Raw genomic sequence first — 72089 nt, 5'->3', positions numbered from 1 at the left:
CATGAATAATTTTAAAACACAAAGTGTTCACTTTTTGCTAGCTCAGTACCCATTTGTATGGTTGGTTCAAAAATAATTGCAGTTTTTGCCATTAATTACTTTTAATACGATACCCAATACATTTAAAAATATTTCTTCACTAGCATTTGGCACAGTAATGAAATAGCATTTTAAACAGGTTTTAGAAGTTTGGATCTGCATATTCTTTGCAAGGTTGGTAGGGAGGGATGAGTGGGATAGAATATTCCTACTTATCAAGATATGTTAGTCCCTAAAAAGAAATGAATATCATGCCCAAGAAGCTGACTACTTTGTGGAAACATTCAGCTGTTTATTTTTTCATCACAAAATGGTGATTTCTTATGATTAACAGATTTAAGTAAGCAAGCAACCAAGAAAGCATGATGTGAATTTTCAAAAGAAACCACTAATTTAGATCCTAGTGTCTCTCATTAACATATCCTGTGCTGAAGTAGTAAATTTATTGATTATGTGAACTGTTAAATAGTCCATCTGCAATGCAAATGTAACTTTAAAATTAAAAATCTGACATCAATTCATTTTTCTCAAGTGACTTCAGAACTAAATTAAATAAAACACTTGATATGAGGCAGTCAGCCTTTTCTGATAAAGCTTTCAAATATCTGGCATGTTAAAAGTGTGCTGCTAGGTATGTGAAAGATGACACCAGGCAAAGAAAGACAGTCTCAATCATTTTTTAATAAAGGAAAATATACAGCTCTCCTGTGCAGCTGCGTACTGCTTGACTGGTGGGCAATACTAATATGATTCAGAGATATGATGATGTATCTGCTTGTTTTGCTGAGCTGTACGGAGACCTCTTGCACAGAGGCTCCCATATGACAGCTGGCTATATAGTTTGGGTTGCCTTCACTGCAAGGCTCACAGTCTAAAACTCAAGCACCTAATTTTTAAATACTAACGCAAAGCACAGACCTAAGAATGAATAGAAATACTCATCTCTGAGGCATGTCATGAGTTGATTATAATAAAAATTGCTTAATTATTTATTAGTGGTTGCTTTATAAATTACTCTCTGGTTTTGCTGGACAGCATAAATTGTGAGATGGGAGAAAAGAGTTAGAGAGCTGAAATAGTCAGGGGACACTGTGGTTAAGGGTTTCCTATACTACACAAATGCCTTTGGACTTTATCCTGCAAGTGCTGTGGAAACAGAAATCTTTTAACAGGGAGTTGAAAGGTCAGATTTGTGTTTTCTCTGTGTAATGGAAGATGGATTTGAGGGGAACGAGAAAAGAGGCAGGTAGTAACTTATTAAGGTGAAAGGCTGAAGTGAAAAGTTGCAGTACAGCTGAAAAAGAAGGGAGGAAGCCCCAAAAACAAAGGCTAAAGAAGTAAAGTTATAGAAAAACATTTAGGAGGATATGGTAGTTGATTGAATGTGAGAACCAGAGGTAAAGGAGAGGAAAGAATAGTATTTTCTGTTTTGTATAACTGGGTAAATAGTAGTAACCCCCTTAACTGATACTGAAATCACAGGTGCTAATGCAGATTAGAAGGGGAAACATTAAGTGGCTGATTGATCTACTTTTCCTGATGGATATATGCAGTCACTCAGAAATTTTGTAAGAGCAATTGTATAGATAAACATACAATAAACAATGACAGTAAAATTATAAACACAATGCTGCAAATAAATCACAAAAGTCCAGGAAAACATGAGAATCTTTTTATGAAGCTGATATTAGGGACATGGACAAAGATGGAACAATTAGATTATATTAATTGTATTTGTTATGTTGCAATGGGAATGATTTTACTTGCTATAATAATGAGATCTGTTATAATGGGTATTCTTGCTTCTCACCTATTCATTCATTAGAATGAGGTTTTATTCTTTTCCTTTCACAAAGTAAATATATAATAATATCAAATAAATTTTGATGATTGCCAACAGATGGTGAGGGGCTCAACTTGAGGACCATCTGATCTTTGGCTTTTCAGTTCTTTCCGGCTGTTCTTTCTACTTAATTACCTTCCCCTCACTTCCTAATCCCTTCCATGTAATTCTACACCAAGACTGGGTCTAGCACTATTAATTTTCCACAGCCTACACTATTTTCTGATAAGATATTCTTTCTCAGCTGGTTGCTAATGGACCTAAACAGTCTGGTTTTAGCAGAACCTTTCAATCCCGTTTGAATCATATCTTTGCTCAATTTATTAATTCCGTTTAACGCAGAGAATTTAAAACTTACTCTTACAATTTAATCTCATTTCACATCTGACACAATGAATCAACCACCAGTGATTTTATATAATCAAAGAACCATTTCAACTAACCTGTCTTTTAAATCCTTCTATATGAGACATATTTTTTTCAATCATTAAAACAGGCTTACTAGAGCGATATATGTGTTTCAGTAACAAATTTCCCTCATTACCTGAATGCATCTATGCATCTTTTGAGAATGAAGCAGAGAAAGTATTGCTGTAATAGATATTTTAACAATATATCAGGGAAGCACAGAAAGATTAGGAATGTACGAACACTCAGAAAGGACTGCCTAGGGCAATTTTCTATAGATTTTTGTATGTATATTTATATAATCCATATCTAGACAGAACCTTTTTTTCTTGACAAGTGTATTGTAACATTCAGTTCAATATAAGGAGGCTGTCTCCGTGTTCTGTTCAATAGTCCCTAATAACAACTGCTTTACCAAGGGAGACGAATAAAATTTTGTTGATTGAAGCATCCTGCGTCATAATGTGTTCTCATGTTTCTGTAATGTTTAGCGGTAATTTAACCAAATGCTTGTTCTTTTGAATGAGGAATTGTACATCAAAACTATATATTGTTCTACATGTAGCCTGCATTTGTAACACAATAAAGCTTAGTTTTAAATATACCATCTATGTTTTGTGAATGGTAGTTAAAAATAATCCTACTTTCTTCTGATAATGAAAGTAATATATGTTTTTTTTGAAAATGAAGAGAGATTAAAGAAAAAAACAGGGCAATATGCATCACATCACTAGAGATAATGGCTATTAATATTTTTACTTACATCCTTTCTGCATTTTTATGCATATCTATAAAAAATAACAATTTTAAAGCAAACTTGAACTTATATTGTATGTAATGATTTACATGGATAATCACTACACAGATTAACTTAGATGAATTTTACTCTGTGTGTATGTGAGAGAAACAGTTACTTAATTAAATTTTTAAAATTCCTCTTCATTTAGCTCATGAATATATGCTTTGGAATAAGCATGAGATGAGGGATAGGAATTTGCTTTTTTCTTAGTCAATTTCAGTTTCTGTGTGTCTCACATGGTGTGTGAAACTCACAACAGTGACTATGATTCTGATGGTAAAAATACATATTTTTCTTATAACATGGGCTATACTTAAGCCAACAATTTTGATATGCAATCACAAAAACAGCCATTACTATTCTAATACTAAAAGGAAAACTGTGTGGAAGTTATGGTATTTGATCTCCAACCTAGAGATTTTCAAGGGTAATGTTGATTATGCAGAACTTTTTCTCCATTATGTGCTGGTTTCAAAACCTAACTTCCTGCATGGGATGCAACTACCCTGTAATCTACTTCTTTATTTTAGCAATAGTTATTAATTTTTTTCTATAAGTATATTTTGAGAACATTTAAAATACTGGATTGCAATCCATCAAATGGATGCACCATATCTACTTAAACCAATCCACTATTATTAGACATTTGGTTAATTTCCAATGTTTTGTTATAAATAAAGCCATGACAACTGTTGTGCCTGAGATATGATATGAGGGTCAGTCATTATATTTGCACATGGACTTAATGCTGTTGTAGTGTCTTTCTTTCAGGCACTTTTACCACTCCCATGGTAAGATACAGGAAGAAGGGGGATGTGACTTCCCAATAACCAGCTAGGGGTTGCCTTCATTGGAAGAGAAGGCAATAAAACATGATTTTAGAAGTATAACCTTTTTGTGTTTTTTGCAGACTCCTTTCCATGACACCTGTTTAGAGGGTTGGATTTGCACATAGTCATGTGAACCAGTTCAAAGAGTGTATTTGCATGGCTTTTTGAGAGCTGCAGTGTTCTAGTTCCTTCTGTCAGCTTTGCACTGCAAATAGCCATGGCATTTCCCAAAGTTAGAAGACTTCTGTGATTCACGTGCTTGTTCTTCAGACCCACACAGCGCTCCCTCCAAGTTTAGGTTGCCCCGGACAGCTGCATTGGGGGACAGCTATGTGCTGTTCTGATTTGTGCAGTGGAGAGAAAACTTGAGTCTCACAGCTTTATGAGAACCCTTCATACAGACTCTACTGGGTCAAAGTCTTTAGAAAAATCTAATATTAATTTATTAGCATTCATTCCTTGTCCAAAATATAAACATTTTAAAGGCTTTTGATACATACTGATAAATTTCTCTCCAGAAATTTTGTACGAATTTATACCACATCAACTGTAGATGAGAGTGATCTTCTGTCTAAACCCTTATCAACCTATTATTTTTAAAAGAAACATAGCCAGAGATGAAGTGAACTTTTTAACTTCGTGTTTCTTTAATTTCTAAAGGAATTGAACATCCTTTGTGCATTTTAATGACCTTTTGTTTTTTGTTATTCATGTTCTTTGTCACCCCCACACCCTCTTTTTTTCTGTACAAGCATTTAAAAAATGGATATCTAAGAACTCTTTATATTTTACGTCTTTATCTAAAAGCAAAATGCTCAAATTGTATTAAGAAACATATATATATATATATTTTTTTTTTTTTTCCTTTCTTTTCTTTTCTTTTCTTTTTTTGAGATGGAGTCTCACTCTGTCACCCTGGCTGAGATGCAGTGGCATGATCACTGCAGCCTCTACCTCCTGAGCTCAAGCAATCCTCCTGCCTCATCCGCTGTAGTAGCTGTGAGTACAGGTGCACACCACCATACCTGGCTAATTTTTTAATTTGTGTAGAGGCAGGGTCTCACTATGTTGCCCAGGCTGGTCTCAAGCTCCTGGGCTTAAGTGATCCTTCCGCTTCGGCCTCCCAAAGTGCTGAGATTATAGGTGTGAGCCACCAGGCCTGATCAACATATATATTTTCAAGGAGAAAGTAGTGCTAGGAAGAGTGTGAGATGGGTAGATAGGAAGCAGGCATTCAAATACAAAGTATTTGAATTAAATTAAGTTTCTGTTTTATCTAGAACATTACAACTTTTGCGATGCAGTTTGTAATAGAGATGTTATTTATGGTCTTTCATGCCCTTGCCTCCTTTAAAAATTGCCCACACAGAGCTTCTGATGTCTAGGTGGCTATGTTTTATATCACACGACTCTCATTATGGGATACCTACCCAAATGTCAGTACTTACTAGGCTATCTAGAGATTTATGAACAATATCAGAATCTCTCTCTTAGAAATCAGAATGACAAATAATAATAATAATAATGAAAGCCAATTAATAGCAGATACGAAAAAAACATGCAGAATGTGAATGAACCAGATTAGTGGTGAAGCTGTAGAAGACAGAGTTGAAAAAGTCACAAACTCCTGCTCCTGAGATCTCTGAAGCCACCTTAAATAGAGAGCCACGCCTGCCATGGTGGTGTGAGCCTATAGTCCCAGCCACTTGGGAGGCTGAGGCAGGAGGATTGTTTGAGCCCAGGAATTCGAGGCCACAGTGTGCTATGATGGCACCGTGAACAACCACTGTATTCCAGCCTGGGCAACATAGCAAGACCCTGTCTCTAAAAAAATAAATAAATAGAGAGGCAGCCATGTTGCAGCTCCAATTTCAGTAGGCTGTTACCTTTCTTGCTCTTATTTCTCTATGTATGTCCCTGTCACTTGAGCTTCCTTGAGTGGATCTCTGTTAGTTTTGCTTAAATAAACCTGAAGATACAAGATGCTCATAAGGTAAAGTACCTATGATACAGATTTTGGACTATCTTAGTTACTACAACTCTATACATATTCCAGCAATCATCGTTATAGTTTCCTATAAACTATAAACCGTTATAGTTTAACAATTGTTCAACATAATGAGATAGCCAGGTGGGAGGGGGTCCCTGGAAAAACTCCAACCAGCCTGCACACTAGGAGGAATGCACATTGGGGTGGAGACACAGAAGTTCGTGCTGTTTGCATGGGGGAGTAGCCTGGCCCCTCCTCTTCCTATGTGGAAACTGGAATTCAAATGGCCAGGCAAGAAGCACTCTAGCAGGGATTCTGGCCTAGGAAAGAGTCCCTGTTTCCTCTTTTCTTCTTTTTTCACCCAATAAATCCCTGTCTTACCATTCAAACTGTCTGCAAGCCTGAATTTTTGTGGCCATGGAACAAAGAACCCTGTCATTAGCTAAACTAAAGAAAAATCCTGCAACAATAAAATCACTAAGTCTAGAGTCTGTATTGTTGGACTAGGTGATAGAGATACAGAGATGAATCAGACAATCTGCCATCTAGAAGCATGTAGTTCAATTACACTTTTCTATATAGCGTGGTCATTCATTACTGCAGGTTGTCAGATCAATGGTGACCAACTAGTTGCTAGGCAACTTGAAAGACAAGAACACAGAAGGGATGCAGCTTCATTCTGTTATAAATTCTTCTTTGAAATGTTTGTCAAGAACTCTGAAGGATCTGGAATTTTCTCTACTTTAAAGCTAAGATGTTAGCCGGCCGCAGTTTGATAGATGCTGGCAGAAGGCATGCAGCTTCTGGGTCACAGAGACAAAAGACTTTGTTCCAGCAAGGCAAAGAACTAAAAGCTTTATATTTGCTTCAGGCCCCCTTTCCCCAAGTCCCTTGGGGAAAATGCTGAGCAATCCAAATGGATGTGTTGCAATTGAGAAACACCAGCATATGGAACCCAAAACTACAATGGGCTGGGAGCAAACCTGCCTGACATTTGCCCTGCAGGGAGCTATTATCTTGATTATAGTGGACAGTAACCTCTCCTCTGAAGGAGACATTAACTCTCTCTTCCAAGGTTGCACACTATCATTATACAAACATCCTTGAACAGATATTTCAGAACGAAGGTCATCAGCGTCTCTGCTTGCAAAACATGCAGAAATGCCAAACATCCATGAACTGTGTTCCAACAATGTTCTTTCTCTGGGTACTTTTTAAGACCATTCAAAATTGTGACTCTTGTTTCTACTTTAAGTTGGTCCTGTATTCCTCCATTTTTTGCCATATCCTGTTTACTAGGTATATTAGTTAAAACTGTTTTTGTTTTATATAACAGAAATTAACTTTCTCTAACTTAAGCAGAAAGGAAAGTTAGTAGAAGGATACTGGATTATTTCATAATTGAAAGAACAACCAAAAATCTAGTACTGTTTTGTGACCTCATCTGCAAAAGTTCATAGTCATCTGTAGAGTGCTGTCATTATCATGCCTCCATTATTCTTTGCCATTCTCCACTGCAACTTTTAAATTTTCAAAAGAGAGTAGTTGAGTGGCTCAGCTTGGCTAAGGCTCTTCCTTTAGCTTTTCAGTTAATTCCCAGAGGGGAAGGGCCATAAAAGCACCTAGTAAATCTTGGCTGTTCCTATAGAAAGAGAGATGATTTCTTTGGAACTTTGGCATCCTTCCCGATTGCTTTCTATTATATCTGGATTCATTTTGATTGATATTCCATTGGTCATAAGAGAAATGCTGTTATTGTTTGGAGTATTATTTCATTTCACTTTTTAAATCAATTCAGTACAGTTTTGCTTTGTGTGTCATTTTCTTGGCCATCTTTTACCATTTTCTCATTTTTTTTTTGAGCCATCTTTTGAAGTGATCTGAACTAATTTAGTAATTCAAGCATTTTTGGTAAATATAAGTAGTCTGTGGTGATTGAAGATAGATAGGACTGTGCCCATCAATCTTGCTACCAAGTGGTATGTCACAAATAGAGCAAGATTTAACCTAAGTTTCATTATGTCAAATATTTATTAGTTCTCCATATATCTTCAAGACCATATTTCAACGATGAAAAATTATTATTGACATCTTTTATGCTAATTAACACACCCTCTGGTGTAGATTTTAATAATGGTGTTTGAAATGCCAGAGCAGCCAATTCTAAAGCTATGGATTTTCCTAATTAGGATATGTCCAAGATTACTCAATCAGTCCTGGAGTGTGGATTAATGTTACTTTATAGCCCTCGTGCACATATATGCATAAAACCTCCTGTGGAAGTATTTTTAAAGTAAATTACCTGACAGACAAAATAATAGGTCAGATTTTAGGCATTTAGTCATGCACTCATGCTAATTTCCACACTCCTTTGTAATTAACATTCTTCCTGACTGGATTAATTGGGTTAGCAATAAGTAATCACATTTGTAATATTGCAACTGTTCCCAAATTAATTGCTCACATGTTCAATGAGCCATTACATGTTCTTTTCAAAACAGCTTAAAGAGCCCACTATTTGAGAGCTGTAGTCCTCAACATTTTGCAGAGAGGGATATAGAATCACCTAAAAATATGATGATGTTAATAAACCAGTGGTTCTCAAACTCTGAGAGTATATGAGAACTACCTTGGTGTACTAATTAAATATAGAAATATCTTGGGTCCACCCCTAGCAATTCTGATTTGGTAAATATTGTGTGGGGTCTGGAAAAACTTAGAGAAGTACGATATACTCTGTCTTCCTAGAAAAAGGCACATAGGCACAGACTTCCCACTTTGCCAGGACTTTAAGGGAGGATTTCAGAACCTTATGGCTTTAGTTTCATACAGTTTTTCTCAAGACTTCCTGCAAATTACAATCAACAAGAGAGTTTTAAATAATATTTCAGACCAATTAGATAAAAACATGAGTGGTATAGGATGACTAAACAGTCTGCATGATTTTCTTCCCAACCCAGAATGCAGACTAGAGATTTTTCCTCAATGTATCAATCTATTTTACTGAATTAGACTTACTTGGCAGATACCTCACAAAAGTGATAACAAAAAGACCAATAACCCTATACATCTTACAAAATACACAGTTGAATTTGTGTATTGGTGAGAAGGTACATGATTTTTGTCATTGATTTGTCTTTCTCTCTTCAAAGGTTCAAAGGATTTAGTGGACTTTGCTCTGTTTTTGATACATAGCCCTCCCAAGTTTGAGAGAAGGAAAGCAAAGCTCTTCTTATAATTTATGGTGTCAAGGTGACCATTTATTGTGATATTTTAGTGGAAGAAAGTCTAAGAAAACATGTGGAGGTTAAAAATGACCATAAATTCACTATATTTTTAAAAGCATGCCCAGTTATAAATAAAAGCACATATTTGTTGTGAATAACTCAGAGAAATGGTTAAATGGGCAATTTTCCAGATGTTATCTGAGGAAGGTTTTTTTTTAAAAACATTATTTTGATAAGGAACAAACCTTATCATGATGAACAAAGTAGCAGTTAGAAACTCCAGTTATATTGATAAAGTTTTAGAAATGATTTCAAACTTCTGTATTATAAGGGAAAGTAGATCTATAATCAGTGTTAGAAAAACCATTTTGAAAATATCTATAATCAAAGCTTCTTCCATGTTTCTTTGAAGTGGATCCACTTATAATATGACTCACATAAACATTCAAAGCACTGGCAATAATAGGTGATTTAATATGTTTAAAGCCCTTTAGTAAATTCATGTAGGGCAAGAAATTTCTCTGAGGACATTAATAATTATGATTATTTCTTATGCTGGTAAACTCTTGAGTTAGAATTTTTACAGCCAGCCACAAAGTTTTAGAAAATCAAATTGTAAAAATTAAGTGTCAGAGGTTTGCAGATTTAACATGTATGAGTTATTGTCGATTTGTGTAGAAGAACTGACTTCCAAGTGAGCAAAGGAGCCATTTCTAAGCTTAGAAATCTTTTTTTTCCTCCAAAATTGGACACCTAAGGCATAGGGCAGAGACCAGTTAAATATTAAATGCAAATTTGTTCTTTTTGTCAGCAATTTTATTTTATGACTGTGAAGGTGGAATTGTGGGTTTACTTTTGCAAAAAATTGGAGAGATTTTTCACTTTTAATAAAAACTGGATGCTTTTCTATTGGGTTGTGGAGAAGGACTCACCAAAATTGTGAGTATTTGAGACTTTGCTGGAAGCTATCTGTGGTAAGGGAAATTGCAGGATAATTGAATTGTAGATGCACTAGCATCTTAGGCTACTATTGTTAGAGAAGATAGTACTTCTGAAAAAGTGGTTACTTTTCTTGGCGATGGAATTAAAGGCTTTTAGGGAGGATTCAGGCTTGAGGGGATAATGGTAGTGATGGTTCTAATGCTCCTGAGTGCTTACCTCCGTCCAACCTTGCAAGCTGCTATGCATTCATATCTCTGATCCTGACAGTCCCGTGGATAGTGTTTTTATTATCCCCATTTAACAGATTAGGAAATGGTTGACAGCATACAAATCCAGATAGCTCTGGATTCCTAAACACTGGTTCTTTGCTACCACACCCTCTTGTCTCTGTTCCATATAGTCGACCTACCCTTTGCTTAAATCCTCAAAGGTGCTCACTTTATCTTGGGGCAATATTTGTAGCACTGGACAGTTCTACTCATCCGAAAGTTCATTCTTTGAGCTTATGTTTGTCTCTTTGTGGCTTCCATTTATTGGCTCCATGGGAGTGATTATTAAAGATAGATCAAAGAGGGAAAGTAAAATAGGGAGTACTGAGAACATGAAGGTAGACCCCTATGGAAGTTGAGGAGAAGTCTGTGTGTCTGGAGTTAACAGGATATAAACACAGGAAGCTATTCTATTTTCTCCTCCTAAATTGGAATTTTCATTCTCCAATGGTATGCCCGTGGTACTGTTAAAGGACTGAAGTGTTCTGTTATCCAGCCAGCAGGGGGAGCATTGAACTCGAATTGACATTCCGTAGAGATAGAAAGGTCCATCCACTTGACAGTAGATGTTCTTACTCTGCCTAGCATTAATAGATTCCATTTTTAAGATATTGTTTATCTTTTCTTTCATCATTATTGTGGTTAATTAAGCCATGGGACACCAAGAGCAATGCCGCACTACAAAAATACGTTCACTTTGATGGTAAAATGCATTGTGTGCTTTGCTTATAAATTTCTTTAAATTTATGGTGAATCTCAATTTTAAGGATACCTTTCTAGATTCTAGTAGGATTCTTAATTTTGGCCAAAATTACTCCTGTGTATGGAGCTCAGAATAATAGGTTTGCTTTGGAGCAATCAGATGAAAAAATTTGGTTCCACGAGGTGACTTGAGGATCCCTGGAAAACAATTACAGTATTGTCCTCAAGACGTTTTACAGTGCCAGGAATTGCAATAAATTTTAGGTTAAACTCTGTCACTTTTAAAAATTAAAAAACAAATACATGCACATTTTACCTAAAAGACATAGTTCAATTAATTGTCCCCCATTACTGAGTTTGTTTGCTCTTCTTTAAAAAGGTTCTGAAGATTGGTGCATTTTTATGTTGCAAAGTACAAGAACAGGTCATAAGGTATATGTCAAGCCTTGTTAAAGCATAGGACAGAGGACTCATATCAGAAAAGTGGAAGAATAAAAGACAAACCGTTATTTAAATTTGGACTGGTTCTGGCTGGTTCTCTCAGGTCTTAGGATAGGAGAAGTAGCATGTTCTGAGTAAGACACCTAAGATGAGATACGAAAGTCATAGTTCAGGCCGGGTGCGGTGACTCACACCTGTAATCCCAGCACTTTGGGAGGCCGAGATGGGCGGATCACCTGAGGTCAGGAGTTCGAGACCAGCCTGACCAACGTGGCACAATCTGTCTCTACTAAAATATCAAATCAGCTAGGTGTGGTGCATGCCTGTAATTCCAGCTACTAGGGAGGATGAGGTAGTAGAATAGCTTGAATCTGGGAGGCAGAGGCTGTAGTGAACCAAGATCGCACCACTGCACTCTAGCCTGTGCAACAAGAGTGTAACTTCGTCTCAAAAAAAAAAAAAAAAATAGAAAGTCATAGTTCAGAAAAGTCCAGGGTTTAATGATGTGGATAAAGCTTCTTTTGTGCAGTGACTTATAGCATCTTATTGGGACATGAACCCTTAGGAGTATCAGATGAAATTTGTGTACTTTTCTTCCAAGAAAAATGCACATAGCCACCGAATGTATGTGACATGTGATTTCAGGAGTTCATTGATGCTCCTCCTCCCCGAAGACCATCCTTGTTTACTGCAATACTCTCTAAAATGGAAGGGGGGTAGTGCATGCATCCCATGGGCATGTAGAATGATCCACTGGACTATGGACTCTTCTATGCATATTTATTTTCTGTCTTTACAAATTTTTTTCTGTAGAGGTTTTATATTGCATATACTAGCATCATAATATGTGCATAACATTTATATATACGTAAGTAAATTTGTTGTAAGAACTCAAATTTTTACTAATAAGGAGGCATAATTCAAAATTGATAGACTACCACTTTAGAGAGTGGTGCTAATTAAGTGTAAATTCTACACTCTCTTCCTCTTAAATTAGAGGGCCAGTGATCAGAAAATAAATCAAGAGGTTACCACCGGTGGCCTGGAAATTTTGGACCTAGTGATGACAAGTCTATTTGCCCATACTTTACTCAGCACTTTCACACATGCCTGGTTTGGTCCCCCGAGCAGTTCTGTGAGATGATGGGTACGGTAATAGAAATCTCTAAGAGCAGGCACGTTAACTAAATTCTCAAAAAACTTAAGAGACTTTCCCAAGGGCCCTGGGCTAGTCAATGGTAGAGCTAGTACTCCTAACCTTGGCTGCTGACCACAAATTATGTGCTCATTTCACTGAACAACAGGAATAAGTCAATAATTATGGATTGTCTATGGCCCCATTGCTGCAGTTACTAGTGCTCCCTGAGGAAACAGAGTTGTCCAATCCACGGCTGATCCAGGCACAAGGATAGAAAACATATTTTAGCTACTTGATCAGAGAGTTAGGAAGCTGAGCTAACAATTCAGCATTAGCTCTCTCCTGTTGGTACTGTAATACCAACATATTTCAAAACAGATAGAGGACTCTGGAAGGGTTTAGATACATCTATGTACAAAAAAGATTTACAATGGGTTATTAAATGGGAGTTCTGAGGCTGGCTTCATGAGAAGTGCCAACCGCTCTTTCTCCCAAATTTCCCCTGGTGCCACTGTCAAAGACAAAGTACTCATTTAGATGGATTGTTGTTCTGACCCAGAATGACATTTCCAACTTTTCTTATATATAATCCAATTTCTGAACTTCCTTTTCAGTGATATTAAGTGGAATAGCATAAAAAAGTCTTTTGGCATTAAAGATAATAAATGTGTTCAGCATTGCTCAGGTATCTTTGCTCTTTGCCAGTGCATTAGCTGTATTGATTTTAGAATTTTAAATGACCCTTTTTACTAGACTTGATTAATGTCCCCTCCCCAGATCTTGGCTACTTGCTTCTTCTCTCTTTCACGTGCAATTTTCTTCCTTTTCACACTCCTACAAGTTAGAGGTGGCTAACCTTCACTCGACCAAGGGTCAAGAAATGTTGTGAGAAGTATGCTTTGGGCCTGGTGATCAGCCTGTAAAGAGTGGGCTGGTCGTGGAAGGGCCAAGTCTTCAGTCCATTGTTCTATGTCCACATTTGAGCCCAGGCCCTGGGAACACTCACAGTGGACCTCCTGGCTTGGTAAGTACCAGCCTGTTCTAATATGTGACTTCCAGAGAAGAAGCGTTGAGCCAGACAGAGAGCTTGAAGGTGAAATGAGATCTCTATCAAGAGAGGCTAGTTCAATCCAAATATCAGTTACTGTGTGAGACAAAGGTTAATTTCCCAAGACTTCCTCTAATTAATTAATAGTGTCTTCTGTTATCCTCAGAGGATATGTCATTTAAAATTCTGCTCACACATTATTTTATTCTGCCTCTGGAACTGAACTATAAGCTCCCTGAGCTCCCTGAGGATGCTGTGGCCTGATAGAGCTTTGTACGCCCTCCCAAGCTTCTCTCAGGGTGGCTGGTCCATGGTGGATGATGACCCTTAGGCCAGACTTGTCCTTCTCTTTAGGAAACAGGTGGATGGGAGGTTGACCATTCCTTCCCTGGAGATGGCTACTCCTGAACCAGATTATTTTCACTTTTGACTGCTTATCTTCTTTCATAATATTTTAAGAGTAAATTTGTTGTAAATAATAATGTAATATAGCTACATTGTTGCAAATTTGAAAATTTTAGGCCTAAAAATCATCCTTAAACTTCTACACAAATGCGCCTACTCTCAGCATTTTTTTACATATATGTTTAACATATCTAATTATAATGACAGCATTCTTGAATATTAGATTTTCAAGATTGAAAATTCTATTCTAGGAAGTTTTCTTTTGTTCAGTCATCATCATAAATGTTATTGGGACACCAAAATTTTCACTATTCATCCTATCATTATCTATTAGATATACTGTAAGTTATTTCCTCATTGTTGTTTACTGGATATACCATGTTTTGTTTCCTCATTGTAATCCATTAGGTGTACGATTATTTATTTGGCTATTTTCAGTTGTCTCACACTGATGATGATTAAGTGATTATTAAGTGAGCATTGGCTTAGGAAATCTGCTAATTCAGATTCAGTTTGACAAAAGTCATTATTATTATTTAGCATGGTTTTTGCCTCTAGCTGGTACTCAATAAATGCTATTTTATTTCTTTTGCTATACGCCGGAGGGCATAGTTCATATTTGATCCAGAGATTTCTAACTGTTTTATCATGTAAGTTTGCATGGTCATTTTAATTACTAATTTACAGGGAATACCAGCATTCTGATCCCAGGAGTTTTCTTTATATGGTTTGCTCAGGTATATATATTCCTTCTTGTCAGACACAGAATATTAGAACTACAAAGGACTATGGCAGTAACCTCATCAGGTGGTTCTCCAATTGGTGCACATCAGAATTTCACAGGATGCATAAGAATACCAATTTCTTACTAAATCTGAATTTGGCAGATGAGGACCAGGAATCTGCATTTTGGTTAGGAGACCTTGCTAACTTTTTAGGGTTAATATTACATTTTTACCATGTTCAGTCTTTTACCTGTAAAACTAACTGAGTCTTGAGATGACTTATAACACGAGGCAAATATTACAATCACAATTATATTCTGCAACAGGAAATAAGCTCTAAATGAATCTTAACATTTTACTTGACACATTACTATGTTTAAGTGTATTAAAGATGTCATTGAAAGGTGCAGGGGAGGAAAATGAACTTGATTTGGCAGGTAGGTGTTCATGGTACTATTATCCACAACTGTCTATCCTGATTGACAGCACACACATTACCTCTTAACAGGCATTGTATTCAGTTGCCTCAGATTTAAGTGTATGGCATTTTTACTGAATATTTGAAACTGTTTTAGTTAATAGTATTAATTGCTCATAGACCAACTTTTAGCCACTGTTACAAAGTGTTTAATACATAATAAACCAAAAGTTTCTATGGACCTTTGGTTATAGTAAAATTAGGTCAAAAATGCCATGTTGCTTAAGTATTACATATTTTGAGTAAGGCAAATGCTTAATAGTGCTGAAAAGGAATTTTTTTCATATTATAGCTATGGAAACTGAAATGCAGAGGCTCAGAGTTTCAGGTCACTCAGCCACAAGGAACAGAGCCAGAATTGGAGTTCAGCTCTCCTGGGTCCTCGTTCTCTGCTCTTTCTACCACACCAAACCGTCCTTTTTGCATAATTTCTATCTCATCAGAGGCACTTGGTCTAATGGCTGGTAGAGATGCATATTTATACTGCAAAGAGCATTGAAGCAAGGAATTTTACTCAATATGTTCTTTTGGAAAACCAAACATGCTTTATTTCATTTTTTTCACAATTTATTTAAACATCTCACATATACAAAATAGGTACAATTTAATTTTTCTGCTTGCCCAAGAAACAAAGCTTCCATGGAACCATGGAAGATGAAAATGAGACTGGCAAAGAACAAACGCTGAATTTGAAGAAGAGGACAACTTTGGGCAAATAATCTGCATACTTTTAATTGGGAATAAGATGGAAAATATGAATGCTAAATCAAATTTTTAAAAAAATACACCACACGATACAACTCAATACAGGAGTATTTCTTCTGAAATTCTTCTAGCACCATCAACATTCTTCAAGTATCTGAAATTCTATTAATTAGCACCTTTGTATCATGAACGAAACAAAACAAGGACCTCAGTTCATCTCTGCCTAGGTCAGCACCTAACAATGTGGATCACACTCACGGGAAAGTGTTTTGAGGTAGTTTAAACCTTTGGAAGTTTGGGTTTTAAACTTCCCTCTGTGGAAGATATTCAAAAGCCACAAGTGGTGCAAATGTTCATGGTTTTTATTTTTCAATTTTTATTTTGGTTTTCTTACAAAGGTTGACATTTTCCATAACAGGTGTAAGAGTGTTGAAAAAAAATTTCAAATTTTGGGGGGAGCGGGGGAGGGAGTTAATGAAATCGTATTGCACAATGCTCTGATCAATCCTTCTTTTTCTCTTTTGCCCACAATTTAAGCAAGTAGATGTGCAGAAGAAATGGAAGGATTCAGCTTTCAGTTAAAAAAAGAAAAAGAAGAAATGGCAAAGAGAAAGTTTTTTTCAAATTTCTTTCTTTTTTAATTTAGGTTGAGTTCATTTATTTGAAACAGACTGGGCCAATGTCCACAAAGAATTCCTGGTCGGCACCACCGATGTCCAAAGGTGCAATATCAAGGAAGGGCAGGCGAGATGGCTTATTTGTTTTGTATTCAATGATTGTCTTTCCCCATTCATTTGTCTTTTTCTGTTTAAAGAGAAGAAAATAGATACACAAAGCATCACTATTTCTGAATCTGGTAACATCTGAACCTTTGATTTAATAAGAACCACTGTTTGGCATGTGTCCTTCTGAAGATGTCTGTCCCAGATCAACTAGTTCATCTTTGAAATAACAGTATCAAGGGTGTCTTCAGTGGGAGGGGCTCTCTATCAGTCTAACAAAAAACAAACAAACAAACAAACCAAAAAAACCCACAACATTTCAACACACGTTCCAAGTGACTTATCTCTACAAAGTCATTTTTAGGATTGTTGTGTGTATGTCCGTCTATGTGTGTCTTTGAGAGCAGGACCTGGGTGGGTATGTAGTATTGCTGTTAGTGAATTTTAATTTTTCTTATATTTATAGCATATTGTAGAGAAAGCATTAAAAGTTAAATGTAGGCCATACTAATAAGTAAAATAAAATACACATAACTATAAATTACAGTTTAGGCCACTGGAGTCTCAAGAAATTTTAAGTTCTGGGCATACATTACCATTTAAAAAACTTATGCTAAAGGAAAAACAATGCATGAACATAGCATACATTTCAGTATTTCAGAAGGCACTATCTGATAAGAATACTCTCAATTTATCTTCTGAATTTAAATATGAAGTTAATATGTATAAATAAATAAATACAAAATACATACAAAAACTGAATTTACTTATGAAATAAAGATGAAATAAGATAGTTCTCTCATTCTTCTGTTAATTTAACCCCCCCTTTAGACCCCTCCTTGGTGGGGGTTTAAGTTAGAACCCCCATCCCCCTTCCCAAAGCTATTCCCATATTTCACTATTACTTACAGAGCAGCCATCTACGAGAACAGTATAAGTGAACCTGCTGTTGCCCTCAGCAACAAGTTCAACATCATTAGAGCCCTGTAGAATGACAGCCTTTTTCAGGTTGCCAGTCTCCTCATCCATGTATGCAATGCTATTCTTGCAGTGGTAGGTGATGTTCTGAGAGGCATAGTTGGCCAGCAAGCGCATGAAGGCAAGTTGGGTAGCCATTTCCTTGGAAGTCACTCCTTCTACATTATATTCAAACTACAGAAAATAAGATGAAATTCCAGTTAATTGGAGAATGACTCAGATACTAAGAGTCAAACTGAAAAAAAAAAAAAAAATCTCAGGAAGAGTGGACTCAGAACCAAACTTAGGAAAAGGGTACTTTCAAAGAAAACTTAATTCACTTGTCTTTGAAATATCAGTTACCTAGATGAACATAAGACCTAGTAGGCTGAGGCAAGGTCATCTAAAAACGTTATCTGTTCCAATTAATCTTTTTTGCATATGCTTCTTCTTTAGAATAAGAGAATGAGGAGGTAGAAATTCTGACATTTTTCTTTTTCTGTAATTTTGTAATTTATGGAATTCCAGTAGGCATTCAGTAAAGTTGGTGCAAAGGTTTGATTAAAAATTCAGAAAAGCTGCTCACATTCTGAAAATGCATATGCATGAGTGTGGGGTATATGCTGGCCAGTGCTCCTTCACACTAAATGACATTAGTCAGTTTTTTCAATGACTACCAATTAAGTCAAATTTGAATAATAACTTTGAATTACATGGATGTGTCCAATCAATCCATCTTCTAATGTGCAATTTAGCACAAAATTGGAACCCGGGAAAGGAACAGGTTTTTTTTTTTTTTTTTAATAAGCCCATTTTTGTCAGAGATTAAAATGCAGATAATTAACAAACAGTTCTACCACAATATTATTTAGCAGAAGGAGAGGTGTTTGTGGGGATTCCTCACCTGGCTGCCAGCATTGATAGTTTCTCCTAGCCAGACGTGTTTCTTGTCCTTAGAGCTCCTATACCAGTTCTTGGCTGGGATGTTTTCAGGTTGGGCCCGGATACAGGTTTCGCCAGTAGAGAAATCACAGTATACTTTGATAGCATCCATAGTGCATCCTTGGTTAGGGTCAATCCAGTAGTAACCTTTTGAGAAAATAACATTCAGATCATGAAGCTTGTCATTGAGCAGAACATAGATTCTAATAATAACTAATGAAAGATACTGACTCTCATAAGTAACATTTTTGATTGTCTACCCCACATTTAAGAAGAAGAGAGTGGCTATTTTTAAGAGTAGACAGTTTCTTCCCTCCCCTCCTCCATGAAAAATCAAATCAGAGTACTTATTACTATGAAAAGTGCAAAAATACATTTTAAGAGAAATGAGGTGGGGTGCTGGTTGGGAGAAGATGGCACTTCATTAATTGTGTGTGATTTCACATAATGTAATGTTTACCCAAATGCATTTTCACTCTAAATGTCAATGGAAACTAATTTTGAAAAGCTCAACTTGTGAGAAGGGTCAGTCTGGTCTGGACATCTTGACCTACCGCTGCTCCACTCTGGGTGGCTGAGTCTCAAGTCACGGCATGTGCGAGCTGGGTTCTTTCTAGAGCCTTCAGGAGTAAGAAGGGTCTCAATCTGGTTGTTGAGAGACTTCAGAGTAGCATCAACTTCATAATCCTTGGGTCTGAGAGAAGGTGCTGAGCGAGGCTGGTCAGCCCTGTAGAAGTCTCCATCGTAACCAAAGTCATAACCACCACCGCTTACGCCTGGAGGTCCAGGTGGGCCAGGGGGACCAGGGGGGCCCTGCAAAGGTGAAAGTGAGAGAGGAGAGGCTTTATATTTTGTTACAGTGAGAGACATCCATGGCAGATTTTCGTTGAGCTTCACACGGAAGCATGTTCTAATAAGTAAAAAATAATCAAATTCAAGTAAATAAATAACGTGCTCCCAGGCACACTTGCAGGGATGGGCTTAACGAGCCCATTGCATATAGACAATTTCCAAATATTTTAGAGGATATATTGAAATGGGGCTAACTTTACTGGGTTGTCATAGTTGTCTTGGTTTAGTCTGAAGAAAATATTTCTTAGGTCAGTGATCTTCTTTATTATTTCCCCAGATCACACTTACAGCAGGACCTTGGTGACCCTGAGGGCCTCGAATGCCAGCAGGTCCAACTGTACCAGGATGTCCAGTGCGACCATCTTTTCCAGCAGGGCCAGAAGGACCGGCAGGGCCCTAAGGAAAACAGACACCAAGTGCATGTGAGCTGGTGAATCCCACCAAGGGAGCAGCAGCCTGGGGCTCACTGCTCGCTTTAGCCTCTATTTCAGAGATGAACTGTCTTCTCTTGAGTCTACCTACCCTAGGACCAGCAGGACCCACGGAGCCAGGAGCACCTTGATCACCATGGTGACCCTTTAAAGAGAGAATAGGAAAATCACATTTTCAGAGCACATTTCAAGAGACAGATTTTTTTTTTTTTTTTTTCCAAATTGAATGGGAAACTTTAGTTTAAATGGACTCCGGATTGAGAAAATTGAAAATGTAAAGTGGGGCTCTTTTCTCCCATTATGTCTATTATATTTAATTATTTTTTTCACAACCCATTTCAGCAGTGCAATATTAGTCATTCCTCTAATTATGTTTATTTTAAGTGGGGTTGAAGGACATTGTTGCCAGGAGATTTTAATGTATGTATATTTCTATCTCCCTTAATCCTCACCTTTCATGTTAGGATGAAATAGCATTATCTCCAAGAGTGAGATGGAGTTAGCCAGAGAATGGGAAATGGATATTACATAGGCTATATTGGAACAATAGCAGTGAAAATATGAAAATCCTTCTGAGCTGAAGGCCTTCAGGGTCAGTTTATGTGCGAGATGGCTACAGTTTACTTACAGCGAGACCGGGCAGACCTTGCAATCCATTGTGTCCCTTTAAGCCAGGAAGACCTCTGGGCCCCTTGTCACCAGGCTCTCCCTTATCACCACGAATGCCTTGTGGGCCCTATAAAAAAGAGAGAAGGGTGGATAAGACTTACCGTTTTAAAAAAATGATACTCACTTCACCACAAATACTACTTAATTTGTTTACAAAGGTAACTCAGGACATGTAAAGGTCTAGCTAAGCTCTCACCTCTGCTAGTAATCTGCTTTAGTTGCGCTATCTGTAAAGTGGCTAGATCCTTGTAATCGTTTAATACAAACAAGCAGAAGAAATTTAAAACAGCTCAAGTTATTTGTATCAATTCTCAGCATGGACTGAAATGTTTTAAAAATATTAAGTCTAGCTGAAATATTGTTTATTTTCTTAATGGATGTTTTGGACTGATTCCCTCTACATGTTAATTTTGTAAAGAAATCTTCAGCATGTACATACACTAGGACCTCTTGGACCAACAGCACCAGCAGGACCAACAGGACCAGAAGGACCCTGTGAAATGGAAAAGAAAAGCACAACTTAGCCAGGCCCAAGATTCCTCTCCCCGCTCTCCCACCATCCCCAAGTGTGAGGAAGTGAGAAGTGAAGCCCACGAGAATGCTGCACTGAGGGACTGATATTCACAAACTTACAGTTTCACCACGGTTTCCATGTTTGCCAGCAGGACCCACGGGGCCATGAGGACCAGGTGCACCTGCAGCACCAACGGGACCATTGTTGCCAGGGTAACCACGCTCTCCCTATCAAAGGCAAAATGAAGCTTAGCATCAATCTGGGTTGTATTTTAATCACTATTGAATTAGAGAAAGATGAAAAGTGTACTGACCTTGTGTCCGGGTTGACCGTCGCGACCTGGGGGACCATCGTTCCCAGGGTTCCCCTGTGAAGACACCACACAAATTAAGGTTGTTGGCGAGGCTCTGCTGCCTACCAGCCCCTATGTTGTGGCTACTCTGTCTTCATCACTTCCAGTGCTCAGTAGTAATGAACCCTCTTTCAGACTGTTAAAACTAGGGATAAAAACCTGCCAACCTAGATATTTTTTAGAGATGTTTTAAATACTTGGGCCCAATTTTGCAGAGTGCTACTGAAAAGCTCATTCTTTGGCCTAAGCAGTTTTTCACATTTTCAATACTAGGTGTAGCTATGAGAAGCTGATCATCTTGTTCAGAAATTTGGAACAAGAGAACCTCTGCTGAGAACATAAGGTTTCGCACAATGAAATCCTGCTCGGTTTTATTTTACAAACCAAGTATTGGACTCACATCACGACCAGCTTCACCAGGAGCACCATTGACTCCAGGACTACCCACAGCACCAGGAGGACCACGGGCCCCAGGAGGGCCGGCAATGCCAAGAGGACCAGGTTCACCCTAAATAGGCAGAGAAGATAAAATGACATTCCTCTCATTTGACAGAATGCTAACCTTCCCCTCCAAAACAACCCTGTTCAGGAGATTCTAGTTGAAGAAAGAAGGTAAATTGAATGTGAATGGGTCACACAGTGGTAAAAAGTATCATTAGTATCATCCCTGCCCTCCTTCTCCACGTGTAGATGGCCAGCTTTATGTAATCACGGGATGTTGCTCTGTAAAAAGTGAGCCTCATGTCATTTAGTATCCCAAATGAAATGAATTCATAAAGTTGATAGAGTTTATGGAGATGAGATGGTTTCTAGTTGTTGTCACGTATAAGGTTTAATGGAATGATTCAGAACTTCCAGAGTTTCATTCTTCCTACAGGATAAATGATGCCAGCATTTCATATTGCAGAGGAGTAAATGAAATTAGAGATTGTATCATTCTTAAGCGTGTCGAAAGAACAAAAATCATTCTGCATAATTTTAAGCTGTGTCTTTATAGCGTGTGTCTAAGTAAGGTAGTATTAAAGCTTCTTAGACAAGTGACATGTGATCTGCATAAAGAAAATGCCATGAATAAAAATCTTAAGTGAAGTTATTCAGTGATCAATCTGTCACATTTGAAGTGGTAGCTTTTAAAATCTTTTCTTATGTTAATGGAGTCAGAATATTGTCAAGTACTCACCACAGCACCAGCAACACCTGGTAGACCACGTTCACCTCTTGAGCCAGGGAGACCCAGAATACCAGGAGCACCAAGAAGACCCTGAGGACCTGGAGTGCCAGGAGGTCCCTAAATGGAGAAAAAATATTGAGTATTATGGGTAAGAGCCTAGGTGATAACACAGGTTGGCTTGAAGATTGTGAGAATAAACTGTCTTCAGCTTAGAAAAAGGCTAATGACCTCATATTACTAGGACATATCCTTGGATATCTTTTCTCTAGTGATGACAGTGAGTTTACATCTTGGCATGTATACTTCTGTATTTGATTCATCCTTGAGACCAGTGGCACAACATTTAAAAATATGTGGTTGAGATTTATAAAGACACTTGGGGTGGTGAAATAGAGTTTTTATGGCCTCGAGGCAGGGAAACAAATAAAAAAAATTTATTTTAAATTATTATGGATACATTATAGTTGTGCATAGTAAGAGGGGTTTCTCAAAAAACTAAAAATAGAACTACATAAGATCCAGCAATCCCACTGCTGGGTATATACACAAAAGGAAGGAAATCAGGCTGGGTGGGGTGGCTCACGTGTATAATCCCAACACTTTGGGAGGTCAAGGTGGGTGGATCACCTGAGGTCAGGAGATCGAGACCAGTCTGAATATGGTGAAACCCTGTCTTTACTAAAAATACAAAAATTAGCTAGGCATGGTGGCGTGTGCCTATAGTCTCAACTACTTGGGAGGCGAGAATTGCTTGAATTAGGGAGGTGGAAGTTGCAGTGAGCTGAAATCGTGCCACCACACTCCAGCCTGGGCAACACAGGGGAGCTCCATCCCAAAACAAACAAACAAACAAAAAACCAAAAAGGAAATCAGTAAAATCAGTATCTCAAAAGGAAGCAAATTTTGACTTTGGCATCTAAGGTCTACTAGGGGCACCTTTCAGAGTAGCACTAGTACTGGACAGTGTATGTTTAAGACATTGGTAACTTACTGAGATTGATTAATTTGTAGTAGAATGGCCACAGCAATGGGACTCTGTTCTAATCCTGGTACCAGTAAGGTGCCCTCAATATCTTAAAGGGCCGCTGTGATAAAACTGAGTTCCCTCATTTATTGTCTTCCCGATTTTGTGCTTTGTGAGCATCTGTGGGAGCCACAGCCCCTCAGTGTGTGCTGGACAGATTTCCTGGCTCAGTTGAGCTCTACTTGAGAGTCTACAATACTCATCAACAAATTGATGCCACTTGAAGATTTGTGTAGGGGCTTTATTTTAATTCAACATAAAGTATTAAGAAAGAGGAGTTGGAAATCACTTACAGCAGTACCGGCCTCTCCAGAGGGACCCTTCTCACCAGCAAAGCCAGGGGGACCAACTGCACCTACTTCTCCAGTTCGGCCAACTGGACCTTGGTCACCACGGGGACCACGAAGCCCTTCTTTCCCAGCAGGACCAGGGGGACCAGGAGGGCCAGAAATACCCTATGAGCAAATGTACAAGGTCATTTTCTTTCTGTTAATCACCAAGGGCCTGAAAGAGAGAGGCAAAGATTCTAGATCTTAAGATGCAAACAATGTGATGCCATAAAATAATATCCTGGCCATTTGGGGGAAATATTTATAGTTTTTAACATTCTTTCTTACAGAAAGAAGCAACTCCTGTCTTCCTTCATGAGGCTGTAACAAACCAAATAATGGAGAAGAGACTATGGTAAATTTCTATGAGGAAAAACAATGTCATGCCACTGGTACCCTGGCATATTGGAATCAGAACTATGTAGAATGATAGGAGTTAATGATAAATGAATGGGACTCTGAGTTTTGAAGGACTCTGCCTTTTCTTTTTTCTTTTTCTTTCTTTCTTTCTTTTTTTTTAAAGAAAGCTAATATAGGCATTTTGTTCATAATTGAGGAATCACACACGCTCTCAACTAGGTTTAATTAAATGCCTACAGGGAATGAATATTTTTCTGTTATGAACCTGTAAAAGGATTCCAAGAAATCAACATCTTTGCTATTTTTTTTCCCCTGAAACCTTAACCAGAAGACTTAATCCTTGGTAATTAATTAAATTTTCTTGAGTCCTGACAGGAGAGTCTGAATCAGAATTAAATTAGAGGCCAAACCACCTTTAAATTCAGGAACAATTATACCTTAACAATGGTGGCAGAATGTTAGCCATAAAGGGTAATTAAATATAGAAATATCTGATATATGGCTAAAACTGTTGGTTTTTTTTTTTTCAAAGAGACCATGCCCCTGAAAGGGCACTGGGGTTCACATGAGTAAAAGCCTCTCAAACTGATATTATAAAATATAACGTGTGATAGTAACATCTTAATGGTTCAGAAAAACTGATTTCAGACCAGGAGAGTAATAGTAAATATTAGTGATGTGTTTTCATGAAGAGTTTCTTACCAGTTTTCTACCAGAAGCCAGATCTTTTGGCTAGAGTAAAGGAAGACACATGTTTGGAGTGATCTACTTACAGAGGGTCCTGGGGGACCAGTCCGTCCAGCAGCACCAGGGAAACCAGTCATGCCCTAAGAACCAAGCACATTAGAATTCCACAGTCAACATCAACTCCAAGAATTTGGGTAAGATGGGAATTTCTTTTTCTTTTTTTGGAAAATCAGTACATGTGACCAGGGATAGACCAAGGAGTAGGAGGTAGGCAGATTTATATAGGGTATTATTTAGCCAGGACCCTGAAGGCCCTCCTTCTCCACACATCTTCCTTACCAGCATGCCACCAGTTGCAATGCCCATATTTTGCATTAAGGTTTGGATGGTCCTTTCTGAAATGCTGACATTTTATCTTATGGTTGTAAAGGTATGATGCTAAGATACTATGTCATTATTACACATTAATGTGTATACATTAATAACTATCTTTACCACCTGGCTGAGTGGTAAGGAAATGGACACTTAATAAGTAATGGTATTCATGAACAGAAGAATAACAAGTGACCTAGAACATTCAGCACTGTCCAGTGAGAGAAGAAGTCAGTAAAGTTCATTTTTGGGTCTCTAGAGAATTGTTGTCATAGCATTGCCTGCAAAGGGGAAGGACATGGTCAGGCAGAAGAAGGGGCATATTAATAAACACATGAAAGACATCAAAGAAATATTTTTTCCTACTTTACAATTAAACTGCCTAGGGCCCACCTTCGTTATTACCTCAAGTGAGGTGATAGCAACATACACTGAGTTCCAGCTGAGTTCAAGTTAACATCGATATTGGAATTGCTCTGAATAGAATGAACTTGAATCTCAAAAGTTTCCTCATGGTAGACCAAATTTACCAAAAATGTCAAAACCTTCAAGTGTCCTTAATAGATTCTGAAGAAAGAAAAGTGGTGAGAGTCCATTGTAAATACTCACAGGGGGGCCTCCATCACCACGACTTCCAGCAGGACCAGGGGGACCATTTGGACCCTAAATACAAAGAAAAAAGTGGGGTCAAATCACAAACAAACCCTTATAAATGCTACTCTTTTCTTCAAGAGGATCATTCTCACATCTCTTAGAAGAAAATGTAGAAATGAAAAATGACTATCTGTGTCAGAATGTTCTTCAATATTACCATCCTTATGAAGTTATCAGAGACTTAAAATAAAACAATATTTATGAAACTTTTATACATTGTAAAACAGCGTGCAAATGTTAATCCTTCTGTTATTTTCCATCTTCTATCTGGTGTATTACCTGCTGCATAGTAGGCACTTGACGAATATATGTTTAATTGTAAGATCTAATGGGTAGCTGCTGTGTGGACCACCAGTGAATTCAACTTACAGATGGGCCAGCAGCTCCAACGGGGCCTGTGGGACCAACGACACCGTTTTCACCCTTAGGCCCTTTGGCTCCTCTTTCTCCTTTAGCACCAGGTTGACCAGCAGCACCCTGTTGGAAAGAAACAGTTAGAGCTCTGGTACTCTGACCCACTCTACTCCCCAACTTAGGATATTTTCAGATTAATCTTCATTATGTGATACTCACAGCAGGACCAGCAAATCCATTGGGGCCAGCAGGACCGACCTCACCACGTTCACCCTAGGTGGGAGAAAGGATTTAAAAATGTCTTACCAATCCTAGGTTCATCAATGTCTAAACATCGTGAGGTGTGAGTATCCAAAATGACCCAGGTTCATTCTTACAGGGCTTCCCCGAGGACCAGCAGGACCAGCAGGACCAGCAGCACCAGCTTCACCCTATAATGGGACCAAAGATGAGTCTGTTAATGTGCCTGACATAGATGCTCAAAAACTGGGAGGCAGAGACAACAGTGGTGGACAGTGGGCTATTGTCAGAGTCTGTAGTTGCCGTGGAGGAGATAACTCATGCATATTTCACAGAGTAAAATGAAGTGGATTTTTACTTAATGCTATATTCATTTTGGGGGTTAAGTGGTATGGCTTGTACACTTGAGAAAACACTATAAATCAGTGCCCACAATACCAGGAGGAGGACATTTTAATTTTTAGATGGACATGGGGCTGATCTATTTGCGGCAATCTTTGCAATACAGTAAATAAGATCTATTTTAAGTGGACTGTTCAATGTGAAATGGGCACACTATGTATTATATTGATTTTTTTTTTTTTATAATTGAAGGCTTTGAGAAGCCTCAGTACATTAGGATATTGTTAATGCACAACATGGAAAGACTTTAAAACAAATGCTAGGGATTAGAGTATAGATCAGATAGCTGGCACATCTATAGGAAGGGAAAAGTAATTTTAAACACACAGCATTTGTTTCCTGCTGCCCTATCACAATAGCTAGGTTTTTAAATAAGTAGGTTTTATACCAAGCCATAAAAATGAATTGCTGGGGCTCTTTGGGACTAGGGAAGGCAGGAAATTTTAGATACTGCTGTTGGCTCAGTGAAAATGCATGCTTACCCGGTCACCTGTGGCTCCAGCAGGACCAGGGGCACCTACAGCACCAGGAGCACCCTAGTACCAAAAAGGAAACATGTCTTATTAATAACACCCTGTATCATCAAGAGTGAACCTTGTCATTCTTTTTGACTGTGCTTATACAGTGACTGAACACTTTTACTGCACTCTGGTTGGACATCAAGAAGGCCTCTGATGCATTTTGGTTCTAATTATCAAGACTATTAGAAGCCACTCTCAGAAGGAGGGTACTCGAGTAATAAAGGTGATGGAAATGTGTAAGTCAATAGCAGGTTAGAAATTTGGGAGATCTGAACTTTCTGCTATTATAAAATTCCCTGGAGAGCAGCAAATGAGCAGCCTTGTTTGAAACTGTTAGAACTATGTGATTCAAAAGAAAGACTATTACAGATGTGCTATAGTCAGTTTCCAGCTCCGAAGGAGAGGTGAATAAAGGAATCCAGGCCAACTGTGGCCTGGAAGACCCATGAGGCTGACCCCCTAGATAAGGTAATTGACTGTCACGGGACTATCTTCGGCATCTTCATGGCATTAACAGCTAATCTTTGGGGCTGCTCTTTGGGTGATACATTTCTAGGGAGTAGATTTGAATCACTATAGAACCTTGTTAGAGGTTCTGGCTTCCTAAAGCATAAGAGAGTTATTTTTATTTATTTATTTAAATCTCTGGTAGCCCTTGAAGCAATCGTTTAATGTTCTATTAAACCTAAAGCTTTTGGTCTATAGTTTGTACTTGGTATCATTGACGCTAGGGAAGTTAGAAAATTCAGGATATTATTTTTAAAGAGGTTAAATCCCATTGAATTTTTCCTTTGAAACATGTAAAATGATATTATTAGTCATAGACTCAGGAGAGAAAGGAATATTATTTTATTAAACTTGATAAAGAAAGTGTGTGTAGTTCTAATTTGGAAAACTTCTCAAGTCAAACGTTAAAAAAAAAATCTAAGTACAAACAAACATACAAACAAAATTCTACTCACACGAGCACCATCTCTGCCAGTGTTACCAATTTCACCTCTGAGACCAGGTTCACCCTGAAAGCATAAAGCAAGAGCAACTTTTTGTTTTCTGACCAAAATTTTGAATCAAAATTAATATAAATTTTTTTTCTTTTTTGCAGAAGAGGCTATGATACCTTCAGTCATTTAAGATTTTTAGCAATGACTCGATTCCTTACCATTCTGTAGAATGTTAATCGAGAAAAATAATGAGGAAAGATAATTCAAGGCCATTTCCAGATTATTGTTAAAAAATCTTTTCTAATTTCCGTACACTCTCCTGAAGCATAATCAAGCAAGGTACAGATTCATGTGGACAGAATTGCAAGGCAACATCACAATGGGCTGCAGCACCTGATCACTCTTATGGCATAACTAATGCAGCAGCACGGTTGACAGCTGTTCAATATAGCTTCTTCCCATTAATTAGGGCAGGATGAGGCATTATTGTTAGTGGCATTAAAATGAGCCTCATGTATTACTCAACACCATCTGTTTGTGTGAAATTCCATGGTAGCAAGGAATTTTGCCAGATTAGTGAGTTTAGAAATGTGTAGGTGCTAGGTGGCAGAGAGAACTGTATATAGATAGATATCAAAATGCTACCAGACCACCTGCCAAGAATTGTGAAAACTTGGGCATCCTTGTGCAGCCTTCTTCGCTAGAGTTCATCAACAATATGTAATAGAGTTCAACACTGGGAGGGTACCTTTTCTCCCTTGCCTCCAGGTATGCCAGCAGCACCCCTCTCTCCTGGGAGTCCACTAGGACCAGATGGACCAGCAGTGCCTGCAGCACCAACCACACCAGGTTCACCCTTGAGTCAAACACATGTGAAATCAATTTTAGTGGAGAAAGAAGAAAATGAAGAAACAAACTCTTGAAGAATTCCAATTTAAACAGTTATCTAGACAGGCTTCTTGCCTGCTTTGAAACACAAAGAAGGTCTGGACTATTGAAAGGAGGGAGAATATAGCAGAGAGAGATGCTGTTAATGATACGGTGACTGAAGAGATGAGGGTAGCGGGAGTGCACAGCTGCGATTCTTCTATAACCTGCTTCAATACTCTTAAGGATGGCAGGCACAGAGAAGAAGAGAATAGGACAATGGGAAGCAGAGAGTAAAAAATGTTTACCCACAGACATTTTTCAAGGATAAGTCTCTTAGCCCGGATAGAAAACATGGAAAGAGACCCTGCCAGTTGAGGAGATGTTTATGTTTCAATCTCCTTAAGAGTAGAGACCGTATCTTCCATTTTCATAGAAAACCCTACAATTCCACATACTTAAAACCTGTTGGCTAGCTTCTGAGATAAATAGATCCCTTTGAAAATACTACCTCACAAAACCAAAGTGTCTTTATTTCCTCTCTCCCTCTTACGTTTTAATTTTTTCCCAAGAACATCCTTCCATACACTAAAATAGCTTTTTGCAACTGATGTTTACGCTTTTTCCCTAGAGTTAAGAATTAAAATAATATGAGTTGTCTTCTTTTTGTTGTGGTTAAGGTAACCTCTTTTTCAGGAATGTATATTAAATCTATTTTAAAATCGAAACCACAGATTCTATTTTTGGAACACAAATTTCCAGACAAATTTTTGATGTGAATGTATTGCACAATGAATTTTCATCATCATAAACTCTTATTATTAAAATTCAGACTACTTTTTGAAATTTTATTCTGTGGGATGAGATGTTAAGAAGATAAAAAGTTTTTTTCTCTGAAAATAATGTCCAATGTATACAATATTTCTAGATTAAAACAAAAGTATAAACAGTGTGATGAGAAAAGAGTGACAAACCATACTAATTCATTTATGTTTGGGGAACACAGAATTTCCCCCACAGTTCTCCCTATTGTTTGCTTGCTTAGAATAATTCAGGTCCCCTGGAATCAGATTGCTTTTTACTGAGAGGGAAGTCATCACAGAACAGGAAATAAATAAAAATCTGAAAAGCAATTATCTTTCTATTTAAAGGGTCTACTTATTCTAGGCAGACTGGGCCAAACCAGCAATATATAAGACATAAGATTTTACCTTGTTTCCATCAGGCCCTGGGGGTCCAGAAGGACCTCGGCTTCCAATAGGACCAGTAGGACCGGCAGCACCACTCTCACCTGGGGGACCGCGTTCCCCCTGGAAAAAAGCGATTAGAAGAAGTGTTGCACCATTCATCCCTTTCAGTGATACTATTTTACATATGAGAGTTTACAGTTGTGTAGCTTCTGAGCCTTGGTTCTGCATTTGTTAGCAAATTAAAATTTCTTTTGTTCCTAATTTCTCCACTAGTAAAATGAAGAGATTGATGAGATATTCTCTGAAGTGTCATTTAGCTCTAATGTCCCATGACTACAACTCCAGAATTTGTTGCTTCTAGAGTATAATATCCAACTTTTGCAATTCATTCCCCTTTTTGGGGGAGTCTTTTCTGTGATAAATCCGTAGGTAAAAACAGATGCCAGTTATGTGTATTATTCAAAGGAAAAGATTGTGTCATTTTAGTTGAATAGCAATGGCAGATGTAGATAAGATCAGATATTCTCCTATCTGTGCCCCCTTTTTATATAACCTTGTGTAATAATGATGTAACAGTTATAATCATATATATTATATTTGATACATGTATTTGTATATATAATCTATGTCTATCTAAATATCTCCCAATTTACATCTAAATATCACTAGAACATAGCATTCTGTAGCCCAAAATATGTGTCACAGAGGTCCACATTGTATCTGTCTCAAAGGACCTTGTTATAAGTTGGTTCTTTGAGCTTTCTACACATGTGTTAACTAGTGACATGACGGAATCCTTTCAGGGCAGATGAATTGTTTCAGTGATGCTAATACCCACAGAGAAACTAAGTATTTTTTTCTTTATATGACTACTCATAATTTCGGCTTTAGGCTTTGAACATCAACACACATTGCCAAAATTAACTTTAGATCTTAGTAAGATATTATTTTTCCTTAGCTCAAGTTGAGCCACTGTCACAAATGTAGCATAGTTGTCTATATAAATCACTGATGATAACATATATATATTGATTTATTTATGTTTCTTATAACTATGTAATTATTGGATAGGAAATATGAGCAATGAAACAAAAAGTTCCACTATCAACTTAGAAATCTAATTCTCTCTACAGATTACATCTGACTGTAGAAGAGCATCAGAGACTTGTTGCAGGGTCATCAGTGGCTTTAAGGAGAAAGCACTACTACTTTTTAGAACACATTGCTAGAGTTTATGAAAGTAATGAAGTAACACTTACTCTTGCACCAGCAGGACCAGGGAGACCAAACTCACCATGGAGACCCTAGACAAAGCATGAGAATAAAGCATGAAATTTGTGTGTGATCTCTAAATTCACTTATGATTAAGATATTTGAAAAATTTTGAAAGAGTGAAATAAAGCTGGCACTATCTACATGAGTGCATAAGTACACAGGCTAATAAGAACAACTTTTAGTATGGAAAGATACAGAAAGAGAGAATTTTATTGGTGACAAAAATGTATCCATCCCAGAACTTGGTATCAAAAAATTTGTTTACCATTATTTGGTTTATTGCTTTTTTAAAAAGTGATAAAACAAACTGTTTCCTTCAATAAAAAGATAAATAATCATGAATAATATTAGACGTTGCCTATTTTTAGCTATATGACAGACCGTCTTCTTAAGAGAAATTATCATATTCTGTACATTACCTAGTTAATTGTATACCCAAGTGTATCTCTTTTATCACTGACCAGCTGTCTCCTTAATGTGCCCCACTGTTGATAAAGGAGACCAGGCCACAGAATGTAACTAAATTGAGGCACATTCATCACAATTAGAGAGAAAATGACTCAGAACTCATGCCCTGATTGTGGGTAGCAGTGTCATGTCTGAATGCCAAGAAAAATATAAAAGCAATTTTTCAGGATCTAGTTTGATTGAAAATTGTGCATTTACTTTTTCACTATGGGGAAGGAAATAATCTGTATCTTAATGTTATCAAGAACAATACAAAAAGTAAGGCTATTAAATAAAATATTCATTGATAGATTTTACTTTCATAAGGTGATGTTTCATTAAATCTGTAAAACAAAGTAATCAGAACTAAAGTAATTTGGCTCATTCTCTCCATCAGCACCAACATATGTAAAACACTATCATTAACATATGAAATATGAAATTTTCTTTTACATATTATAATTGCATAGCAGTGGGGTATTAAACAGGGGGAAATTCTCAAGTTTAGTAGTTACCACTTACTATTACTTGTTTTACTCACCCTTTCTCCTGGTTTGCCAGCTTCACCAGCCGGCCCTGAGGGGCCAGGCAGACCCTAAAAATGAAAAGAAATACAATCTCAATCCTATGGCTATGTTCAGGAGATTTGCTAATAATTGAGTTTCAGGGTGGTAGCTACCAAATATCAATATGAGCATGATTGTATGTTATTAAAGCATTACACAGAAGTTAGTTTGAAAAAAATGCACCTTTCTTTGCTTTGGTCCTGAAATCATGTTTATTGTGGTGGAGGAGAGAGGTATGGTATGGTGATTTACAGCTGAATAGGCTGACCAAAGGCAGTATTGTGTATGTTTGAGTTGACTTACCTGGAAACCTGGAGGACCAGCGGGACCCTGTTCGCCTTTTCCACCTTGGACACCCTGAAAGTGACAGGAAAGAGAGCATAAATAGCAATGTATGTCACCACTGTTGTCTAGCTATATAACTTTTGGATTGAAAAATGGAGATGGTCAGTTTGAGAGACTATACACATTCTAGTGTAGAAGAGCACAAGAGTGGGAGAAATACTCACCTGTGGTCCGGGAGGTCCCTGAGCACCATTGTTTCCATCGGGACCTGGAGCACCCTAAAAATGTTTATCAGAAAGGCTGATGGTTACCTTTAAGCCAGGTAGTTTAAGATGTCTCAAAGCCTCATGTATTACTTCCTTAAAACAGGTTTGTCATTTCAGCATGAATTAAACTCATTGTGGGTTCCTACCAAAGCCCAAATACTGCCTATTAACTTTTAAAATTTTTAATTTGTGTGGGTACATAGTAGGTATATATGTTTATGGGTTTGCCTACTAACTTTTGATATGAATCAAGCAAAGTATGCAGATACAAGGCAATTTATAAAGGCCAGAGAATGCTACTACATATTCATACCCTTTTAATTACAAAATGAATAAAACAAAAGCCCCAAGGGCTTCTGTATTTTTGACCTAATGTATATTCTGATTTGTTTTTGCTCACTGTTTTATAAATTTGGTTTTTAAAAAAGGCATTTTATGATGGTAAAAGGACCCTTGGGGATGCCATCTTGAAAAGAAAGTGACAAAATGATATCAGATGATGTAAAAAAAAAAAAAAAAGTGTAGTTCTTAGATGAATGCTATGTGAATAGATGTGTACACAAGTTAGCACCTACCCGAGCACCAGCAAGACCAGCATGACCTTTATCACCGTTTTTGCCAGGATCACCCTATAGAAAAAATGAAAAACAAAACAAAACAAAAAACAGCCTTATACATTTAATGTCAAATTAACCATGATGATTTTGGAATGTTGATTTCCTGCTTGTTTTCATGTTCTTTTGAGATCTTTAGTCTGCGGTTCTGTTATCTAAGGATGATCTGTCACCATGCAGCTCCATGTACAGTAAGATGTCCCTGTGTCTGTGGAAGCATGAGGCTCAGGAGATGGATTTTCAGCAGGGATATAAGAATACACTGGAGGTAAACTTTTAATGTGATAGTGGCCTGCAGTTTTCCTGTGTTGAAAGGAAACTCCCTGAGACTGGACTGATTCGCAGGAGAGAAATACTAGAGTTTGGTAAAATGTGGCCACAAAAAGTGCTGAGGGTAAGAAAGTTGTGATGATTCTTACAGTGGGGCCTTTGGGTCCAGGGAATCCAATGTTGCCAGGCTCTCCTCTTGCTCCAGCTGGGCCAATTGGGCCAGGCCTGCCATCGATGCCAGGGAGGCCCTGAAAGCAGAGTTATTTCAAGTTTACTCAGCGTCAACATATTCTCACAACCTCAAGCTTATGATGTTGCCATGGATGAAACAGAATAGTTTTCTGAATGCGTAGAGCTTCTTGTATAAAGCGTCAATAAATTATGAATCCATTTTCCTTTTCTAACGAGGATGTCGGTACACACATAGCCAATTCAATCTCGTATGTACGCAATTTACCTCGTTCCCTTCTCTTGTCATCCCCTTGTCACCTGTTTCAATTTTCCCTGCCATGTTTTTCTCTGCCCTGCTCTGCTTTCAGTCCTGCATTCATTTGGACTCCATAATTACAATCTATTACTCTGCGTTCCCAGATGATATATGTGTCTGATATTTATTTTCAATGTGTTCATGTATAAATTAAGCCACAAAATAGACTTGTAAGGGTGCAATAAGTGTCCTTGAAAATATAATGGAAAAGGAGCTATACTTACGACAGGACCTTCTTTTCCAGCGGGGCCGATATTTCCAGGGGAACCAGGAAGACCCTATAAAATAAATGAGGATGCTTCTATATTGGCACTTTAACTTACATACTCAAGCCTCAGATTAACTGAAGTCTAACAAAGGCACTTTTTCCCTCCACTTTTTGTTTGTCGCCTAGGGTAAATCATTAGGAATATTAGCCACTAGCTGGGAAGTGTGAAGAGTTCTGAAATTTTTCATCTATTTTTTTGTGGCTTTCCTTTGACAGAAATTTAGTGCAACTCACCCATTTATAGATATCTCAAGAAACTGTTAAGCAACATGCTATATGGGCAAAATGTATCACGTTATTTACCTCATAATAGAAAAACTAATACTTTTAGCAAGCAATTTCCAAAGTGGATTCCTTATTGCTATATTTGGTGTCCCTATTGCTTGTTTATGATACAATTACAGTTGATATTCACCCATAAGAGATAATGAAGGTGAAAAATTACTCTATTGCTATGGATTAGTGTGTCTATGGACCTAGAGGTTATTTCTTCAGGGCCAGTGTGATGCTGAATACATTATAGCACTTTGTGATTGCTGGGAAAATGACTTCACTTATGAATCTAATAAACGAATAATGTATAGTCCTAATACATTTCATGAACACCTTATATAGAACTCACAAATTAAGATAAAAGATTCATGCTGATAGGAGAACCAACCTAATTTGGATATATTAAAATAGATCTGTTCTTCCAAACACCTCATAGCCATTGTATCAAGTAATAAAGAGAAAATGTATGAACTAATTAAATACATGAAAATATCTACTGAGCTTTGATAAAGTTAAAAATGCGACTGTCAGTAAGACTACTAACAAATTTACTTTTGATGTTTTTATTGTTATCTTCAATATTAACCAACCCCTTAAAGAAGGAAGTAATGCCAGGTGTGATTTGCTCAGAATCAGTCTGAAACTTACTCTGGGTCCCATGAGACCAGGCTCCCCAGGGCGACCAGCATCTCCATTGGGGCCTCGGACTCCAGCAGGGCCACTTGCACCACGACTACCAGCAGGGCCCTATTCAAAAGAAAAAAGAAAAAAAAAGAGATAGAGGAGGAGGATGCTAAAGCTGATGACACACCCACCACGAGAAGCATCAAGTTCCTTTCTAGGAAGTAAGTGATGGACAGCTTACCATGACGCCAGCTCTGCCATCAGCTCCAGGAAGACCACGAGAACCAGGACCACCCTGCAAGAAAGTACATGAGGGAATTAAAGAAATCTCTGGACTTTGATAAGGTAGAGTTTGTTAAAATAGCATGATCTCCTTACAGGGGAGATACAGACACAAACCAAGCCAAAACACTTCACCCAACCCCTAGAGGAATTCTTAGATGAGCATCCTGCAAAAGTAGGTCAACATTGTTTCCAGGCCACTTTATAACATATTAAATTGAGAGTCACTGATTTAATAAGGCAGATGGAAAGCAGATGCTTTTTTTTTGCCTAAGAAAACACAGTCAGTAATTTTGACCAATTCCCAATGAAGGGGTGTCATAATCTGCCTCTGGTGTGTTTGGATGTTGGGAGCATTTGAAACCTACTCTCAGCCCAGGAGGTCCTGGAGGGCCAGCAGATCCAGCTTCCCCATTAGGGCCTCTCTTTCCTTCTTCACCACTGGGACCAGGAGGACCTTGGGGCCCAGCAGAGCCCTGTTTAATGAAAAGAACAAAAGAAGAGGGAGTAAAAAAATATTTTTTATACTATGTCCAGCTGGAGAAACTGGAATTAAAAAAAAACAATTAACTTTATAAAATTGTGATGATAGAGCTACTTACGGGCTCACCCTTGTTACCGCCTTCTCCTTTGGAGCCAGCTGGACCAGGCTCACCCTAGAGTTCAATACAGAACAGTGGTCAAATGACAAACATGTTGAAACTCTCTTGCAGACAAATCTCTTAGAATATTTGTGGGTCAAGGTAAAGAGAAGCTCAAGTTCTCTAAGAAATGTACCCAGTTCATATTTAAATTGCCTACAGGGGAATGGTATTGGTCAAAGGGACAAAACTGATATTGTAGGACTTTGCCTCATTTACCTTGAGGTAATGATCGAAGATAACAGGAGGGGGGTGTCTGTGTGCAAATAGCAGATGGGAGTGTACATACATGCACTTACATAAGAAATATAAACTAAAAACGCTAAGGAAGAGAAAAATAGGAATAATAAAACTACAAGTGGAAGTCTAGATAGTAATGAAATGATGGCAGAGTTGGTATTTCAGGATGATGAGAACCACAGTCATGACCACTTACAACAAGTCCTCTGGCACCAGTAGCACCAGCAGCACCAACAGGGCCAGGAATACCGCGGGGTCCAGGGAGGCCAGGAGCCCCAGCAACACCGGGAAGGCCCTATGAAGGAAAATGCAGTGTGGTCCATTAGGGAGGTGATGGGCTGTAGAGGCAGTACACATTAAATGCCTTTAAAATCATAGCAGCACATTTTAGCTACACAGATATACTCACTGCAGCACCCTTGGCACCAGTGAGGCCGTTTGCTCCAGGATTACCCTATGAGGAAAAGGAAAAGAGAAGGATATCAGTTAATTGGAATATTTCTGTTCTTCTTTGACCCCACCTTGATTCTTCTTCTTCTCCCTACTCCACCTTCGTTTTCTTCTACTCAATAAAGGTTAAAGACAACGGTTACTTACAGGAGGTCCAACGGGGCCGGAGAGGCCTGGAAGACCCACTTCACCGCGGGGACCGGCGGGACCAGCAGGACCAGCGTTACCAACAGCTCCAATTTCACCCTAAAAGAGGAAATTAAACCAAGGATTTAACCAGCAAATAATGAAACAGCATATCTGTTTTTTTTTTGAGACGGAGTCTAGCTCTGTTGCCCAGACTGGAGTACAGTGGCGCCATCTCGGCTCACTGCAAGCTCCGCCTCCCGGGTTCACGCCATTCTCCTGCCTCAGCCTCCCAAGTAGCTGGGACTACAGGCGCCCACCACTGCGCCTGGCTAATTTTTTGTATTTTTAGTAGAGATGGGGTTTCACTGTGGTCTCGATCTCCTGACCTCGTGATCTGCCTGCCTCGGCCTCCCAAAGTGCTGGGATTACAGGCGTGAGCCACCGTGCCCGGCTCATATCTGTTTTTAAGATGCCAAGTTTTATGAAAATTGCAATTACTTTTCTTATCTGTTTTATTACAACAAGATTTTGAGTTTGGTTTCCTATTTTCCTTGCCTGGTTCTGCCATCTTGGCTACTGTTACTACCTTCCCTCTCCTTTTGTCCCTCTGTGATTGACTCTGGTTTTCAGTCAGTCCTAACTAACTTGGGAGAATCAACTTCCATGTTGCCATCTATATCGATGGGCACAGTGTACAGTGTACAGTGCAGAGAAACGATCTACTTCAAATGTAGAGTGAGAAAACAGGTCATTCTATGTCCATTTTGAAGGGAAGCAATAATTAAGGTAATTGTTTTGTAATTATCTCTCTATCTGCAAACACAGTTCCAATCTTTCACATCACAGTAAAAAGTTTATAAAGTAGTGACAATGATCACCAGTGTTTTTACCTTGGGACCAGGGGCACCTGGGAAGCCTGGAGGGCCAGCAGACCCAATGGGACCCTGAAATCAAAGCAGACGGTGGTAAGAAATTTCCTCCAAGTAAATTAAGAAAACAATAACAATGGCAGAAGATCGAAGTTGCTTACAGTGGCATGACACTATTTATATTAGTAAAGAAAAAAAACTGACAGCCAGTCTGTTGTCATTAGGATCTCATCAAAGGCAAGACATTCATGGTATCCAGGGTGGGGAGATTTTGCTTTATACATCAATCAAAAGTTCAGGTACTTATAAATGGCTTACACTACGTATAAATGGAGCCTTCAAAAGACCTCACAGAAGGTTTGGTAAAGTGTTTGAAATGATGCTATTTCATAAGAGATTAATGAAGAAGACAGCTCCCACCCCACATTCTCAACTCCTTTCAAATTCCCCAGTGTCAAAACTTACAGCAGGACCCACGGGACCCACACTTCCATCACTGCCACGGGCACCCTAGGAAGAAAATAAAGAGGAAGATCAGGTGGAAACTTAAATGACAGTCATTAGAAGATTTTTTAAAAGGATGAAACTGAACAGAAATGGAAGCACTTACAGCAGGGCCAGGGGCACCAACACGTCCTCTCTCACCAGGAAGCCCACGGGCTCCCTAGAAGCAGAAATATTTTCAATAAAATCCAGAATGCTAATTTTAAAAAAGTCACAGGCATCATTTGCTTTGTTCAATTTCCAACCTGTACAAGAATAACACTAAAAATAAATAAGTTGCCTTCTAATTCCAACTAAACAGTAATGGATTTCTTTTAAGTATCAGAAGGCTATTAGAAAAATATCAAAGAATACAATGCTGAAGAATACAGTGATTAGCAAGAACATTAAAGAAGTTCCATCTCACAAAGAGTGTACACATTTAAATTTACAATGAAGTAGTCAATACTTACTGTTTGACCTGGAGTTCCATTTTCACCAGGGGCACCAGGTTCACCCTACATGGAGAAGAAGAATTAAGTCTTTGTTCATTAAATATAACAATTATTTTTCCTGATAGTGCAATTTTACCCTATTTTTTCACTTTGAACCATTCATATATTTCGCAACATTTCTTACACGTATAGATTGTTTTTCAATTATGCCAGACACACAGATTTTAAAATGTGCTAACATGAGTTTTTATTCAGATAGTACCACATGTCCAGGTTCTAAGGAAATGTGGTTATTTGGGTGTACCTCCTCCCCAATTTCTCCCTTAGATTCTGGATATCAATTATATATTAGAAACAATGTCATAAAAAGAGACGGCGAAGGATAAATTTACTTTCAGTGTAACCATATTTATCCTCTTTAAAGTTGTTTTGAACACTCAGTGTTACCACTTTCATAAAATGTGCATGAAAAATTGAAGCTTCATAATATTTTTTAGAGCTATCATGTTTATTTCCAATCTGTATTCTTATCCTGAGTAAAAACCAGGGTACTAGTAGTAGTAGTGGGATTTAATACTATGGCACATGTAAAAGAAGTTTTCTTAAAAATAATCTGATTTAGATATAGGGGAAATATGGTTTAAGAGACCTCATAAGGACCCTTCATTTCCAGGATTCTAGGTGAAGTCTATTATTTGGGAATAAGCATTGAAATGGCAGGGGGGGATCATTTCTAGCCTATGACTTTCTAACCTCTAGATGTGTGACTTCGGGCAGGTCAATGGCTCTCACTAAGCCTCAGTTTCCCACCTCTGCAAAATGAGGGGGTCTCCAAAGCTCCTTGCAGCTCTAACATTTTATGATACAGTGATTAGTAGTCTGAGCTGTTATATCGGGCTCTTGGGAGAATGAGTTTGACCTTATCCATTTGTGTGGCAGCTGGAAAGTTAGAACAGATTCTCCATATTCATGTTCATTTCTGGTCCCGCTAGTATTCGTTACTCATTAATTTGTAATTACGTTGGTATTCACTTTAATATCACATTATCTCCTTAATAGGAAAGAGAACATTTTATAGTTGAAAACGCTGTCAGAGGAGAGCCTAGCCAAGAGATAACACACTTCTGAGACTTTAATTACCTAATTAAAAATTTTTTGAGTGTGCACAGATAAATCACAGGAAGGAGGTTGAAAAGTGTATAGTGACATGAATGTACCTATCTAATTAGTGTGTGGCAAAGGAGAATTTACAGTTTAAAATAATAGAGTGTTCTAATCTCTAATAACATGTTTATTTACTTTTATTTTGGCTGCAGAGAGACACTGAAATTACAGAGGGAGGAAAGAAAATGGAAGAAGAAACTATTAATATTATTTTTGTCTCAATTGTTTAATAGACATTGAATTAAATAAATATTAATAATTGACCTTTTGTCACAGACTCTCATAGTCCCCATCATTGAGGGATTTGAAGTACAGAAAAGAAAAAAAACTCTTTAGAATATGGGTAATCTTCAGTATAATATACTTTTTTGGAGGTCATGGGGAATTTCAATCAAGTGCTTAAAAACAGTGCTTCTAATTTAATATTTACCTTCACACCAGGAGCACCGGGCTGTCCCTTCAATCCATCTAGACCATTGTGTCCCTGAAAGGCAAGCCTTATTATAGAATACTGTTCCATGATAGTGTTTGGTCAAATAACAATTGTATATCTTTGCCGTTAATCTCTCCTGGGTGAATCTTGTCTGCTGCAGTAGAAAGAAGTCCAGTGTTCTAGGTCCCAGCAAACTTAGTCTATTGCCCTAGATAGGTCACTTAACTTTCCTGCCATTGAGAGAGAAGGATGGAGGACTAGGTGCTCTCTCACCTCTTTTCCATCCTTAATAATTTTATGATTTTCAGATGGTTGTAAATAATAAATAATATGTGTTCCATATAATTTTCTCTGTAGTGAGCCTGTTTTTTGGTCACTATGAACAGACTGAAAAAATTGCACCCCACCTTACTTTCAAGAAATCTGACTCGTTAACTCTTTCTTCCCTTTGGCAAACTCCAGGAATTTGAAAGTAAATATATGTCTCCCAAGATTTTAAACATACTTGAGTTTTTTCCAAAAATTAATAGGCATTTTCTCTCATCTGAGTAAAGAATGTGCTTACCCTAATGCCTTTGAAGCCAGGAAGTCCAGGAGTTCCAGGGAAACCACGAGCACCCTTAGAAAGAAATGGAGAAGATGGTGAATAATGTTTTACCATAAATAAAAACACAGTTACTTCTTCCCTCCAAAGTATTTATTCTCATCAAAGTTCAAGCTTTGAATCAAAGTCTAGTATACCTTTAAGCATGGAATGACAAATTAACTTACTCTAATGTAACTAAGAATATGGTGTTTGTAGAAAACACAATTTAGTTGCTTATAGTATGCTTGCTGTTGTTAGTATTCCATTATTTGCATGAATAAAATGTATATGCATTTTTTTTTAACTAGGCTCTTTTCTTTGTTAGATGCCTCTGATTCGTGTCATAAGTTTGGGTGACTCCTATGTTGTCATTTAGATTGATGCTAGTTTTAGCAACTATCTTATAGGCCTATGATGTTTGTGCTATCTACCAATGTAAAAAGTCTCACCTGTGGTCCAACAACTCCTCTCTCACCAGGTCGTCCGGGTTTTCCAGGGTGACCCTAAACATGAAAACATTGTACAGTCAACTTCTTCTTGGTAAACTATCAGGCAAAATGGGGGAAATCTTGGTTTTTACAAAAGGGGAGAAAGTTATCACATAAAAATATGGATCCAGATACATATTTAATATTTCCCTTAACATAAGCAGGTTAGTTAATGTTTCATTAAAATATCATTTCCCATATATTAAGAGTTCTTTCAGGCATATTCAGCTTTTGGCAGAATACTTAATTTGAATCTAGAAAATCTTTTTGAGGCAAGAGTATTTAAATAGCATTTTGAAAGTGCTTAAGAGTAAATACTTACATCTTCACCAGCCTTGCCAGGAGGGCCAGCTGGACCACGAGCGCCTGCAGGACCCTAAGAAAATGGGAGACCCATCGTTTCGTTAAGGTTATATTCATAAACTCCCAGGAAAGAAACTGATCACAAAGGTGGAAAAATGTACTCACAGTTTGACCAGGTTCACCAGGCTCACCAGCAGGTCCTTGGAAACCTTGAGGGCCCTAAAAGAAGAAAAGAATGTCATACTCTAAGCCTTTATTTCTTAATACTCTGTCTTTTTGCATAAGAGGCATTATAAACTTTCAGTACTTACCGGGGCTCCAGCTGCACCAGGAGGGCCTCTAGGTCCCATTAAACCCTGTAAAGAAAACAGATATATAAATAGTTAGCACTGATAAGTGGTCATGGTGTTGGCTGGCATCAGATATGACCAACTTAGCAGTGCCATAGGCATTTTGTGATGGACAAACAGAATTGTTGTGGTTTTATTCCATAGTTTTTATTTCTCGTGAGGAAGAATTTAAGGACTCAAGCTTCTTGCACTAGTTCTGTCCCTTTGCTTTTCCTTTTCTCCCAATCCAAATCAATAGAAATCAGTAAAAATTAGATGGGACAGTCATAGGTTCCTTAAACTTGTGCACGATTGGGCGTATTGAGATTGTTCTGATGCAATGAAGTGAATCAGTCTTTACACAAGTGCAGAATATACAATTGTCTTTATGCAGCAGATGAAGCGTTTCCATTTGGATTTTTTTGATCATATGTCATCTTCCTATGTCATATTTAGCTAAGAAATTGGTATTTTTATTGCCACAATGGACATAAATTGAAAAGAATCAAAAGTCCTTCTTAATGATTAAAGGGAAGTTTGTTATAACCTTATCGCTCCTCTAAGGGTTATTGGTGACTGATGAAAATGTCAAACAAAAGTGGTTGTAATGAGGGGTGAAGGAAAAATAAAATATTATTGAAACAGCCTTCTGGAAAAGTCTATTATATTATATTATTGTTGAAAATATGGCCCAAATGATGGAAGATTGTTTTTCCCTTTGTTCTTTCTGTAGCACAAAAGTAGGGTAAAACAGACTGTTACTAGTTCATACGCCGAAAACACTTTCTTGACTCCTCTTTGCAGTAATCAATGTCTGTGTAAGCTCATCCATAGGGTCTGTTCCTCGTAATGCTGAAAATATTTCATGTACCAGTCTCAAGTAATTTGTTCATGATATCAGCCGTGGGGACTCTGCAGTCAAATCTACCCTACTCTATTAATGCCTAGAGTGAAATAATATGGATTTTATTTAAAATGTATGTCATTTTAATTATAAGAATCATTCATTTGGTTTTAGAAATTGCTCCAACATTAAAAGAAACTGTCACTTTTCAATCACAATAGCTTTTTAGGCATACGTTAAAAAATAATTTTCTTTGACACCATGAATTTCTAATTATATTTGTTTATTTTTTCATGTATTTGCAACAATTTCATTTACATAAAATGTAGTGTATTTCGTGGAGGCTGTGAGACAGTATGATTACTCATTAATTCAGAGAAGAACCCTGTGGGGTTTTATAGTTATTGATTTTCCAACATGGAGAATTATTTTAATACTTTATATTTAATACTAATACTTTATTGCTGCCTATCTTCCCTATTTGTGAAATGCATATCTGTTGATTACATATGTCTGTGCATGTGTGTGGATGTGCAAGCTTCAATTATATTTCACCGATATTTCAAAGTAAAATACTCTGCTTTATGCCCCCAAGACAGATGTTCCAAAAACAGGGGAATCTGAAATCCATATTAATTTTCCCAGCTTAGTGGGCTTTTTAAAAATGACATTTAGTGGCTCTTTACTTTCCACCCTTTTGCTTCTTCTTGAGATATAGGTACTGCTTTAAAATTGACTAATGTCCAGCATTAGGTGAAACAACTAATTTCAAATATCCAATATAAACAAAGCCAAAAGAAACGCTCTACTTTTTCATTTCAGATATGAACATTTTAAATTACCAGAAAAAATTAGGGAATTAGAAGTCATCAATTAAAGGTACATTATTTCTCAAGTGAGAGTTCTAATTTACAGAAAATATTATCTCACCCTTAGAGTATATTAGCTTACTGTGGGCCATTAGCTCCAGCAGAACATCTTCTGCCCAGGTAAAATTTACATTTTAAAGACCATGTTGACTTTGGGCAGATAAATACCTTAGTTTTGAAACAATTAATTAATATCACTAAATTGCATGTGCGTGTGTATCCATTAAATTTTGTAGTGCTTAATCAACCTAACACTTTGACTTCCGGCAATTTTTCCCTCTATTTCATATATGCTAGTACACATTTCGCATGCTCATATTAGCATTTTTCCCTTCAAACATCTCTAATGCTTGTTAGAAGCTTCATTTGTTAATAGTCATCATCATCATCATCATCATATTGGGAATGTTTCTAAGCGGGTATGGTGCTGAATATTTGTACTCAGTGACATAAATGCTAGATTTTTACTCATACTCTATTCTATATTGATTTACAATCAATAGACTAAAAAAGAATTTATTTTTGTCAAAATGTAGAAAAAGAAATGTTTCCTATATTGTTAACGCCTTGAGGAAGGATCAGAATCTGTCATATTCCTTGTAATTTCCCCAGTTCCTAATACAGTTTAGGGCCCATTGAAGGTACCTGATTAATATTCATTGACTAAATGAGTGGTTTATTCAAGGACTAGGTACATAAACCATGATGTCATCAAATATTAGACATCTTGTCTGGCAGCTAGTTCTAATTATGTCATTAGTTACCTGGACGACCTTGAGAAAAGGGCTTAAACTCTCCCATTTTAAAATGAATTAGCTGGACTAGAACTTGGTGATCCTTTCCAACAAGTTCAGAGAACTTAATAAATAGTTCTATGTCTCTAAGTGTTGCTGGAAATTCTAAGCAATACTAAAGAATATTTAAAAAATTAATCAGAGTGATTACTGTTTTAAATTAAATTTATTTGCTCAAATTATGATTACTATATCCAAAGATTATTTCTTGAACATAAGTATATGACTTATCTTAATGAGGCACTTTTGTAAAGAAAAATGAACTCCTTAACTTATGTTTTCATAAATTTGAAGACAAAAAGAGTTGTTTTTATATGATCTAAGTATGAGTATTAACTTAGGTAGCTAAATAAATGGCATTGTAAAATGTGACATATAATGAATTCTTTATTTAGTAAATTTTTCGGCTAAGATAAACAGATAAGCATACCATTGGTCCAGGGCCAAGTCCAACTCCTTTTCCATCATACTGAGCAGCAAAGTTCTAGAGGAGTAAAAAAAAATATATATATATATTATATATATATAAAATATTTTTAGTTACTAGCCATGTAGTTCATTTTCTCATTTTACTTGTCAATATTTTTCTGTTGTTATTTAAAAGAGGGGAATGTTTTTGATATAATTATTAGTTTAAAATTCTATATTGAACTAAATTCCTAAAAAGTCAGAAGAGCTGCACATTTAAAACTTGGCCCACATCTCTTTGAAATGGAGAACTTCCCTACTTTATTTTTTGATCCCTTCTTCTGCCTCAACTCAGTGTCTTCACTCCCACCTTTTACTTCTGCACTGAGGAAGGGAAACTTTCTAAACTTTTAATGTTACTAATTTATCTGTCCTGATAAATTAGACAGAGCTCAAGGGGACATCTTCGCATTTTCACCTGTTGCCCTTCCCCACTGGAGCTACACAAAATGACTAAGGAATCTTTTTCTTGCCTGAGTTTCAGGAAGGATATAAAGAGTTTTCAAGTTTAGAGGAAAATTAAAAATAAAATGCCCCTTGGAAGATAAAACTTCTAAAAACTAGTTCACAGTAATAACTTTACTGTTAAAGATCTCTCTTATAGTGGTAGCTCTATTAAAGAAGCTGCTTTTTAATGCCCTTCATAGATAAGCAATCATAATAAGATCTTTGGGGGAGAAAGGTCTTATTTTACTGGCATACAGTTGGGTATTAGAATCAGGCTTCTGATTCATAGTGCTAACCAATTAAGCAAAATGTTTTCCTTCCTGCAGTGAGGCCATTTGGCACTCATACCATTGTTAAAGACATAAAGCTAAAAGAAGATATTAATGAAAAAGGGAAATGTACTTTTCTCAAATTAGTTTCAAGCAAATTAAACCTAAAACCGCTTTGAATGTTGGTTCAGCAGACTTCAAATCAAGGAGAATAAAAAGCGTAGGATGTTTGTGAAATTGCTTAAGATCAGAGATTTCACTTATGTAGTTCAATCTAATCAAACTCTTTAATTATGTAACACCTCTTATTTGTGCCTTACTGATAAAAGATATTAAATCTCCAAATTAAATAATGGTAATGATGGCCACAGCTAACTTCAGCGCACACAAAGACCAGTCCTGTAATTGACAAGGGCTCACAAAGAGAATGGGTAAAGCAGAATCTTGAGTGAAGAAACTAAATAAATGAAATAAAATATACTAATTTTCAAACAGAACAATTATCCTTTAACTGCTAAAAATAAATTCCACAATAAGCCTTCTTTTAACAGAGGGAAACTAAAGTTAGCTAAAAGTTAGCAATACTTAAGACACCTTACCCCACCAAGACCAGGGGGGCCAGGAGGACCAGGTGGACCAGGAGGGCCTGTGGGACCATCTTCACCATCTCTGCCTGGGGGGCCTGGTGGACCCTGTTATGTAAAAAGTGAATAAGGTCAGGTTAGACAGGCCCTGTAGAAACCTAAGAATTATATGTGGTAAGATCAGTTGTTCAGACCTTTCTATGTGCAAGTAGGGTGGAAATTTAATATACTATATTTGTCATTGGTTGACATTCACTTATGAGTCTATTTTAGAAAGAGGGTTAATAACTCTCAAGATATCACAGGGTAGCTTTCCTAAAGAAGTATCTCAGCCATTGAATATTAATTCGCACTGAAGCTCCAGTATTCAAATATAAAAATTATAGCCAAAAGGTATAGTTCTGTGTGCTTCACATGTTTAACAGTGCACAAGGCCTTACATTGTATTTTTATTTGCCAATCTCTGACTGTGACAAACTTATTCAATAGTTTTGGTATGTTACATGTGAATAAATTAATTGATATGACAGTTAATAAGGTTGCTTTATCATAGGATAGAAAATCCTGCAGATTTACTATCATTAACTACTTGTGTTATTAAAATAATTAACTGATATAATTCTATTTCTAATAAATTGTTTGAGTGGAATACATGTAAGTCTCCACTTCCTAACAGATACAAGATATAGGTATTCACATATTGGCAAAAGTGTTATATAATGCAAAACCACATAGTTATAAATGTCAAATAAGCATTGCAGGGAGATGTAATAATGCCACAAATAAAATGTAAGCCTGACTTGTACATGTATGAATTTGAGCGGAGAAACATGTTACTGACTACTAATTCACTATTATTTCCAAGCTACCTAAGGGATCTTACTTCAAAAGCAAACCAAATATGTTAAAGAGAGGACTGTGGTAGTAGGTAGATACATTTTCATTATGCATATGTTGGATGGGTAAATTACAAAGAAAGTAGGCCATGCAAATAATATGACTGTAACAGTTTTTCTTTTTTAACGGTAATTTTGACCTAAAACAAATATTGATTATACGTAATAATGTTCATTCACTTCTTCTGCAGTGCATTACCTGTTTAAAGGGGTGTACAATTATCTGGATACATAATATTCTTATAAATTGCCAGTTGCCAGTTCCTATAGTTTCTAATATATAGCTATTCAAATATGGGGTAAAGCCCTTTATAGTTCAAAAATTACACACCCTTTCTCCACGTGGTCCTCTATCTCCAGCTGGGCCCTACAGAAAAGATACAAACAGTACAATAATAAATGCCTAAAAAATAATAATAATAATAATAATGATAATAATAAATGCCTAAGAAGTAATTTCCAGTAAATAAGCAAATCATTCTAGATAATAATTAGTTGGTAAGACTGATCTAACTACAATGTTATTAGATACTACATAAAAAATTGACACAATGCAATAGATAAAAGTATATTTTTTAATTGTAATTATACGTAATTTTTTTCAGCTGGGGGATTGGAAGCTGCTGTAGTCTTCAACTATTAGGTTAATACTATGCATAGCATTTGAATAAGATGATAACTGTAGATGAAATGACCATTTTGTTACATTTTTAACAGCACATTTATATCATTTATATAGTCAAAGCCCTTTAAAATAAACTTTTTTACTACCTATAATTAACATAATATGTCTTCCATCTCCAGAATAAAAACAAGTCTCTTTTTTCCTTTTGTATGTAAATCACCAGTTTGTATCACATAAATGTAATTACAGATGATTCTGGAAGATAATTAAACTTTGTTATCTTAAACATTAAAACTACTTTATTTTATGCTTTAGCTAATGCATATTCACGTGAGCAAAATTTTGATATTTTCCTTCCATAGTCTACTCTAAATTTAGTTAAATTATAAGTTATCCCTGATAATTTTAGATATTTATGGAGAAGTATTATACTCTTACCTTTCTTACAGTTTCCTAGAAAAGAATAAATCAAAGATTATTATGAAGAAAATTGTATATATATTTTTAAAACAGCTTCCATTTTGGCGTAGTAAACAAATATACCTTCACAATTCATTACCTTATGCATTTACTATTAACTTAGTTTAAGATTTCAAACTACAATTTAAAATTTTACCAATACATCAAATAAAAATATGTACCTACAGAGCAAAAAGTACATATCAATACTTACCTGTAATTATGCCTCAAATTCAATTCATGAGCTAAGAATGTGTTAACAATAAATGCTTTTGCAAATGATTCCAAAGGAGTGAAAAGATTCTCTAGCTCAGTGAAATCTTCTGCTTCATAGTAGCAGATCCTAAAACTCAAACTTCTATTGGATTATTTACTCTATATTTCTTAAGAGTATTTTATAAACTTAGTCTTATTCAGTAGCCCCGCCTATTTTGGAAAATTGGGTGGGTACTTTCTAAGGCTGCCAGAAAGGTTTTGACTATCAAAATTCTTCACAATTTTCTTGGGAATCTAGGATGGTCAATATTAATGTAACTTCTTCCCTTCCAAGGGAAGACATCACTGTAGCCAAGGGAATCAAAGTATTTTTAAAAATTCTAAAAATAATTTTACTCACCTCTTGTAAAGCTGTACATAAAAAAGAAAAGGTAGGAAATAATTATTAGTATCACCTCATGGATCAATAGCAATAATTAACAAATAGAGAGACAAGTTTATAAAATTGAGCTACCTAGTTAAAGGACCAATTATATATTTTATTAAGAATATTTTAATGACTTGGAAATTATGCAGGCCAAAAGTATGGCAGAGATCAGCAGGGTGATTTGTTTGCCATATTAATATGTAAATATATTTTGAATTAGATTGTTAATTATTTACTATTGTATAAATGCTGTGAAATATTAATGTGTCTGAAGGATATTTCGAATACTTAGCAATTAAGCTGGTAAAGTGCACAGATGAATTGCTGAATGTAAGACAAGATTAGTAGATGGATGAGGAAGTAATTTATAGTTTAATTCATATTTAATACCTAAATATCTAAAAAAGGTAAAATTTAGGAAAGTATGCTACCTTAAAATTCTATATTGAAGTTTGTTTTTTATAAAACATTGAAGTCGACTTACTTTTTTGCAAAACATTGAAGTTACCCAGTACTTCATTGAGTTTGTACTATTCTTAATATCCTTTTTCAAAAGGTATAATTTGCACATTATTAACTGTGAAGATGGATTAATTCAGACATCTGAATTTTGCTTTAAATTGGTTCACTTAAATTAGGTAAGGTCATTTTACCAATATGTATCATTTTTGTCCCTGAGAAAGAGCTTTGTATAAATGGAAAAACTGTGGATTAAAGATCTTGAAAAATAATGGAAAAAACAAACAAAAGTACTATCCCCCCTTTTGCCATAATTGTTATAAGTCCTTAAAGATTGAATTCCTCTCCTGCAGTATAAAAATTATAGGTTAATACAGGATACAAGTGTGGCCAAGCTTGCAATAGGATGAATCACCCCTAAAATTGCTTTAATGAGGTGGCCAAGAAGTGCGTTATTTGAAGTGAGAACATCTGTTGCAACAGTCACAATTCAGGAGGGTGGACCACATCCAGCACTGACATTTAAGGGCAATTTATGAGAATTGCTGTTAAATTACAAGAATGATATGTTTACTTCATTGTGTCCATCAGTAGGAATAATTATGCCTGACTTGATTAACGGAAGCCTTTATGATTTTGGAAATTTGCCTTCTAATTACTCAGACATGGACCATTTTGAAGAATGTGTGTTTGATAACATTTATTCCAGACTGTGGTTGGTTGTTGATCAGAAGGTAAGTTGCCTTTGTACCTTCAAATTTCCCTAAGTCTGCCTTCATTTTATTCTCTAGGAGCCGACTCTTTCTTCCCATTCTCAGATCTCATTAAAAATATGAACTCGGTAATGTGAATTTGTTCACTGCAATTACTCCCTAGTATCCACAATATGTACACTAAAAGTGAATGAAGGGGGAACAGATAGACACACAGACACAGACACGCGCGGGCACACACACACACACTCATTAGTAATTATGCGGTAGTAGACACCGTGCTATGTGGTTGGAACAACTTTTTGGAGTACTTGGTGTGGTCAGACAATACCATCCCCCATCTAGTCAATATCTTTGTCTAGTACTTTGGCAGCCATTTTCAAGATGAAAACGGACTGATCTTCTTCGTTCTATCTTGACATGAAAGTCTGGTCATAAAACCTAGAGCTGGAAAGTGGCCTTGGGGTCCCCATAATCTCTGTGTCACAGTTTAGAAAAGGCCGTTTGACTTGCCCAAGGTCACGCAGCAAATTGGTGTCAGAGTCATGGAAAAAACCCTGGTCTCTTGAGTCTCATGTCAGTGTTGATATTTCTCAACTTGCTGCATTCATAACCTTTGATTATCACTGGGAACATGTCAAAGGGGTAATTCTCGGCTCAACAAAATTTAGAGCAGATTTGTTAAAAAATGTTATCATTTCCATGACTAGAAAGTGAATTGAGACACTTATATTACTTTTCAGAAAGTACCCATTCCAAGTAGCATCCATTCTTCTTTCCAGGGTTCACTGACTAGCCACTGGGAAAGGCCCAACCAGAAATGCTGATCATTAATCTGTATAAACCCGTAGAAGCTTTAATTGGGATTCCATTTGCTTAAGGCCCTGTCCCCTGTACTTTCATTTTCCTTCCTCCAGAGGGCGCCTTATAACCACCATCATCATCGACATCCTCCTCCAGACAAGCCTTACAATGCCCAGAAGATAAAAGCTCTTGGGAGGTGAGTTTTATGTTACTCAATTGAAGGACTTTCTAACGCAGGCCTCAAGTTTTACAAGGTGGACATCAGTGCGGTTATGGGGCCTGTGGGGTGGAGGACCTTGACTTCCTCCACCACATTGGTCGTTAATATCTCATCCTTAGGGAAAAACCTTCCGCTCCCTTTGGGGGTTACCAAGCTGAGGATCCAGATCGAGTTAACTGTCTCACTCTGAACTTAGAAGAAAAGTTCCCTAACTTTTGGCGAGACTTTTATGTTTTCATTTTTTAAAGTAATTTCCATGTTTCTTATCAAATCCGGCGTTTTCCCACATGCCTAAGAGTCTGCCCTCCAAGTATACCTGGAATTCAGGTTACAGGTTTTCCTTTTCAGGACTGGGTGCCCTCCCATCTAACCTCTCTCCCCAGTCTCCCGCAAACAAGCTGAAGGCACTTACATTGGCATGTTGCTAGGCATGAGGTTACTGCAAGCAGCAACAAAGTCCGCGTATCCACAAAGCTGAGCATGTCTAGCACTCAGACATGCAGACTCCTTGTGTCGCAGAGCCCCTGGGTCACCGGCGGAGGTATCACCTGGCGGGCGCGGGCATGCAGTCGTGGCCAGTACCTCCAACTTAGCCGAAACCTCCTGCTGCAGTGGTGCTAAAATAATAAAGCCCGGATCTGCCCTATTTATACGGCAAAAGTTTCCCTGGCCCGAGGGTGCCTCCAAAAGGGCCTCCACCAATGGGAGGGCTGGGGCTGGGGGCCCGGGCAGCCACAGCTGGGAGGAGCCTGCGGGGGCGCAGAGGAGGGAGCGAATGGGGGAAGGGACGTGGCCACGGGGCTGGCTTCTTAAATTGGTTCCATTCTTTTTGAGGACGTGGACACTTTTGAGGCTTTGAAGGGAAACTCTGACTCGCTGTCTGCATACCTCCGCCCTCCCCATCCTCCCGCCCTCCCCCGCCCTTTCCAAGTTTGGAAACATTATGGGACACGTCGGTGTGCTCTGCAGCCCCGACATGGGCAGAATTTGCAGACCTCCGGGCAGCCAAGCAGCTAGAGAGGGATCGGGAGCCCAGCGATCAAAGCAGGAGCTGTCCAGTCCTGCCTCACCTGTGCCCTGTAGGCCACCTGTAGGGTGGAGGGCTCCGGCCGGAGCGGAGGGGACAGGGAAGGAGGGAGGGAAGACTCGACAGCGTGGCGCAGCCGGAGCCGCCTCCCCGCCCCTCCACCCCCGCACCCCACCCCCAGCCCCGTCCAGCTTTTCTCTAGCTCTGGGGCTCGTGTGCGCCCACTGTTTCAGCAGTGATGCACTCTCTTTCTCTTATGACTTCGGGAAAGGGGGGTCCTGTCTGTGGAAGGCTGGGTTGCAGTCGGAGGACGCCTTTTGTTGGCAGGTGGGCTGGGGAGGAGGCTCGAGGCTGTTTGGTACCCGGCTACAGGGAGGATAGGCTTTGCGAACTCTAGACTAGACCAAGTCACCTGGGAAGTCCTTCGACCTCCTACCTTGCCTTTGCTGAGGCTCATTCCAAACAGGGTCTTTTGGGGGATGATCTGGCACTCCAAAACGACTGCAACCGACCTGGAGACCGAGAACGTATTTCTCAGTCTCTCCTTTCTAAGGCTGTGGTAGGGGATCTTTCATGGTTTACAGTCTCTCCTCTGCTTCTCCATGGGCTCCTTGTCCGAATTTACCAGCTCTATCCTGAGCCTGGACCCTTCAACCCTCCCGTGAGCCCCCGGTCCCTCTTGACCTTGCTGCCTACTCTCTGTCCCATTTCTTACAGCTACACCCGAGCACCTCCCCTAGCACATCCAGAGGGCCTTCTGATTCGAGCTTGGGGTCTTCGTAGTCTTCGCTGGTAACACCCGAAGCAGTGCGCCCACCAACGTAGATGTTAACTCTCTCCCCAACACCCAACATCCCTCTTCTCTGGCCGCCTCCATCTAACCCTCCGCTCCCTACTAGGGAGAGGAGGAGCTGGTACCTCGACCCTGAGGTGGGAGGCCAAACGTCCTGTGCCCTTTTCTAAAGCTTCTTGGGGTGGCATTCCAGGTCCTAGGTTTGAAAGGCTGTGTGTGTGTGTGTGTGTGTGTGTCAGGCCTCTCCTCTACTTGCCTAAGGCCCCCATGAGTCAGCAGGGGGCCTAGTCAGAGTGCTGCTGTATCCCAGAAGTCATCGCAAACGGGCCATCTTTAGGTCAGTTCTGTCTCTAAGAAACAGAAACGAGTGGGCTGTAGTTCCTTGAGAATCTTTTTCCCCTCCTTCCTCCCACCTCCTCCCCCCTTTTTTTGCTTTGCCTTAAGGAAGAATTTCTGCAGAAGTTAACTCCATCAGCAGCTTCTGTAAATAAAGGGACTATTCTAAAACAGGTTACTCTTTCAAAATGTAAAAGAAAAAAAAAAGGTTAATGCAAGTAAAAGTGGATAACCAAAAACAATAAAGCCTTGTTTTATTCTAATTAAAGGCACTGACTTGGGAGACAACTTTGGATGATTTTTTAAAGTAACTGGGAGTGAAAGAATTTGAAAGGGTGTCTGGTCATTCCTAGAAGGGGGTTTACAAGGAGCAATCCATATTCAAATTTTTTTCTAACTAGGTAACAATGTTTGAAGTTTTCTAGGTTCTAGGAACAATACAGCAACAAAAGACCTGAGGTTGAATTGTATATTCCAAGAACATTTTTACCCTTTCCCTGAAATATCGCAGTTATAGAACTAACAAAAAATCTTTTAAAGTGGAAATCATTTTTATCAGGAAAGAAAAACTTTAATACTACATCGTAACAATTTTTTTTTTCTGCATATCAGAAGAGTGAGCAATGATTTCTAAGAATCATTGTTACCACTCTGCTGAATTGCCTTTGCAGGGCATATGTGTGCATTTGTCCTGTGTTGCTGAGAGTCAGAAACTAATTCTGAGCAAAATGACTCAGGGTCGTAATGCAACAGATTTATGAAAGAAACCCTCCAAATATGCTTCAGTGAGGTTATCTGATAATGCTTCTGGGGTCAAGTTGGTTCAATCATTGGATTTGCAATAGATACCCCAAATTTTAAACACTTCATTGTAGGTTTTGTTGTTGTTGTCAAAATAGTTTAAAGTGTAGAATGTTTTTAGAAGTGTGATTATTATTTCTCTTTTAGCCAAAAAAGAAAAATCCTAGGCAAGTTTTTGAGAATTAAAGGACTATAAGTTCAAGCACACATCTATAAACTTAGAGGAAAAACGTCTCTGCTAAAGGCAGCAGAGTGAACTGATAACTTGAAAAGCATTCCTGGAAACTGATGCAAATACCAAATGCCGCTGGGCTCCCTCCCTGCTGATGTGGCAGGGTTTGAAGCAGGCAGCCATCAGCATTTGGTGGGAGGCCCTGGACCTAGAAAGAAACAATGAAAGTGGAGAAAACGAAACAGGCTTCTTTCTTTCTTAAAGTGAGAATCAGGTTCTAATTGCAGCTGTTTTTACATATAATTTGGAGGGAAATAGTTGATTAGGTGTTTGTTTTAAAGGAGGAATTTTTTAATGGTCAGTTAGATCTCTGTTAAATATTTTTGTGACTCCAAATAAGGAGCATCTTTTCCTAGGATGGGGGTGGGACTGGTAGAGCTGCGAGAGCCGAACCAGAACGTGAACTGAGTGCCCTGGTGAGGGCCCTGATGGTTCTAGTGTGGGGAAGAAGGGAGAGGGAGGGAGGAGAAAATGAGTAGAAGGAAAAACAAGTAAGCGAGTGGGGTGGGGTCAAGATTGAGAGTAGAGGGATGGAAGAAGGGAGGCAGAGGAGACTGAAGATTCCTACAACTTTGGTGCTAGATGGTTAATGCTTGGGTCCCTATTCCCAAATTATTTTCAATGAAAGAAAAGATAATTTCTTTAGCTTCCTTATAACCCACTGATTACAAACTGGGCCACATGTTTACATATGGCAAGAAAATGGTTGAGAGTCTGGTTAATACAAAAGTGCAGAACAGCCTGACAAGGTCCTGATGTCTTAATTTTATATTTCTTTCTTTGGTCAAAGTTAAACATCGGACTGACATCTCCTTTCAAACATTCATTGAGCATCCAGTCTGTGAGAAGCAGCAACACCACATTATCTCATTCTAGTTCCAGTTCTAGTTAACTTGGTTGTCAAACAACTGCTAAGAAGGTATTTGCTGAAAATTAACGTGGTAGCTGAAGAGTTAAGTGCTGGTTTTTTATTTTGTATTTATTTATTCATTGAGAAGGTCTCACTTTATCACCCAGGCTGGAGTGCAGTGGCACCGTCTGGGTTCACTGCAGCCTCGACTTCCTGGGTTCACGTGATCCTCTTGCCCCAGCCTCCCTAGTGGCTGGGACTATAGGTGCATGCCACCATGCCAGGCAAATTTTTTTGTATACTTTGTAGAGATGGGGTTTTGTCATGTTGCCCAGGCTGGTCTCTAACTCCTGAGCTCAAGCGATCCACCTGCCTCTGCCTCTTAAACTGCGAGGATTACAGATGTGAGCCCCTGTGCCCAGCAAGGGCTGATTTCTTTCTGTGGTATTTGTTTGAAAGTTATAGAGATTCCTGCTCTGTGTCATATCAGTTAGGATATTCAGTTCCCATTGATTATTTAAATGAGTCAAGATGTATGTTTTGTTTTTGTTTTTGCTTTTCTTTTTCTTTTGAGACAGAGTTTTTCCTCTGTTGCTCAGGCTGGAGTGCAATGACATGATCTTGGCTCACTGCAACCCCCGTCTCCCGGATTCAAGCGATTCTCCTGCCTAGCCTCCCAAGTAGATGGGATTACAGACGTCCACCACCACACCTGGCTAATTTTTCTATTTTTCAGTAGAGACAAGGCTTCACCATGTTTGCCAGACTGATCTTGAACTCTTGACCCCAGGTAATCCACCCACCTCGGTCTCCTGAAGTGCTAGGATTACAGGCATAAGCCACCATGTCAGGCTGGTAAGATGTATGTTTACTCAAGTAATATTTAGTGTTATGCCGGGCACTTACTGGGTTGGTGGGTATATAATTATGAAACAGAATGCCAAGGTCATTGCCCTCAGGGGGCCTATAGTCTATTGGAGGATAGACAAGAGTGTGATGAATACTGCAATAGAGGAATAGAATGCTTACATGTTTAGGGGAGGATTTAGGATGGACATCTCATCTAGATCAGGTAAATGGAGTCAAGGAGGGCTTCTTGGAGGATGCAGCATCCTTGTTAAACCCTTAAATACAAACAGAATTTTAAAAAGAGGTGTGAGAGTGGTGTGGGCACAGAAGCACTGAAAAATTTGGCAATCTGAGGAATGGAGCATTTCAGTATGATGGGATTGTGGTGGAAAAGAGGGAGGATAGAGGAAGGAGCTAGAGATAAGATTGGTCGGTTTGGCAGAGACCAGATCCAAAACGACCTTTTAGGCTGTATTCTGGTGTTTGTGTTTTCTCAAGTGTGCTATGGGAGTGTTTAGATTATTTTAAACAGAGAAGGTAGGAAACCAGAGAGTGTTTTGAACAAGATAACTGGGGCTGCAGTGTGGAGTAACGATTGGAAGGAGAGCACAGTAGAGACAGGGAGAACAGTTAGGAGGCTGCAGCAGGAATTCTGAGGGGAAATAATGGTAGCCTGAACTAGGATAGAAGTAGGGGAACTCAAGAGAAGTTGATGAGCTTTAGAAATGTTTCAGAAGTAGAAGAAAAGCACTCTGATGTTTGGTAATGGGGAGAAAGAGAGAGAGAGGAAGGACTCAAGGGGATGACTCAAGGAGCACTGCCAGTTTCTGGCTTTGGCAACTGACTGGCTGGAGGTGCCATCCAGTGACCTGGGGAACATTTGAGGAGCAGACAGCTTGGGGTGGGGAGGGGAGGATAAAGAGGCCAATTCCTGTTCAATTTTGGGTGATTTGGGGCCATCTAAGAGGAGAAGTCTCATAGATAATTAGATACTTAGGCCTCAAGTCCACAATCTCTATTTGGCCTTGACTTAAGGATAAAGGAGTCATCAGATGACTAATGTCATGGGAGTGATGAAATCCCCCAGATTATATGTGCGTGTGAAAGTAGAAAATAATCAAACATGGGACGAAACTCTGAAGAACTCCAGCATTAAAGAATGAACAGAAGAGGAAAAATCTTCAAGGCAACTGAGAAGGAGCAGCCACTTTGGATGGGGAAAAACCATAATGTCCCCATCACAGAAGGAAAGAAAACAGGCTTTGCAGGAGGAAAGAATAGTTTTTTAGGGTGTTGAAAAGTTTTAGATTTTTCTGAGAGGTCCAGAGAAGGCTAAAAAGATTACATAAATTAGCACCTTGAAGGTCACTGATGATCTTGGTAACTGGTTTCAGTGGAACAAAATCCAGGTGAGCGAAAGTGGAAGAGGGAAAGGTGAGGTAATAAACACATGTGGTGTGGAATTTTAGCTATTACAGGAGTCCATAGGGAGCTGAATAGAGTTTAAGGATGATGTTAGGATTACTATGCAAGAGGATTATGCATGTTCAGAATAAGACCATTTGAAGCAGCTGTTGAATTTTAACCCTCATCCCCATTTCAAAGCCTTCCACTAAAATATTCTTTAGATTTTCTATGTTATGCCCCTCTTCCTTTGGTTTGTAGTATTGAAGCAAGGAACATTTAAGTGTGTGTGGATTTTTTTCCTAACTTGTTAGTGAATCATCAGTTTTTCTCATGAGGTCCCTTTAAAATGTATAGACAGAGTCGATTTATCTCATATTTCGAGAATCCCAGTTTAATCTCCAGTGCCCCATTTTTCAAGTTTAGAAACATGAAATAGGTAACCATTTCTTTACTTACACATTATTCTGAGTATTCTTTTATACAGATTGTATGGAGATAGTTGTTTTGTGGTATCTTGTTATTGACTATTCCAAGCCCCATGATTCAGAGGGATGTATTTGGGCACACAAATTTCAACTTTTAGTGAAGTTCACCTTTTTCTTTGAGAAGATGCTGATAACATTTCTGCAACCAGTTTCAAATCCATCCCTAAGTTGAAAAACACCAGACTGTTGATGCATTCCAAAAGTCCAGTCTGGTTTATTAGAACTTTGGTTGGCTTGGCTTCCAGACTCATATTTTTCAATTCAAGTAGCTGAAAAAACTAAGGAGACATTTACTTCCAGTTGCAAGAAAGAGTCTGGGTGTTGATAGTTGATTAATTCATCCATGATCTCTCTTTGGTTCATATATTACATATAGAAAAAGAACTGTAAAGACTTACCTCTATGTGATACTATATGTGCAATTAATACAGTTTATATTTTATTTTCAAAAACTGGCAAATTAAGTTATTGGTATAACTTTTTCTTTCTTCTTTTTTTTTTTCTGAGATGGAGTCCCGCTCTGTTGCCCAGGCTGGAGTGCAGTGGCACAAACCTGGCTCACTGTAACTTCTGTCCCCAGGATCCAAGCAATTCTTGTGTCTCAGCCTGCTGAGTAGCTGGGATTGCAGGCAGCCGCCACCACGCCCAGCTAATTTTTTTTTTTGTTTTGTATTTTTAGTAGAGACGGGGTTGTGCCATGTTGACCAGGCTGGTTTCAAACTCCTGACCTCAAGTGATCTGCCTTGCCTCGGCCTCCCAAAGTACTGGGATCACAGGTGTGAGCCACTGTGCCTGGCCCTGATAAACTCTTTAAAATTTGATTTTGACCATTGGAATTCTTCGTGTGAATAATCTTCAGTTAGTTAATGTGACGTCATAACTACCTGTTATATAGTGTGCTAAGTACTGTGGTGGGAATTTTAAATAAATTATCTCAAAGTGCCAACAATCATTATCTACATCTTAGGGGGTGTGTTTTACGACTTTTTTCAGTTTTACAAGACAACTGAGGCCCAGAAAGCTGAAGTGACTTGTCTAAGGCTTCCTAGATATCCTAGAATGAGTCAAGTCCTTTTGTTGTACATTTTCAAGATGGCTTGTACTTCTAACACCTAATATCTACCACAAGACTGTTGGTTAATTAATTAAAAGTGCTAATTGTTCATTGACTAGCTTCACTTGAATGTGAGGTCTTTTATAGCAGACACAATGCCAATTTCATTTACCCTTCTATCGCTAGATCCTGGCCTAGTGTCTGCTGACTTGTAGATGCTCAACAAATATTTACCCAATAAACAACTGATTTGGCATGACATAGCTGGAAAATAAGGAACTTAAATATAAATACTGGTTATTTACTTCACTGATGATTTACTACTTAACCCACACATTAGAAACTTTCTTTTATTGATATAGTGACAATCAACACATGAAATTTACTTAACGCATGAATGTATTTTAGGCATTTCACCCAATAGTCATACCTAATTCTTATCTAATAGCGCATAAATATTTAAGTCAAATTTATGAGGAATAAGATACCATAAGAATAGGAAAAAGCTGATTTTATTAATTATAAAGTCATGAAATAACTGAGAATTGGAAGACAATTTAAATGTCATCCAAATCATAATCATAATTATAAATGTGTGGAAGCAAGATTTGTTTTTCTACTGTATTTCTATTGTCTGACAAGTGTCTGGTATACAACAGGTATTCAATAAGTGCTAATTGCATGAATTAATTCCTTTTATAAAGGAGAAAACATGCCTAGAGAGGTTATTTGACTAGTCAGCTTATGGTAGACCTGTAACTAGGAGGCTGGCCTCTTGACTGCAAGCCTCTTACTCCTTCCTTTAAATTAAAATAACATCTAGCATTTGTCTGGAATGTTTTTCAATATTTAACACTCACAACAATCTGAAAAGTTTTACAAGGAGAAAATTATTTTACAAGGGGAAAATTGAAGCTCAAAGTTAAAGACTTTCTCCAGATCACTGGTTCTCAAAGTGTGGTCCCTGGACAGTAACATTAGTATCACCTTAGAACTTGTTAGAAACACAAATTCTCATGCCTTATCTCAGACCCACTGAATCAGAAACTCTGGGTGTGGCTTCTCAGCAATCTGTGGTTTAGCAAGCTCTCTAGGTGATTCTGACCATGCTGCAGTTAGGGAACCACTAGTGTTGAGGAATATGACTGTTATGATTAAACTTGGACTTAGATAAATTACTTTGATAGCCTCAAGCAGAATAGAGTAGGGCAAAATGGAAATCTGGAAGCCCAGTTACGAAGATAACTTCTTTTCTCTCTTCTCCTTCACTCCAAAAAGCCTCCTTCACATTTTTTTGCTCTCTCCTTAATATGTCTGTTGACATACTATTTTTATTCTATTTTATTTCTAGTTGACCAATAATAATTGTATATACTTGTGGGATACAATGTGATGTTTCGATACATATATACATTTGGAATAATCAAATCAGGCTAATTAACGTATTTATCACCTCAAGTATTTATTATTTCTTTCTGGTGAGAACATTAAAAAAATCCTCTCTTTTTAGCTCCTTTGAAGTATATAGTACGTTATCATTAACTGTAGTCACCATGCTGTGCAGTAGATCACGAAGACTCATTCCTTCTGTCTAACAGGAACTTTGTACCCATTGCCAGTGTTTCCCTTTGCCTGTCTAGGCCCCTTATTTTCTTGATTCTCCTTGGTACAAGGGGATGGGTAGCTGGATATTCTGAAAAGCTATTAATTACTCTGTATTACAGTATTTGTAGCATGAAAGGAGGAATTTTAATCCTTTTTTTGCTGATCCCAACTCTATTTAAACTTATTTAGTTAACATATTTACAGTGAAAAAATTTGTACTGAAGGGTATACATGAACTCTTCAAGAAAACTGAATGTGATTTGAGTAATGGTTAAAACCTGGTGCTAATGAAGTCTGGGCTGTAGCCTCAGTTCCTCCGTGGACCAATTAACTTCTCCCTGTTGTAGTATTTTGGAATTCACCACTCTATGGACTTGGGGTGCCATTCCCTTGGTAATTAAGCAGATCTGGTGAGGCAAAAAAGATGCATAGTTTACTGTAAACTCATCACTCCTTCTAGAAAATGCCTTCAGAGGCCCAAGGTGATGTTTTGAAACATTTTATTTACACATTGACATCGGAGACATATGCTTCTATTCCCTGTAGTTTCCGTGGCACGTTTTGACACTTGAATACAAATGACACTCTGGAGCCTTGAAAAATGGACTTTCCTTCTGAAGTACCCAGGAGATTAGGTAAGAGAATAGATCTTCCTATTCAGAACTTCAGAATGTGCAAGATGCTGGACTAAAACAGTCACATAAGTCATTGTTCATGTCTGTGAGTCCCTACTGGGTTTTCTGACAGGGACCTCATTTTACAACTGTGGCCATTTATGCACACTGGCAGACATACTCCTGCCCAGACTTGGAACAGGACCTGTTGTATAGGATAAATTGAAGAAGCTCAGTTCTAGCCTTTTCTAAGCATTGTATATTGTATTTCACTCTGGGGATCTGTTCTTTCGTCTGGGCTTCATGTTTCTGAAACCAGACTAAATTGTATGTCCATTCTTATATCATCCATCTTGTTTTCTTGCACTTGAGTTTCTCTTTTGATAATGTGCCCGGTTCCTCTATTATTGGTAAAAATCAATCACTCTATTCACTCCTTCCTTCCTCCATTCATTCAACAAAACTACTACTGTCTGTGTAAGACACAATGTTAGAAATTCGGCCTGATGGGAGGGATTGCTTGAGCTTGAGTTTGAGGTCAGCCTGGACAACATAGAAAGACCTTGTCTCTACCAAAAATAAAAACATAAAAATTGGTCAGGCCCAGTGGTGTGTGCCTGTGGTCTCAGCTACTCAGGTGGCTGAGGTGGGAGGATCAGTTGAGTCAGGAGGTCAGGCTGCAGTGAGCTGAGATTGAGCCACTGCACTCCAGTCTGGGTGACAGAGCAAGATCTTGTCTCAAGAAAAGAAAAAACGGAGAGAGAAAAAAAGAAAGAAAGAAAAAAATTGGGCCTGAGCTATGATCTTGGCAACCAGTCATTTATTACCCCTTCCTTACACACTGGAGGCTGGAGTTCTGCTCCTAAACTTCAGTGTCATGTCTATACATTCATGTCAGTTACTGTTGTAGACCTAACTGCCTGGATCTCCAATATTGCTTCCCTAGGACTCTACAGTCCTACACTTGTTGTAGCACCTGCACTCCTTCGAGCAGGACCTCTCTGATGGCCGTTCTGGCTTATTGCCTCCATGCTTTCTCTGCTTCTGACTTCTGTCTATTGTCTGCAGCTGAGTGCATTTCTGCTCTGCCTGCTCCCAATCTCCACTTTGCTCTCAGAATCTCCATCTGAGAGAGTAGGATAGGTTTTGTTAATTCCTCCTGCCACATCTTGTTTTGAGTTATATGTTCAACAAATAATAATTAAGTTCTTATTATGTGCCCAATGTAGATGTGGGAATAGAAAAAGGAATAAGATAGAAATTCCATTCTCAGGAGACTGTTACAAATAGAGTAGATTCTCCCCAATTGTGAAGATAACAAGATATTGCAGTTTGAGGTACTTAAGATTTTAGAGGGACATTACAGTTATAGATGGATTAAAAGCAAACTCACATAAATCTTCTTTGTATTATCTCTGAAATAGAACCATCAGGACAGCATGCAAACAAAGAATATCGGTAGTATTTTTCACATCTTAAATTACTAATAATGGTAATGGTATTGCTTTCCATTTATCATCTCTTGCTCAGTTGAAATTTCTCAGGGTCTTTCTCCTCTGCCATTTCAATAAAATGCCCATAAATTTGCTTTGCTTTGCCAAAATAATATACATATGAAAGATCTTTCCCCTGAATTTGGTTCTCCATCCAAATGTGCAGTGCCTTTCTGATTTCATGATTTGGAATTATTGACTTCTGCATCCTCGATCCCAGAGACGATTCCCCAAAGTACATGCCATTAGGCCCCTCTTACACAAATACTACTTCCCTCCTTCCTTGCATCTGCGGGAGTTCCATTTTAAGGTCCTTGTTGACGTCTCCTCAAATTCCCTAATTTCCTAAAGCCTCAAGGCAAAAACCTCTGTTACTGTCGTGCCATCTGCCTTCCTTTATTTTTTTATTACCATCACCCAATTTCCACTTTTTCTAATTATCCCCAAAAGGAGTAACTCATAATTCTTATATACTGGAACTAAAATTCTTGTGGTTGAGAAAAAGTATACAAAACTAAACTGCATATACTGAATACCTTGTTTATTAAAATTTGATGTAGGGGCAATTCATGCATGGGCAGAGGTTACCATAACTTACCTGAGAAAATAATGCATTAGCTCTTTAAAACAAAGATATTTTTCCTTAATGCAGTGAACAATGTATTAACAAGGTCTAAGGGAGTTAAAAAGTAACTGGTTCTGCTTGGGGGGAAGTTGAGGAGGCTTCAAGAAGAAGGTAACATTGGAAGTGAATCCTGGAGAAATTCACCGAAACAGAAAGGAAAGGAAAACCCTTTTTAGGAAAGATGATATAATATTTGTAGTGGGAGGTAACATCATAATTTGTACGTATATAATTAATGTTATAATCTCCCTCTAGAACAGTGATTCTCAATCCAAGGTGATTTTGTCCCCCAGAGGATGTTTGGCAGTGTCTGGAGACATTTTTTACTGTCATTAACTGGGGGCAGGGGTGTATGCTACTAGCATTTAGTGGATAGAGGCCAGGGGTGCTGCTAAACATCTTATTATACATGGGACAGAGCCATAACAAAGACTTACTCACCTCAAATGTCAATATTGCCACTGCTCTATAAGGTGAATCCCACAAGGGCTGGGATCTTGCCTGTCTTATTCACTACTGTGTCATAAAATCTAGCACGGTTACAGTCAATGTTGGTACTCATTTAACTTTTGCTAAGTGAAGAGAGGCATGAAAGAGAAATCATGTTTGAGAAAGAGCAATATGTATGTTAGTACTTGGGGTATAATTAACAGTGCAGGCCAGTGGATGGTGAGGGCCTAACCTAAAGCTGAAGCCGTGAAGACAGAGAGAAGCAGAGAGATATTTAGGACCTAGAATTCATAGGACTTGCTGATCAATTAAATATGGAAAGTAGAGGTTAGAATTCTGGCTTGGGCTACTAAGTGGGCGTTGGTATCGTTACTTGGGATGAGGAAGACAGGAGGAGAAGCAGGATTTGTATATGTGCATGTATGTGGTACTTGCCTTTGAATATTTATTAAAACCTTAGTTTGTATCATTATCAACAAGACTTTTTATGTAACCATTACCCAGGTATAGAAGTCATCAAGATATATAACTCCAGTTTTTAAGAAGCTGACATGTTCATAGCAGTACTACCTACAGTAGCCAAAAAGGTGAATACAACCCAAATTCCATCAACAGATGAATGAATAAACAAAATGTGGCATATCCACACAATGGAAGTTTTTCAGCCATAGAAAGGAATAAGGTGCATATATATGCTACAGCATGGATGAACCTTGAAAATATTATGTTACGTGAAGGAAGCCAGACACAAAAGGTAAGATACTGTATAATTCAATTTACATGAAGTATCCAGAATAGCTAAACACATGGAAACAGAAAACATGTTAGTGGTGGCCAGGCGTTGGTGGGAGGGGATAATTGGGAATGACTGCATAATTGGTGCAAGGTCTCCTTTGAGGATGTTGAAAATGTTCTGGAACTAGATAGTGGTTACAGTTGCACAGCACTGTGAATATACCAAATGCCACTGAATTTTACACATTAAGATGGTTGATTACACTTTTAAGATGGTTTATGTTATGCACATTTCATGTGAAAACTTTTTTTAAAAGAAGCACAGAGTCTCATGAGAAGGAAAGATGAGTAAAAATATGGGAAATCAATGTGAGCCATCTATAATGGTCTCAAATAATAGAAAAAGTTCTTCAAACTGGAGAAATTGTCTGGATAAAGCCTCGGCAGCAATGAAAGCCCATGGCAGGGGCAGGGAGTGAGAAAAGATTTAGGAGACCATTTACTCTGTTTTTACAGTCCTGATAGCCACACTTCATGTGAGGCATAGTGGAGTTATTCCAGAGACATAAAGGGGCTCTATCAATGTCTTGTGACCTGTCAATGGCAGAGGTCTGAAATAGAACAGTTCACCAAACCTTGGAACTTTAATCTTCTCCTTCTACAGACTTTGTCTCCAAAATATTTGCAGACAGTAAAGCCAGAAAATGGCAGTGGTAATTAGAAGAATTATAAATGTAATAGAAAAAGAATTGTTTAAGAAAGCAGAGTGGAAACTCATGATACAACTTAAAATTGTAGGGTGTTTAATGTTTTAGATGAATTTATCAAAGGACATTAAAGAATCTTTACTACTTGTTTTTAAAAATAAAGAATGGGCTAAAAATGTATGGTAGGGAATAATAAGGAATTTGCTGAGCAGTCTCACTATTCAATGAAGGTATTTTCCTAATGTAGATGGCTACATTTATACTCTTATTTTCTACATTTCTTTTTAAAAAGAAAATATTATTTCTTGTATGTTTATGATTTCTTTCAAGTAAGATAATGAAGAGCTAGTGTCACTGAATAGTTAGGATATCCCTGTTTTTCAATGTTACTTAACCTACCTCTTTCTCGTGTGAATCATTTCTTATTCATTCAGCAACTATGTATTGAATCATAGGCAGTAAGGATAGAAGGATGCTTTAGATGACAATTGTCTTCAAGTTGCTTATAATTTAGTGGGCATGCATGAGAGATAAATAACGTGAAAAAGATTAGTGATAGAAGTCTTTCTGTGGGAAAACAGAAATAAGGCTTCTAGCTTTGCCTGAGAATATTAAGATGGATCACCAAGAACAGAAGATCAATCTTGATGGGTGAGGATTTGTTGGGTTGGCACTCTAAGAAGTAAAGAGGAATATGCAAAATCGTGGCCTCATGGTTCAATCAGGTGGTTCACTCATTCATCTATTAAATGTGTATTTTATGTCTTCTATGTCTCAGTCACTGTGATGGGATTTGGGAACCTAAGGCAAGAGGATTCCTGCAGAAAATATAGGCATTAAACAAGTCTACAAAATAAACTGTGATGAAACACCTTATCGGAAATATGTAGGGTGCTATGGGAGTATACAGCAGGGGTCATGATCTAGTTATGGGACATAGAGAAGGACTCTGAGGAAATGACAAACTCAGAACTACAACAGTGTCATAGCTCCGACTACTGTTAACTAAATAGACCGGTTAGCTTAAACAACGGACATTTATTTCTCACAGTAATGAAGGCTAGGAAGTTCAAGATCAGGGTGCCAGCAAATTTAGTTGCCAGTGAGGACTATCTTCCCAGCTTGCAGACACATTATGTCTTTACATGGCAGAGAAAGAGAAAGAGAAAGAGAGAGAGACAGAGAAGGCATTCTGGTGTCTCTTCTTACAGGGACACTAATCCCATTGTGGGTTCCCTATCTTCATGACACCATGTAAACAGAATTACCTTTCAAAGGCCCCACTTACAAAGAGCATCACATTGGGAGCTTCAGCAAATGAATTTTGGAGGGACACAGACATAGAGTCCATGATAAATGGGTACAAGTTAGTGGAGGGAAGGAAGATGAATGAGATAGGGGTTGAATTAATGCAAGTATGTTCCAAGTTAGTCAGAGGATAATTAGGGAGGGCCTCGAAAGGCATGTTAGAAATTTATTCTGACAACAATTAGAACTCTCTGAAAGTGTTAAATCCTAACCCAAATATTAACTCTAACCTCTCTGTAATTCTAATTCTGATCAGATGTGTGTTTAGAAACATAACTCCATGGTCTAGAGAATGGATTGGAACAGGTAAGAGGAACTTAAGAGACTCTTCATGATGCTAGATGAATTGTGGTAGGATGTGGGGGTGATAAAATTGAGGATGAAGAGAATTAGGTGAATTTGGGATGTGAGAATCAGGAAAAGAAAGGAATTATATATGACTACCAGGTTTCTGCCTTGTGGTAACATTTCTGAGACAGAGAATCCTGGCGGAACTTGAGGGCTTTAATTGTGTTTGAAATACCTGCACGTAATTCCCTATGGCTGCAACATGGGCTCCCTGTGGGAAAGAATCAGAAAAGAAGCGCCAGCGCTCATATCATAGAGGCAGTGGTATATATTGTTAGAAATGAGGAATCACTGAGGAATTCTCCGTAGGGCACTTCTTGGTGTGATTTATGGTTTAGAACACTTATTCTGGCAGTGGGAAGGCTGGATCACGGGGAGCTAATATTGGAGACAGTCAGCTAAGGAGCAGTTGCATCATGAAACATGGCGGTAGAAGGTTGAGCAGTAGAAAGACGGTAAGAATTATATTTAAGAGACAGCTTCATAACATTTGTTGATAGAATATCAGGGTTAAAGGAAGAACTGAGAATGGTATCTAAATTTCCTTTAAAGCATTGAATGGATGATGGTGTCATTCACAAAGCAAGGAGGGAAAAGGCAGACTTCTGAGTTTGAACTCAGATTTGGACATGGGATACTCTGCAGAACATGTTCCTGACGAGCAGGCAACAGCTGCTGGCTTCTGTGACACTGTCATGGATAGTTTTATTAATGCTGACTCATTCCAGTTTCTCTCTATAACTTCTTTTTTTCTCTTGGTTTCTAAAGATGGACTTCTTCTCTCCCTACACTACCCCTTGGAAAACCTTTTATCAAGAAGATACCAAATATCATCACTGATGTAAGTGCTGCAACTAAAAAAGTTTGACTTCTGCTTCATGAACTCAGTGATAGCATTATATACACAACTAGCTGGATTTTTTTTTTTTCTTTTTGAGACTGAGTCTCGCTCTGTTACCCAGGCTGGAGTGCAGTGGCATGATCTCGGCTCACTTTAACATCAGCCTCCTGAGTAGGTGGGATTACAGGTGCCCACCAGCACACACAGCTATTTTTCTTTTTTTTTTTTTTTTTTTTTTTGTGATGGAGTCTCGCCCTGTCACCCAGGCTGGAGTGCAGTGGTGCGATCTTGGCTCACTTCAAGCTCTGCCTCCCGGGATCATGCCATACTCCTGCCTCAGCCTCCTGAGTAGCTGGGACTACAGGCATCCACCACCATGCTCAGCTAACTATTTTTTTTAATTTTTGCATATTTACTAGAGACAGAGTTTCACCATGTTGGCCAGGCTGGTCTTGAACTTCTGACCTCAGGTGATCCGCCTGCCTTGGCCATATTTTTATTTGGGTGCTTTGCCATGTTCTCAGTTCAACATATTCATATCTCAGCTTTCCAGAATTCTTCCATTATGTCTAGAATCATTATTTCCACCAAGTCTCCTAGTGCACTAATGTTCTTATACTTGCACACATCTGAAACCTCAATATCATCTCTGATCATTCCATAGTTTTCATTCTTCAAATTCAGGAAATCATGAAGTTCTATTTTTTTTTTTTTCCTTTAAGATGCCTCTTATTTCAGTCCTTCTTATGTTGTTACTGATTTGCTTTCTAGGAAGCTGATTTGCTTTCCAGGAAACCGATTTGCTTTCTAGGCTCACTAGGGCGAGTATTAAAGGACCAGCGAGTAGGCAAGGCTAGGAGCAAAACTGCACATTTACTTTTTGGTCAGCCAGCTTTGTGGGGGAGGGGTGAGGTCCGTCAGTCTCCGGCAGGGGAGGCCGGGGGAGTCAGCCGGTGGAGCTCTCGGCGAGGTTCCTGCAGTCCCAACAGGAGTAGGGGCTGAGGAAGTGTCCGCAGCGCGCCCGCAGGGGAGAGGCTTTTATGTCCTGGGCCAGGGAGTGGGCGGGCAGTGGGCGGGACATAGGCGGGTCGGGGCCGGGCAGTGGGCGTGGCTAGGCGGGTTCCGGTTTTTCTCCGTCGGAGGTCGGGTTGCGCCTGCTCAGTCGACCTGTGTCTTTCCTGGGTGCGGGAAAGCTGACGGTGAAGAACCCGGAACTGCGCCATCTTGCCTCCATTCATCCAAACAGTTACCCCTAATGTTCTAGCTAACGGTTAAATAGAAAAACATTCGTTAAAGCCCTACCATGTGCTAGGTAATGAAAGGTGCTCAGAGTGCAGTGCTAGTGAAGGGACAAATGCATAAACCAACAACTACTGTTTAATATGATATAGAATCCTCATAGAGTACAATGTACAGTGGAGGCACCAATGAGAGGGTGATTAATTCAAACTATGAAAATCAAGGAAAAATGTACAAGGTATGGCATTTGGAATCCACTATTCATAGTTAGTATGGCCAGAGTACATATTGTGAATCAAAAAGTTACAAAAAATAAGGCTGTGAAGGGACCAAATAAATCATCCTAATCAAGAAATGCATCCTACCACACCCAGATTGTTGTCTCAACTTGTTAGCTGCTTCTGATGCTTCTAGTTTCTCCTTCATCGGTTTAACAAGAATTTATTTTAAAGTGTATTTAGAATGAATTTTCAAAGCACTGTCATGTATGTCACCCATTTAACCATTACAACACTTCCTTGAGGTAGTATGCTGAAGCTAGTAACTTTCTCAATATTACATAGCTAAGTTTGAACTCTAGGTCTACTAAATTAAATTGCCAAATACTTGTCATTTATCTATGCATTTTGAGTATTTCTGCCAAAATGTCTATGCATTTTGTATATTTCTGCCAAACTAGCAATGTGATAATTACCTACTGCTCAAAAACTTTCACTGGCTTCCAATTATCCTATATCAGTAAGGAGAGCCTCTTTGTTTGGTGTTTTCAAGACTATCCAGAATGTGGATCCACCATACACATTTAATACTATTTTTTACTGTTCAATAAACTGCGACTTTGTGTTTTGGTTATCTGTTGGTGCCTGACAAACTACCTTAAAAATAAGTGGCTTTAAACAACAAGAATTTTATTATATCTCCTGCTTTATAGATCAGGAATTCAAGTAGGGCTTAGCTGGGAAATTATTCTATTCTAGTTTGTACTGGCTGAGTTCTCTTAGGATCCTGATGGCAGCTGGTCTGGTCTGAAGGATCCAAGATGGCTTTGTTCACATGTCTATTGTCTTAACAGAGATGACTAGAAGGCTGAGCTCAGCTGGAACTGTTACTGAAATGCCTATATCTGGCACCTCTAGCATAGCAGGAAGATTTCTTATTTGGCTCCCAGAGAGTGTTCTAAGACAGCAACAAGGAAGCTGCAAGACTTTTTCTGTCTTAGCCTTGGAAGTTATGCAGTGTCACTTTCACTACATTCTGTGGAAAAAAGAGAGTCACAATGCCAACTGAAATTGAAGAGGATGGTATTGCACAAGGACGTCATTACCTGGAAGCATAGTTCATTAGGGAGCAACTTTTGGAGATTGCTTTATACACATTTGGCTTTAGTCAAACAAATTCTCACTGTACTTGCTCATGCCATGCTTATTCCTGCATCTGAATCTTTAATCCTGTTGATCTTCCCAAGACGTTCCTTCCCTCTCCTCCTTTGACTTTCCTAGAGCCTACCTGTCCTTCTAGGCTTGTTCAGTTTCAGGTTGAGCATTTATAATCTTTCTTTGAAAACTCTAGCTCTCAAAAAAATCTTCCCCATTTTTGAAATACAATAACATTTATAGTCTGATGTAGGAACAGAAAAGAGAAGACTGAGTTGGAGATATTTTGGTGGAAGAATTAACGGGGCAAAATGCCCATTTGGATGTTGTAGGCTAGCAATAGGAGCTGATCAGAGATGATATTGTAACTCTGAGCCTTGATAGCTGAGAGGATTGAGCTACCATTCACAGAATCATGAAACACCAGATGGACAGTGGGTATGGCAGAAAATGTAAATTCCTTATTTGAAATATGTTACTTTGGAGGCATAGTGGAAGAGCCAGGTAAAGGAGTTGTGCAAGCAATAAAGAAAGAGAAATAGAGTTTGGGAAAGAAGTGAGGATTAGAGAAGTAGATCTGAGAGCCTATAGGCAAAGAGATGCTAGTTGAGTCTGTGGGGTTGAATAAGCCTGCCAGAGGAGAATTTGTGGAGATGGAACACAAAATAGCCAAAGACAGACCTGGAGCAGAAAGAATATGATGATCCAGAGGGAGACCTGGGGGAATGCTAGGGAGAGCAGATCTTAATAATCCTAAAAAGAAGGGAGCTTTTAGAAGGTGAGGATGATCAAGTGTTAAATGCTGAAAATATGTTTAAGAAGCAGAGGACTAAAGAAGATCATGATTATTAGGTCACTGACTATGGATCTAGAAATTGTTAGGAGGAAACCTGATTGTATCTAATGAAAGTGGGCCCCCTGGGGTTAGGAAGTAGGAAAAGTGAGGCCAGACTGGCCACTTTTTCAAGAAGTTTAACAGTACAGGCAAAATAGGATATCTTCTACAATAGAATTACAAACAGAACTTTTAATGATGACTGATCTTATTGGATAGTA

The 72089-nt window shown here is 38.2% G+C and overlaps 1 protein-coding gene across 1 annotated transcript; it reads right to left on the bottom strand.

Annotated features, from left to right (window-relative positions):
* Window positions 1-15806: 15806 nt before the first annotated feature.
* Window positions 15807-52813, bottom strand: COL1A2 (collagen type I alpha 2 chain). Its single transcript, XM_033194659.1, has 52 exons — window positions 52274-52813; window positions 49639-49649; window positions 49002-49016; window positions 48270-48305; window positions 47058-47150; window positions 45705-45758; window positions 42750-42794; window positions 42604-42657; window positions 42458-42511; window positions 42097-42150; window positions 41627-41680; window positions 41059-41112; window positions 39483-39527; window positions 39137-39190; window positions 38992-39036; window positions 38548-38601; window positions 37676-37774; window positions 37488-37532; window positions 37275-37373; window positions 36800-36853; window positions 36566-36673; window positions 36157-36210; window positions 35940-36038; window positions 34975-35028; window positions 34413-34511; window positions 33955-34008; window positions 33338-33391; window positions 33132-33185; window positions 32804-32857; window positions 31800-31844; window positions 30562-30660; window positions 29232-29339; window positions 28505-28558; window positions 27504-27557; window positions 26757-26810; window positions 26599-26652; window positions 26395-26502; window positions 25981-26034; window positions 25086-25139; window positions 23917-24078; window positions 22609-22716; window positions 21829-21936; window positions 21390-21443; window positions 21196-21303; window positions 21002-21055; window positions 20522-20629; window positions 19985-20038; window positions 19751-19858; window positions 19165-19423; window positions 18573-18757; window positions 17621-17863; window positions 15807-16793 (listed from the first exon to the last, which is right to left on the bottom strand). The coding sequence occupies exons 1-52, from the start codon at window positions 52341-52343 to the stop codon at window positions 16647-16649; spliced, it is 4101 nt and encodes a 1366-aa protein (XP_033050550.1). The 5' UTR covers window positions 52344-52813; the 3' UTR covers window positions 15807-16646.
* Window positions 52814-72089: the final 19276 nt, after the last annotated feature.

This window comes from Trachypithecus francoisi, unplaced genomic scaffold (genome assembly GCF_009764315.1).
Source record: "Trachypithecus francoisi isolate TF-2019V2 unplaced genomic scaffold, Tfra_2.0 Lachesis_group4, whole genome shotgun sequence".
Lineage (NCBI taxonomy): Eukaryota > Metazoa > Chordata > Mammalia > Primates > Cercopithecidae > Trachypithecus > Trachypithecus francoisi.
Note: the sequence above shows the minus strand (reverse complement) of the source record. Positions and strands in the feature narration are given on the sequence as shown.

Bases quoted from the DNA above. Each gene is read 5' to 3' on its own strand.
- COL1A2 (XM_033194659.1), bottom strand. From the start codon at position 52,343: ATGCTCAGCTTTGTGGATACGCGGACTTTGTTGCTGCTTGCAGTAACC. The intron at 41,681-42,096 runs GTGAGACTTTTT...TTTCTTTCTAAG, and splicing joins GAGGAGTTGTTGGACCACAG to GGTGCTCGTGGTTTCCCTGG. The intron at 36,039-36,156 runs GTAAGCTGTCCA...TCTTTTGAATAG, and splicing joins ATGGCAGAGCTGGCGTCATG to GGCCCTGCTGGTAGTCGTGG.